Raw genomic sequence first — 72,089 nt, forward strand, 5'->3', positions numbered from 1 at the left:
TTGCTAAACTCTAAAGGGGACAGTACGGTGCTATCCAATCTTCCTCGTGCCAGGGACAATACCACTTGATGGAGCGACCGTAATTCTAATTTCGCCCTAATTCAAAAGCATTAATTACTGGAGACATGTACAAGAACAGGATTTGATATTGAATCGCAATCAGGTCTTTCAATTTTGCTAACTTCGTTACGAACACACCCATGGCCTGTGACCATATCGACATCATCTTGTTCAGTTGAGCGCCCGTCTGTTCCGCTCTCACACTTAATTGTCGGGTCAGGGAGATATGATAGTGGCTGATGTAGATTCTGGCGGTCTAACTCTTGTAGTGTTTATTGAGTCTGTGCTAAGTCGTGGTTTCCGAATAATACCTTAATCACTTTACCTCCCATCAATAAAACCTCTCCTCATTCGCGTTAAGGGCAGGAAGCCTTTCAAAAAGTGGCTCTCAGCCTGCATTTCTTCCATCATCCCGTTCAGTTGAACCAGTTCACCAAGGTAAAACATAAATTGGGCCGTTATGCCGGGCGTCGCCGTAAGTCGGTCCTGAACTCGTCATGCAGTGTAGTCACCTCCTCGCTTTTCGTTACATTCAGCACCGTGACGATCCTTCATCTTTCTCCCGTTCTCCGTCTCCTAAGACGACCTTTCACATGACACAAATCTCACAGTAATCTGCTCCCACCGACCGCCCAACGTCTACTGACTCTTTTCATTTCCGTTCGTCCCGCCCGATGCAGGAGTGCTGACACAACACCTAGGCTCTCCTTTTGCCGATAACATTTCTTATTCTATTTTCAAAACTAAATTCAATTAAATATTCCGTTCCGTTCAGTTACCGTTTACAGGCAGGTAAAACTCGAGCCAAATTCGAAAGTAATAATTTGAACATTAACGGGCCAAAAATGGGGTTAAGTATCGAACTTGAAATTAGATTTCAAATTGGAATTTCAAGTAAAGTCTGTCAAACATTCGTATTTACTTGAAGATGGACTGGTCGGCTTTGTCGAAACTTTTGATGCTGCGTCTTGCAGCATTGTATTTCGAGACGTGGGAAAAAGGATATCTCCAAACATCGAAGGTGTTCATATATTTCATCAATCAACGTGACGTTGTACAGCTGCAGTTTGTTTTCTTTTAAAAAATCCTTTGACACATGAAAAAATTCCACCTCTTCCTTCTCAACAGATTCAACCCAAAACTGGATTTAAATAATAACACTTCAGAACGTAATTCCTTTAACGTGAAAGTCAGAAGCAGTGGATCGCTACATAGTATTGTGAAAAGTCTTCACTTCAATGGCCGCAACTTGATAAAGGTAATTCATATAAAATATTGCCAATCAATAATTTGAACAGACTCATTCAAAAAGAGGCTCTTTCTTAAAAGAGGCTCGCATTTGTTACATACATAAATCATGCCTGTGGATAACGCAATGACTGCTGCTGCAATTCTTCGATTTATCTTTTTTTTAATAATCACTCCGATCGTCGATTTTTTTGCGCTGTCTGTGCACACTTCAATGCCAAGAAATTTCGTTAGATGTAAAAACGTCGTCCAACAAACGGAATATTTCGGCACCTAGTGCATTGGCAGAAGATGCTTTGCGAAATATATATANCGTTTTTTTGCAGTATTGTGTGATAATGACATCGAACATATAAGTTTTACTGCTTTTACGTCAAGCATGTAAGGTACTATATAGTTAACACACGGTTTTATGAGGGTTTCAGCGATGGTGAGACCTTTATCTGCCCGTGCCACTCGATAACTTTTCAAGTTCTATGCCTATTTCTCCCAGTTCTACGTGTGGACCACAAAATGTTGAAGCAATTTAACTAGAACCAAAGAACTGTTTGGAAGGACTTTCGCGAAAATGACACACTGAGATTTTCCTTCGCCAGCCTCTATAAATCCCAAATTTAAGAAACTGTCGTGGTACGTACGTTTATATTCCACTTCTAATGGCTGTTTGACCTGCACCTATTCGGGGACTTGTAGAATTTGAATTTGCTGGATTCAGCTGAGGTGCTTCATCCGAAGGTTGTACTTTACTTGACATGGCGTCAGTAATGTGTTCATCGAAAGGTTGTCCTCACACCTCATCAATTCCAATTCGGCGCTTGTCTGGCTGTGAAGGTCATGGAGAAACTGTATGCTTCCTCCAGATCATTTCTTCAGCCACCGATCCATATTGGAGTCAATAACTGATCACTGAAAATGACATAAATGGGTAATGCACTCGCGAGAGAGGTTTGAGCTTGAGCAATATATCATATTATCTTATCAATCCTAAAAAAAGTTTTAAAATTGGTTTAAAAGTAAAATTGTGGCAATGTTATGTATCAAATAGACCATATTGGTAATAATCAATAATACATTTACGTACTTAACAAATATTCATTTAAAAATTCGTATGTCTTTGAAGAACAGTAAATAGGTAATTATTTGACGATACAATTTTATTTATATCCGACGCGACCATTATATATTCAATATCTGACAACTATGTGCTTTGTACGTATTACGTGAAATTTAAATATTCAAAAAGGATCAATTTCACTGAAGCTTTTGTGGTTTAACCTGTGGTTTAACCACTCCAAAGTTACAATTAGGAAACTAGCTAATCCAGTGACCCCGTTGGTTTGTAATTAATACATTTTAACCCAAACTCTCCTGAAACAACTGTTTATATTCATCTATGCAACTGGTATGTTAATTACGATGAACTATGACACATCGAGCCTCTTAAACACATTTGACCCTTCCTAAAATTAGAATAATACATTAATTTTATATGTTAATTAAAATATTAATGTATTAAATATTTATTTACCAAATGTTTTAAAATAGTCGTGAGTTACGACATATGCTGGATTCGGCTGAGGTGCTTCATCTGAAGGCTGCATTTCACTTGGTTTGTCGTAGCCGGAGACTGTCCCCTTTAACATTACAGGCTTTTAGAATTATAAACATTACAGTGATTTTTGAATTATAACACTTTACAATATGTACAATGTGTAGTATTTAGTGACCGTTAATTAATAAATGAATGAATTATCTCCAGATGTCCAAATAATCATTTTTTTTCACTTCACTTTGGTCACTTAGGCAGCAATTATTTTTTCAGTTTATCTTTTTATTAATTTTATTGTTATAATTTTTTCCTAATTTATTGATTTCTCCAAAGTCTATATTATTTTTAAAAAATTCAATAAATTAGGAAATGTAATAAAATAAGTAAACAGATAAATTTTAATAATAATTGCCACCAAAGTAAGCAAAGTGAATGACGGGCAATAGTGTTATAATTTAAAAATCATGTTGTACTATTTAAACAATTTTCTTTTTATAGTTATTTTTCATTTAATTAAAAGTGTTTTATTTTATATTTTCAAACTTTGTTTTATTATTACTATTGTGATGGAAATAAACGAATCCATCTTAAAAACCGATCCCCCGAACAAAGTTACATTTATAAAAACCAAAATGAAATGCTGTGGATAATTCGATTTCATGTCCTTAGAGTATGATTAAGGATACACTTATGTTTTCAACTTAAGACCTACTAAGTTCTGTCGGTTTGTCAAATTTTATGCCCTGACAATAAATATGAATTTTTAAAGAAAAGATCCGTCCTTCTCGACATAAACCGTGAAACAGATTATTTCCACTTCCAAAACTTCAATACCTGTTTTATTTTATTTTATTTTGTTTTCTTTAAGTGTCAGGTGCGCTCCTGGTTGGTACATTGCCCGGAATCTCAGATTTTATCAGAGCTAGAATCTCAAGGAGTAAGCAAAGTGCAAAGAGTGCTGAAATTGCAATTTATTTATTTATTTATTTTATTATAAATCATTGAATTTTTACAGTCTATATATATTAAAAAAAATTAATTAAGAAAAAAATTATAAATTCAAATAATAATTACCACCTAAGTGACCAGAGTGAAAGTAGATGGAAAAAATTATAGGATTGTAATTTAAAAATCATATTGTACTATTTATAACTGTAAAAACATGTAATCTTAAAGGGAGCAACTGTAAAATTAAAAATTTAAGAAACAGGAAAGTAAAGATTGATTCACATCAGTGAAGTGACAGTGTCATGACCGGCATTTTGTTCTACCGGCGGGTTTGAAAATATTCTTCTTAGAAATTGAATGGCTTTGTTCACACGCCTGGCGCACGACCGCGGCCTGCCAACTTGTGCTGCCGTTGTCACCGGACGATCGTCGGATTTCTTGTTGACGATATTTTACCGTTTTCACGGCCGTATAACATGAATGAAGATAAACTCATTAAGTTGGTGCGAAATAATCCTCAGTTGTTTGATCAGGTTAATGTATGGACTCAGATTTCAATAATATTCTCTGGAGAAAAATTGGAGAAGAAATGAAAACAAATGGGGAGTAAGGTACCTCTATATTTCAGTAGTGTTTACATTATGATTACATTACTATGCGGTCTGGTGTGACGTAGGTTTAGAAAAACATTTTCTTTATCGTGCGAATGTTTCAATCTTTATTGAAATCATCTTCAGGGCCTGGGATTTATAAACATTGTTTAAATATACAAATATATTTGTACTCACTTAAAATGTTTGCTTTCTGTGAATAATAAATTATGATCAACTTAGATTAGAACTTGTTTTAAGGGTATTGGTTTTAGATAACTACGGGAGAGATCCAGTATCAGAACTAAATAATCAGGGAATATTTCTCATAAACGAAATGCATTTTCCTTGTGTTTCCTCCCTATAAATGTAAATTTTGGAGTGTTTCACTCCTTGATTCCGCTTGGGAAGTAACGTAATTACACGTAAGTATATCGTATTTCTTAATGTATTAAGAAGTTAAAGTCTTAAGTTATGCAGCAAGTAAAAATTGCTACAATAATTCATTATAAGTTGAGGCAAATTCTTGTTTCATGCTTGATGAATCCACTTCCGTTTGCTCGCTTGTCGTTCCACTCTTCATCCAAAATGAGGGCGATAATCAAAAGTTCATCATCTGAAAACATTGGCATTTCATTTGCCAATCCACCACTACAAGGCACGGAAGAAAGAATGACCTGTGACGATCACTGTCACTTCACTGATATGTGTGAATCGACCTTTATAGTCGGCTCTCAGTCATGTTTTTTCACTTCTTTCTCCTCTGCATTTTCTTCTGCAAACAAACTTAGTTGTTTGTCGGAAACCAAAGAGCACAGACTTTTCCAGTTGCGGCACATGTTATAAGACATTTGTTATGGCTGATGTAGGATTGTAAATCCATCTTATTACATAATGTAAATAAAGTACAGATTTTAATGAATTTACATTAACAGAGATACACAGGGCATTAATTATAGAACAGATACATGCAAACAGCCGTACCTACTCAAACATCATAAAGCAAATAAACTATTAAACCTTAATTTTATTTTTCCCTTTCCTTCGTTATCGTCCTTAATAATTAACTTCCTTTCCAATACTGAATGCCGAATCACAAATCCAATCCAGAAAATCCCCATTCTCGAATTCCTTTGAGTTAAATAAAACTGCCTATGATCAAAGAAATTTTCCCAGATTTAGCGCGTCCCCCACCTTGTCACAATCTTATAAAAACAGCAGCATACAATTTCACAACACGTTCACCCACCGATTATGACACCACAAGAATAACACCACTCTTTATGTGAATATGAAATACTTGGTTAAAAATTTATATTTACATCTTCCATTGTATTTTTTTCAATCACAAATGTTTTGCAATTTACCCAGGCTCTGAAGATGCCCGAATAAAAGACGAAACATCGGCAAAAAAAAATGAAAGAGGTGTTGTTCTAAACTGCCTCATTCTTGACCGCTCCTCACGACTTCAACACATTACGAAACCACAGGTCATTAAGAAACACACAAATGAATTAAATTTGAAAAAATCCAAAATGATTGTATTGTACCAATACACCCTGCATGAAATTTTGTATTATGAAAACACAACTCTCAAGTATCGTCAATTATAACTATACAGACTAAGACTGAAGATTTGAAGAATCTATGCCTTAAAAACAGTTTAAAAAATAATATGTATTTTTAGGGACCGGTTGTTCAATAATTTGTTTAAATGGTGAGAGCGGTCAGGTATTAAGTATTTTAGAAAAACACATTTTTCATGTTTTTACCGCGTTTCGACCTTTATTCGGGCCATCTTCAGAGCCTGGGTGAATTACAATACTTAGGTTGATTGGAAAAAATAATACAATACAAACGTAAATAATATAAATTTGAACCAAGAATTTCATATTCGCATAAAGTGTGGTGCTATTCACGTTTGTTTCGTGTGAAATTATTGTAAAACATGAAATTGTATTCTGCTGTTCTTTATGATTGTGACATGGTGGGGGACACGGTAAATATGGGAAATTTTCTTTGATCATGACTCAAAGAAAATTGAAAATGAGGATTTTTCCGGATTGGCATTGTGATTTGGGGTTTATTCAATGTGCACAGTTACTAATATTAGAAAGGAAGTTAATTATTTTGGATGATAATTACGGAAAGGGAAATATAAAAATAAAGTTCAATAGTTTATATGCTTTATGATATTGGCATAGCTACGGTTGAGTGTGCATGTATCTATTCTTTAATTAATGCTGCTTCTCTGATAATGTAAGCTATGTTTAGAAAGTTGCACTTTATTTTTTTCCAGTGCTTGGTATTTGTATTTTGTCGAAATGAAAATTGTGCTGTTTTTCAAAGTAGTATGTGGCCAATGCTATAGTTTTAGTTTTACGTGAGTTATAGATGTGTTGTTTCGTCCGTCTTTCCATATACATATTTATTTGTTTATATACGTATATAATCCTTGTACAAAAATATATAAATGTACTATAACTACTGTGTTTTCGAAGGCTATTTTAATGTGGGCTGAGGAGAGAAATGTAGTTAATTTGGGTGGACGAATGGAATGGACATGTACATCGTTTTGTCTTTGTGTGATTGGGACGATGATTTGTTGTGTACTGCTCTGTGGATGATATTGTTTTATGTAGTGTTGAGTTATAATTCAAGATTCAAGAGTTATAGTTTAAGATTCTCTTTGTTTTGAGTACTAATTCAGGTTTCATAACAAGTTCACACGAAACAAATATGACATCTCAAGAATAGCACCCTCACGTTATGAGAACATGAAATACTTCGTTAAAAACGTTTATTAGTTACATCTTTATTGTCTGTAATTCACCCAGACTCTGAAAGTTGACCGCTCAGCAAAAAAATGAAAACTGTCTTTTTCGAAAATAATCCCTTCCTGACCGATCTTACTAACTCAAATTACTTACCGAAACAAATTACATAACAAGAAATCATACTAGATCATAATTAATGGAGGCGCCGGTGCTTATTTACAGCCAGCAGCCCCGCTAAGAAAAAAATTATGTGCTGAGTATGTCTTGATGGCCATACCCTACGAAGCCCCAATTGGGGTCCGCATGCCATGCAAGTGGCAAACACCCTTTTTATGATTTTACAAAAGAAAATTTGACCTAATAAAGATTCTCGGATAAGTATAAAACAGCGAGAAGTCAAAAATTTTACTAAAATTTTTATATTTAAAACAGGTATATTACGTAATTACTCTTATATAGAATGGTTTACATTGTATTAGTATTTCACTATCTTGTTTTATTTTAAAGATTTGTTTAAGTAGATTGTTATTTCAGAGAAAAGAAAGGAAATGTTTTGAGATGAGTTTGCATAAGCGCCTCAGACGGCAAATGGTTGAAGTAAATGAGCAAACAAGTTGCCTTCTGTGGAGGTTTCACTCAAGATTCAACGATCTCATTGCCGAATATCACTCAACGATTAATTTAAATTGTGTTCAGTTTTAAATCCTCGATTTAAGTGAAAACATGGCAGATCCTAAATACGCACATCTCTCTGGAATCGTGAGTATTCGCTAAACAGATACACAACGATTTACGTCATTTAACAACTTTCACCGAATGTCGGTCGCGTTGAAAATCACAATTATACGTATTAAAATGTTTCTAATTGTTTATATTCAATTTTGATTGAGTTAAGACAAAATCACATTGAAACAATCAAATGTTGACTCAAAAAGCTATTTCTTTATTTCCATTTAATTACAATGAGGACCTTCTGCAGATACCGCTTAAAAAAAAAATTTAAGAACAAGTGTATTTAGAATTTAAAACCGAATGGTAGAAATCTGTTTGGTTTATATAAATACAACGAATGAAAATTCATTAATTAGCATTAAATCTTCCTTAGAAGAGCGATAAAAGATTCGAACCAACCCAATCGTTAAACCTAGTGATTAAACTGATGAAACACACAATTAATGAAAATATTGCAAAAATGTATCTAACATTGTGGTCAGTGATGAAATACACACAAATATGGACAAATTTTGACACCACTCAATTTATTAAGTGAAAAATTAAATCCATTATCTTTCCACATTAGTTCCAGTTAATTTGGAACAACTGTAGTAAAAATAAACACTAACTAATAGTTCGTTTACTACTGTACAAATTTGCACAAAAAAGTAGTATATTCCATTTCATTCTGCTACACATAAAGATCCCTCTCATTAAATCTATTTCCTTTTAAAGTCACTAGTTTCGTGGTCCGCTTGACCAATTAATATTATACAAGTAATTAAGGTTTTTAGTTGAGATAAAAAAGTCAATGGCACGAGCGGGATTCGAACCTACGATCTTCAGCTTGATACGCCGCTGCTCTACCACTTGAGCTATCGTGACCTCGATCCACTCGGACACCGACTTTCGGACTCACGATAGCTCACCAACTTCCCATCTCAACCACACTGTGGGTTCAAATCCCGCTTGTGCCATTGACTTTTTTATCTCAACTAAAAACCCTAATTAATTTTATTTCCTTTTGTTGATTTCAGTCAATAGTATTCTTACACTTATTATCTATATATTATATATACACTATCACGGTCATAACATTATTAGAGGAAGGATACAGCCAGTGCGAAGTCGCCAGGAGACTGAGTGTAAATCATTTTACAATAGGAGAGTTCTTTGTCGCTTAAGAGAAACTGGGTTCCACAATAGAAGGCTAGGACAGAGTTGACCTGAAAGAGGAGAAAGAGACGATAGATTCATCTGTCATCAAGCCCTATGAAACCGCAGCCTTACGGGAAATGAAATGAGAAATCTGTTACGACAAGCCCAAAATGTTTCGATTTCCTCCAGGACTGCAACAAGAAAGCTCGATAAAAATAACTTCAGGGCCCAACACCTGGCACTGGGGGATCTCTTACCACAGCGCATTATCCTGCATTAGCAAGAATCTCTCACTGATGTAGGGGGCAAATGGCATGTTCTTCAATTATATCTTGTGAGTACCTCTATGACATTAGAGTTCTTTCTTGCACAACAACAAATCTCCTTCTTTCTAGTGTGAAGCCCTGTTTCTCTTAAGCGCCGAAGAACCCTCCTATTGTAGTGATTTACACTTACTCTCATACTTTGCCCTGCCTGTATCTTTCCTCTAATATGACCCTGACACTGTCATCTTCACTCAAATGCCTGACTGGAGCCACAGAAAAAGAAATAAGAATATCAAACGGAATCAACAAAGGAAAAATGATTAACTGAAAGCAATCTTTAGTCGTAACAGAATGGAAGGGCGTAACTCTACTTTTTGTGTAATTGTGTTTAATCAGTACAAAAGTAAACAAAGTAAATAAAACTTTATTTGCAGTTTATTTTGACTATGATAGCTCTTAATTATCTATTACTAATGTAGAAAAATAACGGATATAATTTTAAGCTAAATAAATTGAGTGGTGTGTTAAGTTTGTCCATCAGTGTGTATAAATAAATTATTATAACAAGTTTATTAACAAACAAAAAATTATGAATTAATATTAACAATTTCTGTGCATGAAACAGTCAGTCATTTTGAAAGAATGGACAAATTTCATCAAGTTCAATACTTCATCATAGAGATGACTATCCTCATTGCATAACTAAAATATTTATGAACTTTTATATGTTCATTTAAAATATTGTGCTATAAAAGCCTATAAAAATTATTTTTGAAAGTTCATGATATTCAAAGACTGTCATAAAAAAAACTTAATAATATTCCTTACAAGGAAGTAAGGTGTGCCACCTGATTGATTTTTTCACATATAAAACATCTGCTTAAACAAATCAGTTAAATGTTTCCCTGCAACTTAGAACCTTTAATAGTACGGAAGGAAGACATGGATATGTGGATCAGTGCATTGATCCCTTTCATTATGAAGGTCTTAATTTTTCCTTGCAACTAATTCCTTTTACAATAAAGTGAAACAAGGTTTTTTTAAATTAAAATGTATTGTTATAGGCGTATGACCAGCCTGATGTCTACGAGACGACTGATCTACCTGAGGCCGATCAGACGAAAGAGGAGCCAGAAGAGGTTTGAATTGTACTTTGACTTTTGTATGTATGTTTTTTACAGATTTTCTGAATTCAGGAGTCTGAATCGATTGAACATGTGAAGATCAATGCTAGTGATGCTTTCTCAAAATTCAAAGGCAAACATTTGAATGCGAAGAAAGTGGATTTCTCAGACAGGCTAAGCAAGACGTTTAAGACTGGTTATGGAATTAGGTATATTTATCGTATACACAATTTATACCTTTACAAGTAAATCTCTGTCATGCTTCTATTTCTATTCTGTCTATTATTCTATCTAATTTTCTATGAATGAACTAAAAAAAATTGAAATGACAATAAGTGAACCTGTGTTATAATTATTTCAGTGGTGAATGGCAGTTGGTCCCTCCTGGTGAAATAGAGACCCCACTTCAAAAGTACCAAAGGCTGAAATGTGAGATGAAAGAACTTCTGGAGGAAGTCGCTCAAGTAAAGGTAAAATTTAATTTGCAAGGGTCTCAGACATTCTTAGCTTTATTTCAATTCATTTACAAGGAAAGTGAGAAGGAGACCAATGAAAATATTGATGGTGCTGTCATCACAAATCTAGAGGTGATGAGCAAACAGCTGGAGGAGCTAGCTCTGGATAAAACTTTTGGGACTGAACTTGTGACCAACCTGGCAGATCCTGAAGGTGCTCAAATCAAGTAAGTCGATTAAGACCAGATTCCTGTGACAAATATTACAAAAAACTTAAGCTTAGTTAAATTTAAAGCTCTAATCAGGTAATCAATCATTGGCAAGGGATGCACAGTTTAGCTTGTAGTACGAATGAAAGGATATATGGTAATATATTGCTTTAGGTTATAAATACATACAAAAAAATGTATAGACTAGTAATTTTTTATAAAATGAAACTAAACCTAAGTGCAAACCATCACCAAATTGTGGATGAGGACGAAAATATTTCACAAAATAGAAAGCAGCCACTAAATGGACAGTATTCACATATATGGGAAAAGGAATTTAAAAGCACTGCAGACCACAAACAAAATTGGAAAATGCTATGAGAAAACATTGACAAAACGAAACAACTTAACAAAAATGGCATATATGCCATGATGTTGGAATACGGAGGACAAATACATCAGACATATAGGATGAAAAATAAGGGACAATGACAGAAAAATAAATTAAGTATCAATTCATCAAGATAAAGGACTGAAGGTCTGATGATCACAAGAACCAAAAAAGGAACTTGTCCTGGGGTTACTGTGCTAACATCTCGTGCATTACGGTATAAAAAATCACTTCTCTGTCAAATAAAAATTACACAATAGTGGCTGGAAATATAATAATAATGTGGGAGGTTTAAGGGCTGAAAAACATCACTGGTCCTGCACTTGTTTTTACTTCTTTGTTTGTTTTTTCTCGTGTATTTTTCAACCTGCAGCTAGGTTGAGGGTCCCAAAATAAAGCACACATTAAATAATATACATCACCACAAACATAGAAGACTGGTCACATTCACTCCCCCAATTCAATATTCTTTGGGGCAGGATTGAACCCACTCCATCCACGTTAATAACTTAACTTTTCTCTCCAGTTGTCACACAAGCCCACATGAGTACTTGATATTCCTCCAAACAGGGTTAAACAACCCCTTTCTTTCACACTAATAAATTTCATTTATTCTAATAAATTAACCAAAACAACACAAACACTACATACGTTTAAAAATCCCTATAGCTCTGAAGTACCAGAGCAGCAATCTGTGCCAGCCACCATGCCCCAAGATTATGCACATGTCCAACGATATGACAAAATATTGCTTTTTTTCTCCTGTGTTTCTGAACCACACTGAACGAGTCGGCACATAGCAAAAAAGAATTACGGTTTTTACTTTTTATTCAGCATGAGCAATATTGCACTTAGTTCCACCAAGTACATGCTTGTAGTGGGATGGAGCAGCAACTTTTTGATTTCTCCCTCCTTATACATGGCACACGCCCTCTGCTGTTTTGGGCCTGTTTGTAAGAGAGGTTTGGCATCTCTTTATTCATCTTTTAGGCCTTCAAATATTTCTTTTTGGACTGATGAAGTGGACTGAAATGTAAAATATATTTTATATGAACATACATGGCTTGTTTTCATTACTATTATTTTTTCTTCAATAGGTTGTTTATTTTATAACTTTTTCTTATTATTTATAAACAAATAAATAATAAAATAATATTTAATTGACAAAGATAACCAAAACCTCATTTTCATTAAAACATTTTTTTAAAATATATTATTAATTTGAAACTTAATTAATTAATTAGTTAAATATAATAGTCAAATATAATTATAAGTATATAAGTTAAATATAATAATAATAAATAGTCATTTTTTATAATTAACGCTTATAGTTATATTTGAGGATTGTATTTAGTGAGAGGGCCCATATGATTCTATTAAGCTAAGTCTCTTTTATCAGGAATAAAGGCGGAAGGGTAAGTTTTGAAAAAGGTGTCAATGGACCTATGGCTGGGACCCAATACCTCCTTTTAAATTTCCATCCTAATTTACTCACTGTATTTCTACTTGTTTATATGGCCACATTTTTTGTTGTTAATAAATTATATCTTAAATATCTCAGAGAAGAGTGTTGATTTTTGTGTGATAAATATAGAGAGGTTATTTTATATACATACTCATAATCCTCACAATTGTGCTAAATATTCCCATTTGAATTTCTCTAAGGTATTTCAATTTCCTTAGTGAAAATCACAGAGGTTTGAACAAGATATACATGCATTTGGCAAAATATGAATTTTGAGTTTTTAATAGTTGAATACCCAAAATATAATTTTAGCCATAAATAAAAATGAGTGCTGTAACGACATTTAGTTCCTGAAACTCGGCTAAATGAGCGATAAGTACTTACAAAAAAATATATGTCAGCATAATTTTAGTTTATTTACAAGGGTGTTTTTACAAGGAAAATGCTCTCTGAACTGGACCAGCTTGGTTCTGTCGATTCATCAAAGGGCAAGGGCGACTCCAGGGTGGTTCCAGGCGAAGGGCCATCTTGTGAAGTTAAGTACAAAGTCAGCACAAGGCCTCACCAAGTGCACTTAGGCTCATCAGCCCGAATCGCAGATCTAGAGGCACGGGTAAAAAAACTCAATGCCATCGTCGCTAATACACCAGATACTTTGGTAATATATTTATTAGTTGGCTTGTGAGCTTTTCTTATTTGAAATCACTTTTAGAGGAGGCTTGTAGGGGGAGGAGAAAAAAGCCTAACTGAAACGTCCCATTGGGTTGCTGGAAAAGTTGCATTGCTTGATACTTCACAGTTGGAAGCTATTGATGTTCGCATGTCAGCACTTCTGACAAAATTGGACCAACTTGCTGAAAGATCATCTGCTATTACGGGTTCTTCTGATATTGAGGCAGACAATAAGGTATATAAACTTTTTTTTTAAGTTTAAAGGTTGTTATAAAATGATCATCCCTAACCTTTAGATTGCTGAGTTGTATGAACTTACGAAAACGACTGAAGAAATGGCTCAAGTGTTACCACGTGCTTTAGACCGTATGGTGGCCCTCGAAGCACTTCACCAGCAGGGAAATGGTTTCATCAAATCATTAAGTGAAGTTGAATCAATGCAGCAGACGCTCGTCAACAGTTGCGAGACGACCAAAGAGGCTTTGAAAAAAATGGAAGAGCACTTCACAGTATCTGTTAAAAACTTGAAACAGTCGCTTGAAGATATGGACAAAAGGATAAAAACGTTGTCAGAAGCCAAAAAGAAGAAATAATTCTCAGTTTTTATCACTTGTCCTGGAGTGATTTCAAACTTCATTAAAAAGTGTACATAGACGGATAAGTTTATTTATTTGTGTGCAATTGATAATCCTGTCAAACATAACTTACTGCTTTATACATAATTATTGTAACATGTAACTGCCTTTTGGAGTTTGTCATTGAAATTTAAGATGTCTCATTTATTAACTTGAATTAATAATTAATTTATTTACTGGCACTGTGATAAATTCAGTTTTAGTGATTATTGCTTTATAGTTTAATATTATATAATCTACTTTAAGAAAATTATTCAGGATTTTTATATAGTCCATTTTGGTATTGTTTATTTTGTTTTATTAATTTCTCTGCTTTCATATAATACATGATTTTGCTTCCTTAATTTTTTTTTAAATTTATCACTTTTTTAAACTGTGGTTTGCAATGCCAGAAGTTATAATAAAACTTGGCCTCGGGGCTCTGGATTTCTTTTTTTCCTTAGAGCCCATTTGAAAATTCTTTGGGTTTTTTTCAGGACTGCTGATAATCATGCTGAGTGATGAGTGAACCTCATTCTTATAAATTTTAATATGAGCTTTATCAATTGACATTATGTATGTATCAATCTTTTTATATCGTAAAAGGCTATAAGGGCCTGAATAGAGATGGCTAGAGCTACTTTCTTTCAAAAGAAAAGCCTTTTTAGTCATTCTACTCATCGTTTAATGATTAGAATGAGAATGTTAAGATGCTATTCTCAGCCTGTTAAATGTTTGTAAATGCTGGATGCTTGATCCAAGCAGCAAGAAGAAGAATGAGGCCTTTTTTTGTCCCTTGAGCCCATTTATACTGGCACATAGTACGCATACAGTGGATACAGAAGATTACAAATAAAGAAGGGCTTTGCAGAATGGGCCAAACCAGGGAACTTCTGCTCACTTAACCACAAAAAAAAAAAAAAGTGGTTTGAATGGTCTGTGGAACCTTCAAGAGGAGAAGGCGAATTAATAAGAAGTGTGACATATGATTCTATTAAGCTAAGTCTCTTTTATCAGGATGAAAGTATGTTTTTCTTTACTTGTAGGTGCCCTTGGTTGTCTATTTTTTATCTTTCTTTGTTTATGAGTTTTTGCGGTTTGAATAGGAATAAACTGTACATTTTGGAGTGGGCAAGGCCTCAATAACTGACCAGTAATACTATTTAAATTTATCTGCAAAATTAAAAATTAGTTATACGTAATTAGGAGCTATCATGGTCAAAATAAACAGTAAATAATGCTTTGTTTACTTCTTAAATTTACTTTTGACAGATGATCCCACTTGTAGAAAAAGTAGCATTGTACCGTTCTTTTCTGTTACTCCAAAAGATCATTTTCATTTAATCTTTTTCCTTTGCTGATTTGATTTGATAATATTTTTATTCTTAAACCTTTTTCAATGGCCCCAGTAAGGCTTTTGAGTGAGTATGACATTGGCAGGGTCATATCATTATTTGAGGAGAGGTACAGGCAAGGTGAAGTTGCCAGGAGAGTGAGTGTAAATTACTACAAAAGGAGGGTTCTTTGGCATTTAAGAGAAACAAGTCTTCACCCTAGAAAGAAGGAGAATTTGTTATTGCGCAAGGGAGAACTCTAACGTCAAAAACAAATTAAATTAGAAATTATTTGGTCTTCTTAAAAACAGCCCAAATTATTTCGTAATTTAAAACTGGGAAAAATGTTTATGTTTATGCTTAACTTTACATATAAAATATACACTGATGGAAAAAATTTAGCGCACCACTCAGTTTATAAAGTCTAAAATTAAATCCATTATCTTTCTACATTAGTTACAAGTAATTATTAGGAACTATCATAGTCAAAATAAACTGCAAATAAAGTTTTATTTACTTTGTTTACTTTTGTACTGATTAATCCCAAGTACACAAAAAGTAGCGTTACGCCCTTCCATTCTGCTATGACTAAAGATCACTTTCGGTTAATCTTTTTTCCTTTGCTGATTTGATTTGATATTATTCTTACTGTGGAGAAACGTGTGGTGTTTTGTGACCGTTAGTTAAGGTTTATTTGGAGATCGTGAGATGCGGTCTGGTGTGACGTAGGTTTTAGAAAAACATTTTCTTTATCGTGCCAACGTTTCGATCTTTATTGAGATCATCTTCAGGGCNCAGGCCCTGAAGATGATCTCAATAAAGATCGAAACGTTGGCACAATAAGGTAAATGTTTTTCTTAAACGTACTTCACACCAGACCGCATCTCACGACCTCCAAATAATCATAAAGTAACGGTCAATAAACACCACACATTTGTTTATGTATATTGTTATTTCATAGAAAATAAAAAAAAATGTTTTGAAATGAGTTTGTATAAGCGCTTCAGACGCCAAATGCTTGAAGTAAATAAGATAACAAGTTGCCTTCTGTGAAGGTTTCACTCAAGACTCAACGATCTCATTAGCAAATAATTTCACTCAACGATTAATTTAAATTCCGTTCAATTTTGAATCCTCGATTTAAGTGAAAACATGGCAGATCCTAAATACGCGATGTGTCGTGTTGCATCTCGATCCGCATCTCATGATCTCCAAATAATCCTTATCCTTATAACTTTTTCTATGGCACCAGGCATTTGAGTGAGGATGACAGTGTCAGGGTCATACAATTATTAGAGGAAGGATACAGGCAGGGCGAAGTCACCAGGAGAGTAAGTGTAAATCACTACAACAGGAGCGTTCTTCGGCGCTTAAGAGAAATATGGCTTCACACTAGAAAGAAGGTCAGTTGACCTAGGTCTACGGACGAAAGAGAGGATAATTTATTCGTCCTCAGGCCCTACGAAACCGTCATAACGGGATATAAGATAAGAAATCTGATAAGACAATAACGAATTGTTTCGATTTCTACCAGGACTGTAAGAAGAAGCTCAATGAAAATAACTTCAGATGTCCTCTCTTACCACTCGTCGGAAAATTTCCAAACTTCATTTCACACGGGAACATGTGAATTGAAGATTTGGGGTGAGTCATCTTTACAAATGAGGTGAGAACTGGCCTCCAAATTTTCAGATGGGCGTAATTTCCCCACATCGGTGAGATATTCTTTGAGCACGTATTGTGGATGACTACGTTGAATGAGGTTGGAATTGAGTGCTTGGTGTGGCCAGTTCAAAGTCCAGATATGAACCCAACCGAACTCATTTGGGACCAACTTAAGCGAAGCCCAGGTCTTAACAACTTAGAATTGTTGGAAACGGCTGTTCTTGATGAATGGGAAAGAATACCTCAAGATTTTATCAGAATTTTTTTTACAAAGAATGTAAAACTGACGTGATTCGTGCCAGAGGTGGAAATACTCGGTATAAATGGGACATAAAATGTGTTTTCAGTGATGAGCGCCGTGTCAATGCCTAAACCGTTGCGGACTAATTGTGCTAATAACAATCCACCAACCTTCAACCACCTACGATCCGACGTTTTTCCTATACACTTCTGATCGTGTGAAACTAAAAGAATATGGACCACTAACCCATCGCTGCATTTAGCTAAAACGAGAGGGCAGCAATTCCAGGGGTGGAATAGGGGTGGTCTCCTGGGGGTGATTTCGCGACTACCTTTAGGGGAAGTTAATAGAGCCGTGGAGATTCCAGACAGAGATGCTCCCATTTCTAAACACTTCCAACCCTTATCATCCCTTCATCCCTTTTTCCCTACTTACTGGAAAGGACCCATGAATTCGAATTAGCCAAGACACATGTTCTGATTCAAGAGTAAAAGAGTGTGTGTGTGTGTGTGTGTGTGTGTGAGAGAGAGAGAGATATAGATAGATAGATAGATAGATAGATAGATAGATAGATAGATAGATAGATAGATAGATAGATAGATAGATAGATAGATAGATAGATAGATAGAGTNGAGAGAGAGAGAGAGAGAGAGAGAGAGAGAGAGAGAGAGAGAGAGAGACAGGGAGAGGGGTGAGATTTGTGTGACAATGTGAGGACGAATGGAATGGACATGTACATTGGTTTGTCTTTGTGTGATTTGGTTGACCATGCGTTGCGTACTGTGGTCAGTGGATGATGTTCTTTTATGAAGTGTTGAGTTATAATTGTTTAAGATTCTCTTTGTTTAGATGCTTTTTTTAATAACAACTTAATACTAATTCAGGTTTCACAACAATTTCACAGGAAACAAATATGACACTTGAAGAATAGCACCTCACTTTATGAGAGCACGAAATACTTGGTTCAAAATTAATATTATTTACATCTGTATTGTATTTTTTCCGATTTACAAATGTTTTGTAATTCACCCAGACACTGAAAGTGACGATGACCCCGAGAAAAAATAAAAGATCTTTTTGAAAATAACTCATTCCTGACCGAATCCATACTATTATTACACATTATTTACCACAACAAATTACATAACAAGAATCATACTATGAGTGAGTATAAATAATTTGATTGAATTTAAAATTTCTAGCATTGTATAAATTAATTTTTTCACATCCTACATGTATTTGTAAAATTTAAACAATGTTTATATATCACAGGCCCTGAAGATGATCTCAATAAAGATCGAAACGTTGGCACAATAAGGTAAATGTTTTTCTTAAACGTACTTCACACCAGACCGCATCTCACGACCTCCAAATAATCATAAAGTAACGGTCAATAAACACCACACATTTGTTTATGTATATTGTTATTTCATAGAAAATAAAAAAAAATGTTTTGAAATGAGTTTGTATAAGCGCTTCAGACGCCAAATGCTTGAAGTAAATAAGATAACAAGTTGCCTTCTGTGAAGGTTTCACTCAAGACTCAACGATCTCATTAGCAAATAATTTCACTCAACGATTAATTTAAATTCCGTTCAATTTTGAATCCTCGATTTAAGTGAAAACATGGCAGATCCTAAATACGCCTATCTCTCTGGAATCGTGAGTATTCGCTAAACAGATACACAACGATTTACGTCATTTAACAACTTTCACCGAATGTCGGTCGCGTTGAAAACCACAATTATTCGTATTAAAATGTTTCTAATTGTTTATATTCAATTTTGATTGAGTTAAGAAAAATCACGTTGAAAGAATCAAATGTTGACTCAAAAAGCTATTTCTTTATTTCCATTTAATTATTATGAGGACCTTCTGCAGATACCACTTAAAAAAACATTTAAGGAAAAGCGTATTTAGAATTTAAAACCGAATGGTAGAAATCCGTTTGGTTTATATAAATACAATGTCTGAAAATCTCATTAATTAGCATTAAATCGTCTTTTAGAAGAGCGATAAAAGATTCGAACCAACCCAATTTGGTGTACACAGAAACAAACTCAAATTGTCGAAATGCCAAAACTGACAGACCAGCCCAGCCATGGTAGGGATTTACCAAAATGATTGGTAATGACCAAATTACAGGTGTATAACTATGGAGACTTGCACATTAGTAACATTATTAAAAATAAAAAATCTCCAGGTTCTAATTGGCTTCATAATCTAAAACTTACACTAAAATGGTACAGAAGAAGTATAACAAAAAGAAAAGTAAGAAATAAGAGCAAAAAATGAGACCATGGCCTCAGGGCAAAAGGGCATGTCAAGAATAGCCTTAACTTATAAGCTTCAACACAAGAAATAATTCAACCATTAATTTTTTTTTTTTAAACAATCCTAGATATTCGTGAATTTGGTTTTCTGGCAAATATGGTGAGGAAAATGATTTGTCGAATGCAAGTTTTATACACAGCAGGATTCAAATGTTATGATTATTTATCACTGAAATATATGATTGTATGTAATGTATTGTACGTCTGAGGAGGGGACGTTGTGAGGTGGATCGTGAGATGCGATCTGGTGTGAAAAATTAATTTATGCAATAATAGAAATTAATTTTTTCACATCTTACATGTATTTGCATAATTTAAACAACCAATTAAGATTTTGGTTGAGATAAAAAAGTCAGTGTCACAAGCGGGATTCGAACCCACGACCTTCTACTAAATACGCTGCTAACCGAAGGTTCGAATCACGCGTGTGACACTGACTGTTTTATTTCAACCAAAACCTTAATTAATTGAAAAGAATTTATTTGGTCAAGCGGACCATGAAACTTAATAGTAAATTTAAACAATGTTTATAAATCCCAGGCCCTGAAGATCATCTCAATACAGATAGAAACGTTGGCTCGATAAAGAAAATGTTTTTCTAAACCTACGTCACACCAGAACGCACCTCACGATCTCCAAATCATCATTCATTAACGGTCACTAAACACCACACATTGTGAGGTAGATTAAAACAGTAAATTACAGAAACAGTAAATTGTCATTTTTTTTTGTAAATTTACTTTTTAGTTTGAATTCTTTTTCCAATTTGAAAATGGCACTTTACGCTGTTTATAGACTGGCTTCAATTCGGTTGGGTGTGGTTTGAAAAATTGCAAATTAAACAAGTCGTCGTGACTTAGCATTCACCGAGAGTAACGTCCAGGCGGACCGGACCGGGCCATCAGTTAAAAAATTTCCACTCCGAAAAGAATAAATATTTAACACAAAGTCCATGCCCATGTGTGTTTGATTTCGCGAGGGCTGCTTTGTCCCTGTCATTTAAATACTGAAAGGGAGATGGCAATGGGGTTGGGAAAAAAAGGAAAACTGAAAACCCCTGGAAAAATAGCCGCCGCAGAGGAGAGTGCCTGATAGTTGGATCCGCATTTGCAAATACGTCGAGAACGCGGAATGTAATGAGTTTTCCCGGCCATATTTATATTGCGGGATCCTTTTAGAAAAAAGTCCGTTCCATGTATTTTCCGACACCCGCAGGGCGTTTTTTCATTTTTTTTGTTATTATTTCCCGCGCCAACCTATGATTATTGTCGAAGGACCTCGAGGGCAGAACTAGGCTAGTCGGTCGGTCGACTTTTCAATTTCCAGCTCGTCCAGGTGGGACTTTCCGCCGGGGTTCATTTCCACCCCTTTTGAAAAACACTTCTACATATATAAAAAAACACCTCGGGAAATAGGCAGACAGGCAAAACAATTGCAATTTTGTCCAAACGCTGGCAATCTTAATAAACTTTTTTTTGTATTTTTAAGTTATATATAAATCAAATAAATAAAACTCTTTTGTGCTCCACTTTTTTGTCTGTTACCGAACAATTTGAAACGAGGTGCGACTGTGCGATTTAAAAGCACTGGGAGACAATGGTCCAGCGCGGATCTCATTAAGCCCCAACGGGTCAGAAGGCTTATCAGCAGGATCCTTCACTCTTATCAGCAATAACCCCTTGATGCATTTTTTTTGCAGGAAACCCAGAGTCGGGATACCGGGTATGAGAGGCACTATAATTTCCAGGGGAGCCCCGCACCCTCACGCTCTCTCCCTCTATATCGGTTTAATTTATTTTTTCCATTTCCCAACAGCCGTACGTGCGGGGCGACCGGTTAGATTGCCCCGGTCATAATGCCCGCTTTTGTGTTGTATTACTCCCTCGGACCCACCTCGGCTGTATTAACATAAAAAACAAGACAAAAGGAATGTGCGGATGGTGTAAACGCCCTCCTCCGCGAAATGAATTATGCCAAAATGTGCCCCAAAAGAGGGCATCTTCCAGCTTTCAAATGACGGTCAGTCCCAAAACCTTAGCCCTCGGATTGTTCTGTTTTTTCAATTGTTAATTGTATGACTCTTGTCCTTTTGTTTTCATCAGATTGCATGTTCAAATTTCTTGAAAAGGTATCACAAATCCAAACCCACTAATTTATTGCATGCAATAATTCTTACAGTTGGCTTCGAATAGTGCCATCATAGCTTATTACATGTTTACAATTATCTAACTTTATCCAAGTACTGAGACAAGGCTTACTAATAAAAATTCCTAGATGAACTAGGACTCACAGGTGTGCTATAAGCACAGAACGGGAGATACAACATCTCTTAAAGAGCACAGTATATTATACACCTACATCTGCGTCTTATACAAACTTTTTAGATTGTTAAGTCAAACACCCAACGGTTTACTCTATTTGTAGGATTATACAGCAGGAGGACTAGCCTACGTATTTGGGAGGCAAGAAAAATAAATGCAATAAAACAACTGAGATGAAATTTTAAACAAAGAAAATAAAATATAAATGAAATTTACCTCGATTTACCGTTTAACCTTTCGACGCTCCACATTTTAATCCAAGGAGAAATCAGAGGAGCGGCTCACAGGCTAATAAATGGACAACTATCTACAAGGATAGGCCATGACAACGAACAATATAGGCAGATGCTGTTCTAGTCATGTCTATCAATGCCACTATTACAAAATACAACTCCACCAACAAGTACAACGTACTTACACCAGAGGAAGAGTAGGCCAAAGGAATATTCTTAACACCAATTCCTACTGGTGCAATGAAGGCTCAAAAACAAATAAAGGCACGGGGGCTGGGGATAAATCTGAATATCGAACTGACCTTAAACTTAGGTAAATACGCTCATGCTTATGGAATTGTATGGAAGCCCTGGCAAAATTCAGTCACCTGACCCTGGCATAGGTTCCTGGGCATTCGGGTCAGAGGCAATGAGAAAGTGATCATGTTATTCAAAATTCTTGAGGTCCCAAACCCTATTGTGACCTAGCATCTTGACACAAAAAAAATACACATCCAAAAATGTATCCTTAATGAGACCAAAACCTGGCGGAACAATGTCACATGCACTAGGCATGCGAAGAGATTAACAGAAGGGCGAAGAAGAAAGGAATTTACTGTAGGGTAACCGAAACAGAACCAGGATTTTGGTTGGACCTGACAGGGCACTGCTGCCTAAGAATGTACATGCACTGAAAAGAAGTACCGACAAAGAAACACTGCAAATACTGTCAGAAAGAAGAGGAGACCGTAGAACACGTTTTATGTTTTTGTGAGGGTCTATGTAGTGCAAATTCTTGCAAACAGGAGAGGAAAAGCCGGAAACAGGGAATCGCTTGTGGACGAAGCAACCTTGATGAAGAGAGCAGTGTGCCAGTACTCGAAAAGTTACGACCGGAAAGACTCTAGCGAACATCGTCAGACGTCCATAGACAAATAGATAGACATTAAGAAAAATCACAATTAATTAAGGTTTTTAATTGGGATAAAAAAGTCAATGGCACGAGCGGGATTCGAACCCACGATGTTCGGCTAGATACGCCGCTGCTGTACCACTTGAGCTATCGTGACCTCGATCCACTCGGACACCAACTTCCCATCTCAACCCCACCTTTTGAATTTTCCCTCCTTTTTGCCATTGCTCCTTTTCCTAAAAGGTGGGGTTGAGATGGGAAGTTGGTGTCCGAGTGGATCGAGGTCACGATAGCTCAAGTGGTAGAGCAGTGGCGTATCTTGCCGAAGATCGTGGGTTCGAATCCCGCTCGTGCCATTGACTTTTTTATCTCAACTAAAAACCTTAATTAATTGTGATGGTTATATTAATTGGTCAAGCGGACCACGAAATTAGTGAAATTAATCCATCCTTGCTTGTCGTGGCACTCTCAACACGACACGCAAGGATGGCACAATTACACAGAAGACAAACACTTTGAGCCCTGAAGATGATCTCAATAAAAGATCGAAACGTTGGCACGATAAAGAAAATGTTTTTCTGAAACCTAAATCGCACTCGACCGCATCTCACGATTTTTGAATAACTATCGATTAACGGTCACTCATCTCTACACAACTATATTTTGGTATGATTTATAAAAAAAAAAAATTATAATTAGTACATAAAATAAAAACATTTAAAGGGAGAATATACATTTTGATTTATGTTTTAAATTTGTAAATTATATACCATTTTTGAATATCCTATTGTGTGAAAGGAAGCACCTTATGTTAAATGTGAAAGGATACAAATTAAGTTGGTATGTTGATATCATCGAGTATTTTTATGTAGTAAATTTTACATGTTTCTTCCAGTTTTGTTGTAATAATATGTAAAAACATTTTCCAGAACCATCTTTGAAATCTTATTTAGAATCGAGAAAATTAAAAGTTAATGTCATCGTTGGTTGTTTAATTTATTTAAAGGATTAACGAAGGCAAGTAGGATCTACCAAAACTTCAACAGCTGTTCCAATAAAATATAATACAATTATACGTAACAATTTTAAGGGTGAAAACATGGATTTGTCCTGGGAGTCACAGGTGCCAAATATTGTAGTTACATCATCATAAATATCATATTCAATACGTCATTGAAAAATGGCAAAAAGAAGGAAAATTCGAAAGGTTGTAGGTTGAGATGGGGAGTTGGTGTCCGATTGGATCGAGATCACGACAGTTCAAATTTTAGAGCAGCGGCGTATCTTGCCGAAGATCGTGGGTTCGAATCCCGCTCGTGGCATTAGCTTTTTTATTTCAACCAAATAAAAAACAAAAACAATAAGATTAATTGAAATTTAATTTTACACTTGCACATAAAATATTGTAGATAAACTTTTATTATTTACTTATTTAGGTTTATGATATGTTTCACATGTAGCGGATATTATATGATATTAAGTTATTGACCCACAATGTTTCACTGATCTTTTTCTTTCTACAGTTGCGATAATGTAATCAAACTTGCCTTGGAGGAAAACGTTTTAAATGATCGAAAACTGTTGGCTGCATTCTTTGCCTTTTTTTCTTTGGCCTATAGTTATAACATCATATATATTATAACTTTTACAAAACAAGGGGTTTATTAGATTTATGATGATTATGGGTATTCAAATGGTGCAATTCTAGGGACCATGACTAATCTTGACAATGGAGCAGGGTCTGACGATCAAGCCTAATCTGAAATGGTTTTGATTTAAGAAAACTCCTTTCTTGAACTGGATGCGCAAAGCGCAAAGACGACTGAATGACATTTATTAAGTCCAAAACGGCATAATTCTGCCGTTTTAACTAAGCCATATTGCAAGAACAAACGGTGAAACGGCATTTACATGACAATGCCTCTCCACGGTTTTATACGGGCTGGATCCAAGGCAGGCCTCGGTTATACAAGGTTGCTCCTGGACAAAGTTTAATGAATGTTAAGTCGCCACCCACATCTACACGGTATGATACATACATCGGCCAAGTTGTAACTCCCAAACAACTGGCGGCACTTTTCAGATTATACGACCTCATAATGGTACATTCAAGAGTTCATTAATGGGTCCCTCATTAAAGCACTTGCTCTCTCTCTCTCTCTCTCTCTAAATCTCGTCATTAATTGTGGCCGCTGCGGAACGCATTCCTCAACTCTCCGGCCATAAATTTGAGTAGGAGACGTGCTACGAGATCCGTGTAATTCTTAGTAGAAGAAATAGCCTCTTATTTGCTCACCCACAAGTTGATCTAGAAGCAATTTAATTAACGACTAGTTCAGAAATTATACTAAATGTTTTTCCATACATTTTACGCGTTTTTAAGTAATAAGAATTTTATTATTACTAGTTCCATATCGTCTTAAAATCGCATAAATATAATTTTAAGCTAATATATTCAACTTTGCGTTTTGCCGTAGAACAAAGATTTCATGAGGGATTTTGATCTGAGGAATGTATACCAATATTTATATAAGAGATTACATAGATTTTATAATTATAGATATTACATAGAGTAGGCTTTATTTATACAGTAAAGGGCTGTCAAACAAACAAATGGTCGATTTTGCAAAGACTTAAACTTTAATTTAAATGTGTGGTGTTTAGTGACCGTTAGTCAATGATTATTCGGAGATCGTGAGATGCGGTCTGGAGTGACGTAGGTTTTAGAAAAACATTTCCTTTATCGCGCCAACGTTTCGATCTTTATTGAGATCATCTCCAGGGCATGGGCTTTACAAACATTGTTTAAATTTAACAAATACATTTAGGATGCGGAACAAAAATTAATTTATACTACGCAACAAAATTATTTTTATATTTAATCAAAGTATTTGTACTCACTCAAAGTGTTTGTTTTTTGCGTAATTGTGTCATACTTGTGTGTCGTGTTGAGAGTGCTGTTTTATGTTTATATACGTTGGATTTTGAAGGGGTGAGGAAGGAAGTCGGTATAGAAAGACATTTTTATATGAGGAGTCAGCTTCTTTGAGGTGAAAGAAGCCGGCAATGGGAAAAAACGTGGGTAATGGTTCGACTTGACCTTCATTTAGGATTATGTAGATGGGGATAATTAGAGAGAGGAAAGCCAAATTGTTGAAGAGTTAGACTATGTAGAAATGTTTGATATGTGGAATGTGACGATTGTTCTATATGTTGTATTGTATGTATTGTCTGATGCGATGATATATGTATGTTATTGATATTGAATTTGATTAATGATATTAGAGTAGCTGCGAGATCCCTGTTGATATAAACCATTTTTAAAAAGTTACGTTTATTTTTGTTTTGTTCTGTGTGTAGCATTTTCGGATTGTTGAATTCGAAATTGTTTGTGTTTAAATTGAGGGGTAGCCAGTGCTGTAGGATTTTGTTTGGCTGTTTTGCAATCATAGATATGTTGATTTATTCTCTTATATAGATGGGGATTACATCCCAGGATATTGGGATGTAATACCGATGTAAGTTGCCGGACAGTTTAAACAATTGATTTTGTAAGTTACGTCAGATTTATTTGTTACTGATGTGGGATCTTTAATTTCGGAAAAAAGTGGGTGAATTGTTTTATAGTTTTTGAAAGCTATTTTAAAGTTTTCCGAAGAGAGAATTGTGTGAATGGCATAGAAATGTATGTTGGTTTGTCTGTATTTGATAGATTTGATGTAGTATTATTAGTAATAGTGGATGGTGTTAGTGTGTTGTAGTTGTTGATTATTCTGTTGATTATATGTTTAGGGTAGTGATTTTTATGGAGGATCTGTTTTTATAACTCTATGTTCTTGCGGTGAAATGATTCATGGCTTAGGGTAATAATTCTGTGAAGTAGCCCTTTAGCCGTGTTTATTATTGCATGAAGAGTATAGTGTGATGTAAAGTTGAGGTAGCGATCTGTGTTTCTTGGTTTTTTATACCAATCTGTGATTATTGTGCCGTGTGGTTGTTTTATTACGAGATTATTTAATTTAAATAAAACACATGACACTAATCTTGACAATGTATCATATACCAAAGTATCAATTCAAATTTAGAAAGTGGAAATGTATTGTTCCCTTGTTGATGGAATTTTCCTATCAACCTAGTTACAAACGATTTAATTTTGTATCGTTAAAATTTTTATCATGCTTAGAGCATTGAAGGCCATATATTACACATTAACCACGATATTACAGCGACAAAGGAAATCAACGTGGCAGATGAGCATTCGTTAGCATATTATCACACATTAGCATACATACTTTAACATATTTATAATAAATTTCTATTTCTATTTTAGTTATTTTTATTTATAATTATTTTTTATTTATTATTTTTTATCTGTATATCTATCGATGTTTTGATAAGTAGAGGGGTACTAAAGTCGGCAGGTGGCGCTATAGAATTTCAATATGCCCAACGTCCAAATCTTAGTTGGGGCACTTCAAAAAATATGGTTTGAATCATCGACTAGCTATTTGGTATCGTTGGTAAAGGGATGAATCGTTGAATCCCATATGGCGAAGATAAGCGTTTAAAGGTATTCAGGATGGAGGCATCCTTTGCTGGCGGATTCTGTTTTCTTTTTCGATTTCAAAGTTTCGAAGGTTTTGGTTCAAGCTCAAGACTGAGAGGGTTTGGCATTCTGGTGTGATGTGTAACCCTAAGAACCTTCCCTTCACATACTTCCCCATCTTCCGATCAAGCTTGATAACTTGTTTCGAGTCAGCCACTACTACCCTAGTTATGCTGGAATCTCACAAGGTGGTATCGTTGGTCCCATCGTGTATTCAAAGTACCAGGCTGATCTCCCTTCCCATCGTGATACAACCATTCACACTTTTAAGAAAATACTGCTATCGTAAAATCAAATCAAGATCCCGCCTCTCACATCGCTCCCTACAGGCTCACTTTATCAACACAGAATCTGGCTGAAAAAGGGGCGAATAAAAATAAAACCCAACATTGCATACGTACATATATAAGTCAATACTTTGACGTGGAATAATGCTCTACTGCAACCCTTCCTATGTATCAGGTCCGCTATTTGAGCTATACATCGAAAAATGGAATCCACCAGACCTTACGAAACACTCTCACAGACAATCAAATCTGTTGCTTCATAACAAAACTAACGATATAAAAAATAGTAAAGAAAATTTAGACATAATTGTAGGGTTCGACCAAACTTCTATCATCGCATCCGGGTTTCCCAATCCAAAATCCTCCGAAAATAGTAAACCTCTTTTACGTATCCAATCACACAATCTACATTTTCCATAACTTGTGGTGTTTAGTGACCGTTCGTCAATTGGGAGATCGTGAGATACGGTCTATGTGAAGTAGGTTTTATTAAAACATTTTCTTTATCGTGCCAACGTTTCGATCTTTATTGATATCATCTTCAGGGCCTGGGATTTATAAACATTGTTTAAATTTTACAAATACATGTAGGATGTGAAAAAAACGAATTTATACAATGCTAGAATTTTTTTTTAAACCACCAGTAACAAACAAATCTGACGTAATTTATAAAATCAATTGTTTAAATTGTGCTGCAGCTTACATCGGTAGTACATCCCAACATCTGGATAAGAGAGAAAAGCAACATATCTATGATTGCAAAAAACCAAAAAAAAAAATCCTACAGCACTGGCTAACCCACCACTTTGAACACCAACATAATTTCGACTTCAATCCAAAAATATTACACACAGAACAAAACAAACATAAACGTAACTTTTTAGAAATGGTTTACATCAACAGACATAAACACAGCAGAACAGACTCAGTCGCAGCTAATATCATTAATCAATTTCAACACATAAATTACAACATATAAAACAATCATCACATTCCACACATCAAACATTTCTACACAGTCTAACTCTTCAACAATTTGGCTTTCCTTTACCTAATTATGTCCGCCTATATAATCCTGAAATCAGGCCGAACCATTATCCACGTTTTTTCCCATTGTCCGACTCTTCACATAAAAATGTCTTTCTATCCCGAATTCCTTCCCCACCCATTCAAAATCCAACGTATATAAACATAAAACAGCAATATCACATTGGCACTCTCAACACGACACATAAGAATGACACAATTACGAAAGAAACAAACACTTTGAGTACAAATATTTAGATTGAATATAAAAATTTTTTTTCGTTGTATAAATTCATATTATTTTTTTAAATAATTTTTTTTCTAGCATTGTATAAATTCTTTTTTCCTACATATATTTGTAAAATTTAAACGATGTTTATAAATCCCAGGCTCTGAAGATGATCTCAATAAAGATCGAAACGTTGGCACGATAAAGAAAATGTTTTTCTGAAACCTACGTCACACCAGATCGCATCTCACTATCTCCGAATAATCATGTTCCTCAACATTCCTTTTGTGACTTTCATAAAATCTCGATTCAAAAAATTGGACAAACCCCTTTCATCACAACCCACTTCTTTCATTTTAAGTTTAACATGATGTTATATTCCTTAATAATCCTTCCAGGAGGTTAAAGCGGTAATGGCCTTGCGACCTGTTTTGCAGTGAGTCCAGAAATGGCTCAACTGGGTGACATATTGCCAGATTTTTCTTTTAATTGCTTTTTACAATTATTTTTTAAAATTTTTATTTTACTTTTTGTATATAAAAATCAATAGTGTTAAGGAAAAAGAAATGTTTTCAAGTCGAGTTAAATAAAATGAACTGGAGTGTTCCAAACACATGAACTCAATTTTAGAAAAAAACGTACGGACATGTTAATTATATGTTTCGCAAATAATGTAATCATGAAATATCCAATTTAACCGATAATTGAATTTCCTAAAAAGCTCAGTTTTAATTTATTCATTGAACATTTTTATAACGTTTGAGGAGAGAAAAGTGAAAGAATTGTTAAAAATTAAAAAAAGTGATTGGTCCGTCTCTTATACAATACTGACCATAATTCTCCTCCCGGAATCGATAATATTAGAACAAGGCTAATGCTATTATAAACAGGTTATAAATATTAAAACACGGCGAAGGAATCCGTTTAATAAATCTTACCGGTCGTGGTTAGACGTTGATTGGAGCCAGTTGCAAATGTATTCACCGTTTCAAAATTATTCTTTGAAACGAGGTTCAGTGAGAAAGGGACGGAAGCGGGGCCAAGCGGGAATGATATTCTTTCCCAATCATCAAAGCAGCCAGAAGAAATACGATTCGGTGCAATTTAATAAAAAAATGGTTTCTCCTATAAGCAAAAAGCTGAGTGTTTGGTAATTGTGTCGCGATGTGATATTTATGAATTTGGACTAATGTTGAATAATTAATAATTTGACAGTAAACAACAACTATTAAACAAACGTACACACGCGTCGGTGGATCGGGCCAGCTGTGGAGATTCTAGGTCCTACTAGAGCATGGCTGATAGCATCGGAGGATCTGAACTGCAGAAGTTATCATCCTCACCCGATTAAGAATAGCCCATAGGAGGTTGACCCACGGACACTTACTTTTAGGACAAAGAGTACGTCTAGAGATGTAACCAACTTAGTTGAACTACCCGTTGTGGGAATTGTGCTCGAGTAAGGCAGCGATTTTTTGATTCCCGTGTACTGATTTTCAGATAGATCAGTGCTGTTTTATTTTATATAGAATGATAGGTACATTGCTTTGTGTTTTCATTTTGTTGTTATTGAGAATTTATTTATTAGCGTGAGTAGTGTAAAAGGGATGATAGCGGAATTCGATTACCACATTGACCATAAATTAAATTAGTTATATATTATGTTTAAAGGTCGATGGAGGAATAATGATGGGCCCTCCAAAACCTTAATTGAGTGAATAGAATGTGTATAGGAATAATTTTAAATATTTCAGAATTTATAAGAGTATGAGTATCTATCTCCAAACTCAGCAGATGTTGGAAGCTGAAGCTTTGCTTTTGCAATAACTTCAGTGAGGTCAATTCTTGATGTAATTCAAAAATGGCAAAAAGGAGGGAAAATTCAAAAGGTGATGTTGAGATGGAAAGTTGGTGTCCGAGAGGATCCAAGTCACGATAGCTCTAGCGGTAGAGCAGCGGCGTATTTAGCCGAACGTCGTGGGTTCGAATCCCGCTGGTGACTTCGTTATCTCAACCAATACCTTTCATAAAGAATAATTAATTGAAAAGAAGTTATTTGGCCAATCGGACCAACTCGGACGAACCCTAATGAATCTTCATATAATTGCAGAGCTGAGCTTTTATAATTGAATCATTCAGTCAAAATAAGTTTTAAACACAACTCCTTATAAATTTAATTATAATTAAAATAATTTTATACTTTTTATTTTATCGGTTTTTAAACAATCAATAATTTTGAATAATAATTATAAAGTGTCATGTAAAAGTCTCTTGTAATCAAGGTTCAAGGGTTCATTCACTATGAAACAAGGTCATACTACATAGTTAAATTAATTTGACTAATGACAGAAAGATTAATTATTATATTAATGAAATTCTTCATACTGTATGGTGGAACTATTTACGGTTTTAAGTTATTATTTATTAAAACCGGCGTAAAAAATGTGAAAAATTATATTTATACACTGTTAGAACTTCTCGAGTGGGCTAATTGGTTTTTAAATGGTTTTCTTTGAGATGTTTTGGCTAACGACAGACGTAGCTTCGTGAAATATCCCAAGTCCATTATGTGCCGCGCTCTACCAACCACGATGTCTACAGTGGTTTACGGGCATGAGGTTCCCGAGAACTCTTCGTCACAAGACAAGAGGATCTTTAACGTCCGCACCTGGCCTAATCGGCCTTATCGGAAGTTTTGATTCTTAAGATGAGAGCTGACGCACCTTCGCATACGACGGAATGGTGTTACCGTCGCAGCATTGGTGTAGAGGCGCCCCAGCCCCTAAGGGCCAAGACAACCTCGCTCTCCGCTTGAACACGCCGAATGGTCGGGCCCGCATTGTGCATCGGGTCGTATGCCGCAAAGGGCTAACAAACGGAAATAAATCAGCGTGTTCTCCGCGTACTCTCTAGATAGAGAAGGCGTCTCTATCTCCCAGAGTATTGGGGCCTCCTCAGCGTAGAAACTTCCGGGAACGCCCCGGCCGCGGTTTTGTTGAAAGTGGAATTGCTAACCACACCCTAGATGAGCACCGCCTACGGTAAAATCTCTTATCGAGCTCAGCCTACACCTGCTATGCGCATTCGAGGGACGCCACAGGCTTAGCCTAGGTGGTCCCATCCTTTGCTTCGCCAAGGGCACCACGCCGGTCATACGCACAACAATGCAAAGCATACTCGTGTCAGAGCAACCGATTCACTACCCGTTTCTGTTCATTACTCACGCATTCGAGGGACTATTCAGCATAATCATCGCGTCCTCAAAGCCTATACGCTCTCTTCCGGTCCACCGTCTCCCTTGAAGCCGGGCGTAAGAACGCTGGCCATACGCAAGCTTCACGAATGTCACAAATAAAAGACAGCCTCTGTCTAAGTTCCCGCCAGGGGCGTCACTACGTACCACCACGAATCCATTCCCAGTGTAACTAGGGCTGAATTTGGAACTTTTCAGTTACCCCGTGGTACAGATGGCCATACACCCTCCCCCGTCTGTGCATACCGGATCTGGTGCACTGGCCCTCGTGTGACTCTGCTAAGGCACGATCGTCTCTAACCGTCATACATCGCGTTTGACCACTACGTTCCCTTCAGCCAAGAATTCCGGTGCCCCTAACCTCACCCACCCTGGGAGTCGTAGCCTATATGTGTGGAACTGCGGCGACGACGGGTGGTATAGTGTGGTTTGAGGCTCGAGACCCTGAAACGGCTCACCTCGGGTTCTCATCCACGGTCCTTTTCTCAATCCGGGTTCCTTCATTCTATCCTGTCACCCCTCCCAACCCTTGGTTGCAAGGGGAGTATCCGGGCACAAAATAAAGGTGTAGCCCAGAGGGCGTGGCAACCTCTCTAAAGCACAAGCTGTACTCGTGTCGGCCTAGGGTCGGAATGGGCGGCGGGTGCCTTACGTTCCGTGAAACCGCAGCAATACGGGAAATGTGATAAGAAATCTGATAAGACATGTCCGAAAAATTTCGATTTCCACCAGGGCTGTAAGAAGAAATGAATGGGAAAGAATTCCTCACGATGTTATCAGAAATCTTTTCCAGAGAATGCAAAGGCGGTTAACTGATGGGATTTGTGCCAGAGTTTGTAATACTCCGTATTAAGGAGAGAAAAATGATTTTTTTAAAGTGATGAGTGCCGTGTCAATGCCTAAACCACTTCGAACTAATTGCGCTAATAACAATCCACCAAATTTCAACCACATACGATCCGACGTTTTGTCTATACATTTTTCTCCTGTGAAACTAACAGAATATGACCACTAACCCATCGCCGCATTTACGTCAGCAATTCCAGTGATGGAACAAGGGGTGTCTCCAGGGGGAGATTTCGCGACTACCTTTAGGGGAAGTTAATAGATTCGTGGAGACTCCGGACGGGGATGCTCCCATTTCTAATCCAACCCTTTTTCCCTACTTACTGGAAAGGGCCCATAAATTCGAATTAGTCAAGACACGTTCCGATTCGTTTATGCAAAAGTGTAAGAGGTGAGAGAGAGTGAGTGTGTGTGTGTGTGAGAGAGATTTTACCCTACTTAACCGTCGGGCATAGGCAGCTGACGAAATTGAAATCCGAATTTGACCTTTTCATGAATAAACATCTCCCCCTACGTGAAAAGGCAGGACATTATTCTGAAGTTCCTATCCGCACGTGCGTATGTGTTTGTTCGACGTCGAAACTTGGCCCCGTCCGGTTGTTCTAAACACAACCCTGTATAATTTATTCTTTGGTGGGAGGAAAATGGGGAGATTTGTTTGAAAAAGTGGCCCTTGAACAGAATTTCAACGACCATTTTTATAATCGCGCACCTTTCAGTAGCAAAACTTTCTTTATTAAAAACGCTTGCTTCAGTGGGAGGCCTGTTTTTTTCTGACAAAATCAAAGTTTATATTTCCATATTATTAACTGCCAGCATCACTAGTACATTAATATAATCGGTCTGACCAGTTTCAATATTTCACAACGTTCGACATTCTCTATATTTGTAGGTCTGTACAGATAAAAAATATAAATGAGGAACCATAATTCATTTAATTACTAAATTCATTCAAATTGTACATGGAGTATATAAAATAACACTATTAAACATAATCGAGATATAGTGGTTATGGAAGCATAACAATCACTAACAAAGCATAAGATTTTGTACAGATAAAAAAAATTAAGTATGGGTGTGTGTGTGTGTGTGCGCGCGCGCAAATGCGTGTGCTTGTATGTATGTATGTGCGGAGAATTGTCGCAAAAACTAAACCGACGAAAAAACGAAGACCTTATCAGCCCTGAAGATGATCTCAATAAAGATCGAAACGTTGGCACGATAAAGAAAATGTTTTTCTGAAACCTACGTCACACCAGACCGCATCTCACGATTTCTAAATAAATATCGATTAACGGTCACTAATCACCACACATTAGTTTTTACTTAAAAAAATAATTAATTTTAATGGTTTGGTAGAAAATTAATCAAAACACTGGAATACTATTTTTTGATATAATGAATTTAACTAACAATTTATTACATGATTTGGCTCATATAATAACCCCATTTTCGTCGAGTAGCGTCAGAACAGGACACTCATATTTTTTTGTAGTTTATTTCAAACTATGTATATGTAATTTTGTCCTTATATTAATTAAAACAAACTTATTCCAATAAAAAACAAATTACACGAGATCAAAAATTCATGAGTTTTTATAAAAATTATTTGATTATGATGGTTACGAAGAAAATTTATCACAACACAGGAATAACTTTATGTCAAACAATTAGGTTTAACAAACAATTTATTACATGGTTGTGCTCATAAAATTTAACTAACAATTTGTTACATGGTTTTGCTCCAAATAGTGCATTAAGTATTAATTACAACATTATTATTTTAATGTAAACCAAATTAAATGATATCAAAAATTCACGAGTTTTTATAAAAATTATTTAATTATAATGGTTAGGCAGAAAATTTATCAAAACACCGGAATAACTTTATTTGAAACAAATTTAATTAACAATTTATTACGTGTTGTGCTCATAAAATTTAACTAACAATTTATTACATGGTTTTGCTCAAAATTGTGCATTAAGTATTAATTACAACATTCTTATTTTAATGTAAACCAAATTAAACGATATCAAAAATTCACGAGTTTTTATAAAAATTATTTAATTATAATGGTTAGGCAGAAAATTTATCTAAACACCGGAATAACTTTATTTGAAACAATTAAATTTAATTAACAATTTATTACGTGTTGTGCTCATAAAATTTAACTAACAATTTATTACATGGTTTTGTTCCAAATAGTGCATTAAGTATTAATTACAACATTATTATATTAATGTAAACCAAATTAAACGGGATCAAAAATTCACGAGTTTTTATAAAAATTATTTAATTATGATGGTTAGGAAGAAAATTTATCAAAACAGCAGAATAACTTTATTTAATACAATTACATTTAACTAACAATTTATTACTTGGTTGTGCTCATAAAATTTAACTAACAATTTATTTCATAGTTTTGTTTAAAATAAGGCATTAAGAACAAAAGATTGTGATACTGATTTGTGATAGACGCCGTAAGCGGCGTGCGCTTATTTTGTTCTACCAAAGTGTGACAAGGCGTTGTCATAAATAATGCATTAGAACAAAAGAGGCGTTGCGATTGTGATAATGATCTATTATTTATTACTGATTATTGTGATGCACGCTGTGGACTGTACGTGGCGTGCGCTTGACGTCGGATAGATGTGCACACCCTGCCAAAACGTGGCAAGGCGTCGGGTAGCATCGGGTAGGTGTGTTCCCGGCTTAAGGGGTGCTTAACTTCCATTCGGAAATTATATATTCTCCATCAATTAAGTTTGAGTAAATTTAATTTAAAAAAAGACCCAGTTAAATAATATCACACGAAACTCTTCTGACAGACAGAATATCTAGGATGGTCAGACATGCAAGAACGAACCATACTACAAGTTCACCACCCAGCCCTTATGTAGAAATATCACAGTTTCTGTTCAACAACGACACAAGCACCTTTGAAATGTCTGATCTAACCATTTTATACGGTTTGAATATTACACGTGCATGCAACTGCAGTATACTAGTTTAATAGTTTATAGTTCATGGTCTACTGACCTCGTTCCTCTCTATTCTCACCGTAAGGTTGAAATTCCCGGAGGATCACACGGAAAACAATTACCCTCATACTCTGGATTGTTTTACGGATGGTTCACTCATTAACCCTGATTGGGGTTTCAATTTCCTATCTCTTCCATCCCCCTGAAGTCGGGGGTTAGGGTGAATGCAGTATTACAAATACCACATTAGCCTAAAAACAATATACATTATAATTTAATTTGGCCATCTCTGAGCCGATATGTGGCTTTTTTAACGCATCGATCCTTTTATACCGCTACCAGCAATAAAAGGGGTTAAATCAATTTCGTAGATTTCTATGTAATTATATTTAACTTTCAATTTTTGTAAAAATATCTTTATTTACTTTACTATTCCGACTATATCCATACCATAAGAAAAATATGCTTTATGTCTAAATTCAGCCACATCAAATCCACGTCAAATTAAAAATTTTATTTAAAAAATTGACTTGGTAGGGAAAATAGACAATTAATGTTTTATATTGTTAGATGTTCAAGCGTAATTGAATTTCAAGCATAAATTGGAATGACATGCGATATTATCGGAAAAAGTCGGTTATTACTTTCATAAACATTTTTCTCCCTTACTATGTGCATTGAATAAAACATACATCGGTTCGTATTTTCCAAAAATTTGTATTCACTTTCACCAAGAAACGATACCAGGCATTGTTCAAAGAATACAGTTATGAATATTCCATAAAAAAAGGCCATTGCCGCCGGTGTAGCTAAATCTTTTTTTTGAGCGGAACTTTTGATATCGGTGCAGAAAGCAAGTTCTGATTCCGTTATGCTGTGAGTATTCATTGCTCTCCGACACGATGAGGTCACATATAAAGTTCCAAAGGACCTTGCTTTGCAAATGGAAATGGGTAAAAATTGTCGGGAAAAAAATTCGGGGCAGTAAAAACCGCCGAGGGGTCGTTAAAGAGGGTATGGCCGCTGACTGCGTGCTGCTGGTGGGGGCGGTTAATTTAATAATTTTTACAGCGGAGCGGCTCTCTATTACCACCCCCGGCAACCGGCTCCAATTTCTGAGGTTGGGAGATTTATTTTGAAGGATGAATGGGGAGCCAGGTAAGTAAATTCGGCTCTCTGGATTGTCATTCCTGACCTTCCTTACTTCACTTTTCAAAGAGCGTTCTTCACTCAATTGACCTATTTATTTTTTAATCACTTCTGTTCCCCTATTCCCGAGTTATCTATATATTTCGCACTCTTACGCCGAATTTCTCTTAAAAGAAAAATAAGAATGATTATTCGGGCACCTTTATCGTGACAACGTTTCCATCATTATTGAGACCATCTTCAGGGCTCAAAGTATTTGTTTTCTGCCTAATTGAGCCATTCTTGTGTGTCTTGTTGAGAGTGCCCACGACATACAAGAATGGCACAATTACGCAGAAAACAAACACTTTGAGCCCTGAAGATGATCTCAATAAAGATCGAAACGTTGGCACGATAAAGAAAATATTTGTCTAAAACCTACGTCACACCAGACCGCATCTCACGATCTTGGAATAATCATTGGCTAACGGTCACTAAACACCACACACTTGATTTTTCTTTTTTTGCTTAAAAAAAAAAAAAAATATATATATATAATATATATAAGATATATATATATATATATATATATATATATATAAATATAAGAGTATTTTATTTGGTTTCGTAAATTTCATTACAGAGTTGGCGAGCTGGATATTTTTTAGAAAAATAAGTACCGCTTCTATTTTCAACTTGTTTAATACAGTTTAATTTTATTTTATCTTATTTTCTTATTTATATTCAGTCTTTTTCATTTGCAACATTACGAGCATAAAGTATGTTTTCAAAGGTTCATCCAGGAAATTAGTGTACCGAACGAATTACATATTTTATCTCAAATTCAAAAAACACTTCTCCACCAAGCCTAAAGTAACCGTGCGAGAAATAAAAAATTGATGATGAAAGAAGAAGAGGAAGAAGACAAAGATAAAAATATATGAGAAAAAATAAAGAAAAAAAGTAAAGAGATAGAGTGGGTGTGTATGTATGTATGTATGTATGTGTGTGTGTGTGTGTGTGTGTGTGTGTGTGAGAGAGAGAGAGAGAGAGAGAGAGAGCGAGAGAGAGAGAGAGAGAGAGAGTGAGAGAGAGAGAGAGAGAGAATTTGAAAGATGAATAAAGAGAGATTTAAAAAAGGTAGATAAAAAAATTGGTACGTACAGAAAAATAATGAAGAAAACAAAGAGTAAGAGCATTGATATAAATCCACAGATAAAATTAAGTAATAAAGTATCTTTAATTTATATTTGAATTAAGTTACGCTGGCTGACACCTTACTCTGATGGTTATCTTTCCATCGTTAAAGAAAATTTTTCAGATCGAATTAACGTTATCATGGTGCAGGTCTCTACAAATAATTACCACTTTTTTAGGTTTAATATAACCGAGTCAATTAAATGCTAATCTATCGATATATAATAAAAAACAAGTTAATTTACGGCATGAAAATGTTTAATTAAAATGTTAGGGTATTTAAAATCTAAATGTAAAATATTGTAATGCTAGCGTTTAGAAAAATTCATATTTGTTAACATCATTAAAGTTAAAAAATTAACTTCAGCGCTCATGAAAGGCGAAAACATTGATGACATGCATTCTCTGAACTATGACCCGGGACAGGTGCTGCAGGTAATTATGCCTTAATGTTTTAAGATTTACTAATACCTCATGAGGATGGGTGAAAATCAGATAAATGTTTTATTTTCAAGAGGAGTTAATTCTGCAGGACCACCTATGAAATTTGCTACGGAGAACGACGACGTTCTGATTTGAATGGGGTCCACAAGTTCCACGATCAAGTGCATCCCGACCGGTTTAAGATAACCAATTTATATTTATGAATGTTCATTATAAAAAGTCTCGAAATTTATTATTTATGGGCTGAGGCAAAGAAGCGTTCATTAAGAAAATAAATTCTTTCTTTTCTATAAATTTATTATGCCGTCGTTGAGCTAATGTCAATCGTCTGACTGCATTTTCAATTTTATTTTATTTTCAGTTGGAACGGATCGGCTTGATTTTAATTTACGTTAATTCTCAATATTGCAATTTGTCACATATGGCTAATATCAACTTTTACATTATATTCATTAAAGAACTTTTAAAAATACCTGTAGGATATAAACGAGAGTTAAATCTCAATTAAAATTGTCTCAATTAAAACACCCGTAAATTGTCTGAATTAAAATTCAAAAGTATTCATTTAAAATTTTGCCATTACCGAGCATTTTGGTCTGACTATTATTGTTGGGTTATTCAAGGAATTACGGAAAGTCACGGCAGTTCAAGTGGTTAGAGCAGTGGCGTATTGAGCCAAATGTCGTGGGTTCGAATCCCGCTTGTGAGACTAGCTTTTTCAAACCAACCAAGGCCTTAGTTAAAAATAATAATAGGGGTGTTCACGATCTTTGTATTAACCTTTAACTCTGTTAGGTCCTGTTAGATCGAGAAAAATGATGACGTAGAAAGAAGAAGATGACGTAATCGGCTAGTGTACATTGCTCGATCTAACAGGCCAGGGACAATGTTAGATGTTAGGTCGAAAATGTAGTCACATTGCTATCCGTCAGGGCATAGGCAACCAACATAGCAGCCAAGAATTTAACAGATGTTTTTTGTTTACACGTTTATTCTTAAATAGGCATTAATTAAATCAGACCAATACATTTCTTTTGTTAATTTCTGTCCTGTCCTTATGCGCTCATTCATTATAGATGCATCCCCTATCCTACAAAGTTGTAGGCAGTTAAACGTTGGAATACAGGTTAGGTGTCGGCAAGAAGTGAACCGTGTCACTTGTAGTACTTTTCGAGTGCATATATAGCATTGTGAATGAAAGAGTTGATTAATTTTCCTTTTTTATTAACTTCTGGCATCTTACAATTTAACACGAAACAAAATGATTGCGTAATGACAGAAATATATCCACCACTCGAAAAGTAGATGAAAATAATCAAAATATCGTGCTTTCAAAATGCTGTGAGAGAAAGAAGGTAAAGAGATGCTGAAAAAGGTCAAGATAGTTAAAGATTGCGGAAAAAATAATCATAATGATTAAGACGTTTAAAAGAAGTTGTTTTAAATGGTGTTAAAACTTTCAAAATTGCTACAATTTATTCCGAATCGCATGTTACATAGTATAACTGTTTCATGCGTTGATATTCCTTCATACCAGTCGTTGGCACAAATATATTTTCCCTTTGGTGTTCCTTTTTTTTTGCCAATATATATTTCTTCAAATATAACTGTTGTAATTGTAATTCACTAGTATTTGTTGGGGAAATTTATATAGAATCCATAGTGGTTAGTTGGCGAAGGTGGCAACAACTGGTTCTTGAGAACCGACTGAACCTCTCCCAAACGTCTTATAATTGCAATTTACAGATCCGGATCATTAGTAGCAAGTAGTCATTAACAGGAAGTAACCCAAGACGACCGGCGTCTTGTTTCAACATCGCAGAGTAAACCCTGTTCTTAACAGCGAGTTCGCCTATTAGCACCATTAGATTTGGCCAAAAAGCACAAATTTAATGTTTTATTTCTAGAAAATATCAACAATTATACTTGCTGGATACGTATACATGAGACATATTCGGCGTTTTTGACGATTATATGTCTTTTGTTGCTTGTTCCTGTTGGTTACTGTAATCCTAGGTTCTTTGCGTAGTATTGAATGGTGTATATTGTTTTCAATAAAAATGGTTTGTTGTTTCTTTGTGATGGTGTTTATACATTTCCATGTGTTTGAGCCTTGAGAAATAGGACGTTTGGAGCTAATTTTGTCTATGTTTAGAGATGATTTGGATTTATTTGTGAGTGTGGGCGTTGTTTTTGCGATGTTCTTATTACTGTCAGTAATTACAAGAATTATATTTTGGGAGGGTAAATTAGTAGGTGGTGTATTTGAACTGGAGGGGATAGATATCATGAGTTCATTTTGTGGGGGAGTAGGTTGAAATTGTGATGGTGAACATGTGAGGCACATTCCTGCAAGGAAATGAACAAGTTTTGTAAGCTTTTCGATCTTTTCTGTAAGGGGCTCAAATTTATGATTTTGTGATGTGAGGGTGGAGGAATGGATAGGTGAGGGCAGTGGGGATGTAGGATTGGTCGAAAATGGACGATTGGTAGTTTGATGGGGTGACAACGGTGGATTTGGTATGGAAATGGAGAATAAAATGGCATATTTAGACTTTTCTGGGGAGAGATACGCCGTTTGTACAGAGTTTCAGCTTGTTTGAAAAACACTTTTTCTTATACTTTCTGTTTTCTTTTCAGCATTGTATACCGAACACTGTCTAGTGAAGGCCAGATGAGAACCAGAGCAGTTTATGAAATGTGGTGGATTTGAGCAATTAGATGTTTCGTGGCTCATTTCACCATAGTTTCCACAGTTTTTTGTTTTGCAGTATTTGTTCATGTGTCGGTATCTATAGAAGGAGTAGCATTGGATTAGGTGTGAAGGGGATAAATCGAGATTTACTTTTTCCGGAATATCAGGTCGTTGGAAGGTGATAAATAAAGTTGGGTTGGGGCAGTGTCCATTCGTGCTTTTCTTCAGTCTTTCGACTTTTACTACGCCTTGGCATTCTAGTACGGATTGAATCTCTATTTCAGAACAGTTTACCAGTTCAGTACGAACACGACACGTTGTGAAAAATTGAGAGATCGATGGAGAGTAAAAATCACGTTTGAGTTTTCGTATGTTTTGATGGTTTGTAGATGTAGGTAATCAGTTTCAGAGTTGATTATACATTTCCATGTTTTTAATTTTTTTTAAATTTCATGCTTTCCTAATTAGGGTTTTTGTAATATAGCACATGTTAGGATGTCTCTATACAATTTTGAGATAATGGCTGGCATGAGCAGAGGAGGTATGTAGTTTATATAGAATATTAAAATATACATATTGCTCAAAAAATCAAGAATTATTCTGTCAAGCACAGGTGGCAAGGGAAGTTCGGTGATTACAAAGAGAACAATAAGTTAAAATCTGTTTTAAAAAACCTTTATTCGTTTAAAACAAGGAACCTTCTTCAATAGGAACTTTTTCCCACCGAGGCGTAGTCTGTAGACTCATTTAGTTTTCATTTCCAGTTGATAATTTTTACTTTTCCTTTGACCTGTGATAGCCACAGGCATGGGAGAGGGTTTTTACCCCTGCCGTAACCACACGGTGAAATGCTATCGCTGATAAAAGAAGCGCGTTTAGGTCGACGTTGAAAGGAAAGTGAGAGAGGATGAGGGAAAAAAAATAGAATTACTAATCGCACGAGAGGTCAAAAGGGCGAAGCCGCGAGTGCTGAAGCCGAATGACCGTAAGCTTTATTGTCCGCAATTCTTTTCCGCCCTCTGTTTTTTTATGCCTTTTATTGGGTAAGCTCGACCCGCTGTGCAAGTCCTCTTTTTCAAAAGTGATTCCCGGTTTGTAGACGACACACTGGCTGAGTGGGTTCGATCGTAATATTAAATTACTACGCACTGGGAAGCTTGTGATCATGGCGGGTTTTTTGCGTTTTTACAACCCGCGCTGCTTCGGACTGAAGTCAAGTGAAATGTAAATAGTGTAGGCATCAATGTTACGTGGATTTTTTCCCCCTTACGTTCAATAAACAGCCGCCTAATTAACTGGGATGTAAATTGTCAATAACCGTTCTAATTTATTAAATGTTAAATTAAGAATATGCAACTAACATCATCACCAACTGATAAAAATCACCTCTGGTTTTAACAGTACGGTGATAGACTTCTGTTCATTTGTGGGTTCAGACATTTGCTCTCGGGCTAACAGAGACCTGTAAGCAGGGAACACACTTACTCGACGCCTTGTCACACTTTGGTAGGGTTTAGACATCTATGCGACGTCAAGCGCACGTCACGTACAGTCACTCAGCGTGTAACCCAATAATCACTATCACAATCGCACCCTCTCTTTTGTTCTTAATGCCTTATTTTAAGCAAAACCATGTAATAAATTGTTAGTTAAATTTTATGAGGACAACCATGTAATAAATTGTTAAACTTAATTGTTTGACATAAGTTATTCCGGTGTTTTGATAAATTTTCTGCCTAACCATCATAATTAAATAATTTTTATAAAAACTCATGCATTGATCTCGTTTAATTTGGTTTACATTAAAATAAGAATGTTGCAATTAATATAACGACAAAATTACATATACATAGTTTGAAATAAACTACAAAAAGTATGAGTGTCCTGTTGTAACGCTACTCGACGAAAATGGTGTAATTGTATGAGCAAAACGTGTAATAAATTGTTAGTTAAATTCATTATATTAAAAATGGTACTCCGGTGTTTTGTTCAATTTTCTACCTAACGATTAAAATTAATTTTTTTAAATAAAAACCAATGAATTTTTGATCTCGGTTAATTTGGTTTGTATTAAAATAAGTATGTTGTAATTAATATAAAGACAATAATACATGTAGTTTGAATAAAAATATAAATGGTCGGTTCTTTTGTCTTCGACTGTACTCGACGCTACTCGACAGGAAATCTGGACAGTGGGGATCGCAGAGCGTAGAGTAGGATAGCGTAGCATAGCATCGGACAGATGGGCAAGGGGGTAATACATTCTTATGGAAAATTGGACTTTGGATTTGCGTCGGGTAGCGTAGCATCGGATAAGTGTGTTCCCGGCTGTAGACCTGTTGCTCCAAGCACTGCGAGCAAAAGACAATATTTTTTACATAAATGCCACATAAAATCTTTTTAAACCCCATGTCCAAAACTAATTTTCCAAGATGTAATCGGCGAATTTTCCCCAAGATAGTAATGAAAAAACTTACCTGTAATCGGAGTTGCAGAGATAATATCGACCTTCGCGTTCCACGGAGGAGAATTCAGTAAGAGAGCAACTCATCTCAATTTTAAGAGTTAACGCAAGTCCGAAAACCTCGCTCAGTTAAGGCTGTAATTCACAAGCTGAATATCAGTGAGGAGTAATTAATTTCAAAATATAACAACTTATATAAACCTTATAGCACGCTAATATTCTATGTATCCCTCAATGTAGAAATTGAAAAAAAAAACCAACTAAAAGAAATATTTTTGGACTAAAGTGGTGATTAAATTGATAACAACAAAGATTGAGAGAAAAACTAACAATTTATTGGAAAGGGAAGAATAAAATGGACATTTTCCGTAAATGTGCCTCCGCCCCACTCGACCGCTAAGATCTCTCTCCGGTCACTTAAGGAAATGCTCCTATAAAGGTAATCATAAATACAGAAACATTTTATTTTAGGTAATTCGTGTAATAATAGTTAAGGATATAAATTGGTAATAAAGGAAATCACATTTGAGTCCCTGCGGGCCAAAATTCAGATATTCCACTAAGCTTGTCTTCGAAAACATCCACATTTCTTGCCGAACATGACTGGCACCACATAAATTCGCATAGAGAGTTTTCCCCATACACTCTCAATGAACTGAGTAAGCAGGTCGGCAAAATTGAGAGAGTGGTTCATTGTCATATGGCGGAAACTAGAATCCTGGGACAATGCTTCATATGCCTTCCACTGATCGGAGAGGATGACAGACCTAGTAGTGATCCGATACTGAATTATGGGGATGAGAGTGGCGACTGTTCTGTCCGTAACGGCGACTAGAAAACTTTCTCTCGTTTCGCGGCAAATGCGACCAAAAAACCACTGCTATGGTAAGATTCTCCCGGTGTTGGTTTTCCGGCAAAAACAGCGCTTCATCAATTTCCACTGCAATTGGGGCCACCAATGCTCGAATGTCTGGCAAAATAGAGGTCGAACAGACTTCGTGAATGTAGTTGTTATGCTTTGTACTCTTCATATATACCTCCTTATACCACTCTCATCCCCATTATTCGGGATCGGATCGCTGCTGGGTCTGTCATCATCTCAGATCAGTAGAAAGCATATGAAACATTGTCTCAGGATTCTAGTTTCCGCCACTACAAAATTTATCGCTTACTATTTCGTATGCCCAAGCGTATATGAACAGCACGATGGTCGAATATGGCACTCTTTAGCCAGTTAGAAATGTGTTACTTCTTAACGCCATTTCCGCTACGCACCCACGTTTGTAGCACCTCCAATTGTCACTTGTCCATCCTGTCAAATTCAGCCTCGCGTCGTGTCTTCCTGAACATTGCACAGCTAGCGGAAGAAGGCCTGAAGGAAATGAACTGTCGATTCCTTGGTTTTGACGGCGTCGTATAGTGACAGAAAGTTCAATTTTTATTTAACACCGACCTCTTTGGCATCTGGTATACAACACAGTACACCAATACATACACTTACAGTACAGTACATACAATACAATGATATACAACCATACATATTGACTCAAAACGTAAGATAACAGGATAAGAGCGGAAGCCCAGAGACTTGACCTTTATCTCGATCCCTGTCAGCGAGCGCGAGGAGGGCAGTGATACATTAACGGAAAAGATGCAATAAAATTAAATCTTTTGTCAATAAAACTTATCTAAAATAAAAATAGTATTTTTTAAATGAGAACTACGCTAGCGCCAATATTAATCTAATTTAACAAATATAAGGTCTGGAATACATAAACACATGTATCATATTGAAAGAAAACAACGAAAAACCTTTTTTGGCTAAGAAGGTAGTCAATATTGATGACTCTTCTTATTCTTCCTGTTTTCTTTTTTTAATCTTTGGGTTGCGTCCTAACTGCCCTTTTCGAGGGCACGATCCGATCTGTCCATCTCTTCTCTCGCTTCTCCCTACCATTCTTTTCTTACGCCTGCTACCGGCAGGCGGGTATTTTCAAATCGTTATAACCTTAGGCTCTCTTGCAAGCACACCTTCCGAACTCGAAGAAAAATTGTAGAGAGTAATTTATACAATTCCCCCTGACAATAAGCATAATTGTTTAATGTAATGTTCATTTGACATATTCGAAAATAATTGCTGGAAAAAAGACTTAGCCACTGTGTAGACCAGGCAATTTCAGACGCAATTATCTCTTTGCCGGTAATTCTAGTAAGTCTAGGCAAAGAAAATACTTTTCAAATAGAGAAAAAAATGAATCTTCAGAGTAAAATCAATATCAAGCTCATACCTTTGTTTTATTAGACTTGTACAATGCATATTATGACAATATTATTATTTAACATTTCGCTGTTTTCTATGATCGAATGTTAGTTAACTAAAAAAATGTGCTGTTGAAAAATGTATAGTCCAGGCAACAAATATAATGAAATAATGCAATTGTTGTGTGTTGTGCAATTTAAAAAAGTCATTGATGTCTGAAATACGGATCGGCTCTATCTTTTGCAACCCCCGCTTGTGTAAAAAAAATGAATGAGGGTCCGTCCACCCTCTTTTTATATTATTGATCTCATTCTGATCCGAAGTTTAATTTTTTCCCCTGTTTTGTTATCGTTGTTTCCCGTTCGCCACATGTTCTTTCCTCAGCCGTGTTTTAATTCCGGGCCGGGCGTTTGGGGAATTGCTCCGCCCTCATCGCTCCTTGTTCAAAAACGGGAAAAACACCGATGGTGAAGGGGAGGTAATTGAAAAAAAGTATGTCGTTTATTCCGGAAAAATGATTTAAAAAAATGTTCCTCTCCATGGGAATTCTTAGTCTTACACATGGACCGTATTTGCCAATAAACAAAACGACATCTATCAATTTCAATAGGCCCGTTTCATTTAAATCACCCCCTGTTCCTATTTACTTTGTACGAAATAACAACTGGACATTGTAACTAATAAAAAACAGGGACTTTCGTATTCACACTTTTTTTGGGGTCATTTATTATTAGTTTTTTTTTTTTAAATATGATTTCAGTAGAAAAGTACATCTGTGTTTAATCAAATTTAATATATTGCATTTGTTATGCAAAATGCATTAGATTAGATTGCATTTTCTACTTTTAATTATTCTTTCATTGCACTTATAACAGAAACAAGACAAACAAAACGCAACCAGTAAAGCTGGGCGAACACTAGGTCGGTGGCGCGGCGCGGTTCGGAGCCGGAGGAAGTTGCCACACTTCTGGAACCCGGTTCCGCACCGCGCCGCACTACTGGCCTTAGTATGCGCCAAGGCGGTCGGAAATCGTTGAATTTGGGTCTATTCGGCTGCCCTCGTACGCCATATTTGTAAAGGCGAAGCCAACGCTTGTGACATGGGGACTCCTGGAAATGCAAAATCAACACTAAATCACAACGCTAGTCAGATGGATGGGGAAAATTCGAGCAACGCGGCAGAGAGCAGTTCCTACATAATGTGCGGACCTTCACAATTACGTGCCGCGTCGCGCCGCCCCACCGGCCTAGTGTGCGCCCAGCTTTACCCATGTTGGGCCTATGGAAGTACTGGAGTCTTAATCCACAACACCCTATCACCCCACAAAACCACCAATTTCCTACAAAGCACAGACGTTTCGGTATCCTTTCAGTCCGCCTATTCCCATCGCCCCCCGTACACTCTCCTTTCAATCAATCGATTGCACCCTCCCGATTTAAAGAATTCATTGGATCTCTAGGGCAAAGATAACTCACCAGCAGCGACTAAATGCGGAAACACTTGCAGTGGGGCTCTAGAGTGACTAACTCCCTCGCTCTCTGCACTCAACACTTAATTTCCTCCAACTGTCCAATATCTGTGCTGATACTCCTACAGATTGAACAACTGATGGTCGCCTCCCGGACCTTATAGATTTCTTCATCTAAAAAACATCGATCATCTTGACTGCTCAATATTCACATTCATCTCTCCTCACATCATAGCCCTATTCTCCTTAACATATCCCTCATTCCAATATTTAAACTAAAACTAGAATTCTTAATCACTGCATGCCTTCCGTTTCCAAATTGAAAACTCCATAGACCTAAGCATCTCCCTACAAACTCTTGAAGAACATGATGCGTCTACTCCCACTGTTTTCTATAGTATTTGAGAATATCCTTCTCAAACGATTAATCCCAACACTTAAACCTCCATTCTTCTCCCAGACCATCATTTTGGCTTCCGATCCCAACACTCCACTACCCAGCAACTGTTCCGCGTCGCGGACCGCATATCTCATCCCTCAAGCCCAAAGAATATTGTGTAGGGGTCTTTCTTGATGTGTCGCAAGCGTTTGAGCGGAATGAAGTCCTCTTGTACAACCAAAAGTGCTTCCAGTCAATACCCTCTACCTAATCCTTCGTTCCTACCTAACCGAATGATTCTTCAGAGTACGCCATGGATCTGCCTGAGCCGACTATTGTCTTCTGGGTGCAGGAGTACCTTAGGGCAGTCTGCTTGGGTCAGTCCTTTACATCCTCTACACCGCAAATATCCAAAATTCACCCCCACTATCCTTGCATCCTTTGCCGACTGCACATCTGAGCTGTCCTCTCTCCTGATCCCACAATTGCTTCGGAGGCGATCCAGGCACATGTTCTGCAAATAGCCGAATGGAACACGGGCGTATAAAGCTTAATGAAAGCAAAAGTACATATGTATCACATTCATCCTTCGAAGTAAAACTCCTCATATCCTAACAATAAACTGTGTCCACTCCCTTGGCTTCCATCTGGACTCACTGCTAACCTTGCAATCAGGCAAAACGGTGGTTGATGTTTGGGTGCCCAGACATATACGTCTCGAGGGTAACAAAAAAGTGGACGAGGTATCTAAGGCTGGAACCCACCATCGGATTTAAGGACCGCGATCCAGCCGTCTGAAGTTAAAAATGAAGCTCGGAGTCTAAAAGACTTAAATATGTACCACACTGGCTCTTTTTTTTAAATAAACTGTTATAAAATATTAATGATAGACGACCACTGTTTTAACCATTGCGTTAACTCACCTGAGGAATTTAAAAATTAAAAAGAAAAGAAAATGGCAGTCAAGGTGAGCCGAATCAGCAGAGAAGCTCTCACGTATCAACGACAATGTCCAAAGTTATACCTCGAAGGATCTTACTCATAGAAGTGGTTCATTCCACCCGATTAAGAATAGGAAGGAGGAATTGGAGGAAACAGAGTTGTTTTATTGTATATAACACTGATAGTTTTGTGTACCTAGCGAGTGTTGAAAGTGAATGTATTTATTTGCGTGAATGTGTACTGTGAGACTATTGCCGCTGGCGGAGTATTAAATACCACAACGACCCTCATTAGGTTAGTTTATAATGGTGCCACTGGAGATCAACCTCGGTGGCTAGACTATAAGTCCGAGGTGACCCCCGACTGCCAACACGTGAGGTACTGCTTATCGAGGCCTGCCGGTAATTTATTCTAAATTACAAAAGCTGTAATTGCACATGAACTGGGATAGGCTCAACTTTGTACACGCGGGTGCAGATTTGAGCTTATATAAATAAATATTCTGTAAACTTCTTTTAGGCGTTAATGTAAATTGAAAGAGCTTAGTTTTCATACTAAATATTTTAACTTGGCTTAGAGTAAAAACTGTCATTTTAGCGAATTCTTGTATTTTGTTCACCAGTTAAGCATTTTAGCAATTAACCACGCAGTATTACTAACACCTCGTAGGTATTTTATTTATGTATTTATGCTATTAAAAATAAAAATGTGCAAGATGGTTGGTTAAATGTTTTAGAAATATGATTGCAAAAGGCCATACAAAACAATAAATGATCCAATTTACTAACGGTACCATTATGATCATAATATTTCGTTGAAAAAGTTGAATCAAGGTGGTGAGCGGTGTTGGTTGGTTTGTACATGGCGATTTGCGGACGGGAACAATGCTGGGCCGAGTACATCAATCATGTCGACATAAAACATCATGGGAAAAAGCACAGTTCCCTGTCGATCCAAGCCTCTGTTTGTCTTCATCCCGTCCGTGACAATATTTTCCCCTCTCGCGTTGTTTTTCCGTATTGGGAAATTTCCGCAGGTTGGAAGGTCTCATTCCGAACCGTGATGAAATCGATACATCTGAAGATATACAGGCTACAGCAGGAATGGCAGGATAATAACGTGCGTTTTTTTACATAGCCCTGATGAAAAATAGCCCTTCTTTTTTGTAAACGTAAACTTGTCATATTATTCGCATATTCTTCATAAAAAGGATATGGCTAATATTGCAAAATATTTTGATATAACACTTCTCTAAATAATTTTATTTCCAATTGGCTGGTCATTGATTTTATAATAATAAATGTATGATAAAACTATATTATTTTCAATGATTTAATTGTACAAAACAAAGAAAAATTGAAGATTTGGGTCATGTAATCTGGCTAGTTCTATATAGTGAACCATCTGTAGAATTAAAGTGAGACAATAATAAAGATTGTGTATGCAGAAAAAAATAATTTCAATTAAATTACTACTAAATCGCAACTGACACAAGAATAAATCTAAATATAAATAGAAGAAAAATGTCATATACATGCAATACCCCTTATAATTACGAAAATTAAAGGTATTTGTCAAAAAGAAAATAATGGAAGAATATCCTCCATGTTTTTTATTTTAGACTAGGTTGGAAAATAGTAAAGTATAGTCGTATGGATTCAGATGTAATATATTTGTAGTTGGTAATGCAGTTGTGAGTCCATCCCATATTGTATTTACTGCGGTCGACCCATGAAAAAGAAGAGGCGTTTTACACCTTCTGTAGATTAGGTCTTAAGAGGGTAGCCACTGTATTTCGGACAAAAAATTCCATTTTCAAACTATTTTAATGTATATATTCAACTTAAATCTTTTTTGCATTGAATAAGACTTGGACCATGAGATTCCGAGCGTTAAAAGTACTTTAAATAATTTTTTGAATGTTGGGAATCAAGTATTTTGAAGAATGTGTAGTGATCAGTGACCGTTAATCGATAATTATTCAAAAATCGTGAGATGCAGTCTGGTGTGTTGTAGGTTTCAGAAAAACATTTTCTTTGTCGTGCCAACGTTTCGATCTTTATTGAGATCATCTTCAGGGCTCAAAGTGTTTGTCTTCTGTGTAATTGTGCCATTCTTGCGTGTCATGACTGGCACTCTCAACACGACACGCAAGAATGTCACAATTACACAGAAGACAAACACTTTCAGCCCTGAAGATGATCTCAATAAAGATCGAAACGTTGGCACGTTAAAGAAAATGTTTTTCTGAAACCTACATCGCACCAGACCGCATCTCACGATTTTTGACTAATTTTAGAGAATTTTGTACCCTGGATACTCTCGACTTTTATGTAGATTCAAGCCATAAGTTCCTTTCTAACTTAATCATCGTCTATCAACATTACTATGGTGTAAATTGGTCGGCAACGGGAAAAATACGTGTCGATCAGAAAATCGCTTCTTCAGAAAAGTGGATTTTTTCATTTTTCGGTACGCTTTTCTCATTCATCGTTCATCATATTGCTACATTTTTTTCAAATTTAAAACATAGAAATGTAGACTAATAATAATAATTATTATATATTTATAATCATGAATTAATTATTCTTTGTATGTAAGGTCTTGGTTGAGATGAAAAAGTAAGGGTCAAGAGTAATGGTTCATCTCAAGCAAGACCTTACATAAAACGAATAATTAATTGAAAGAAGTAAGTTGGTCAATTAGACCATTAGACATAAATGGATTAATATTTAATAATAATAATAATAAATGGTGACTGGCGATAAGTGTCGAAAATTTAGAGGAGGTGTTTCTACTCACCATATGCAACAAAAACTTCCTATCAACCCCTGTCCAAGACTCAACGGTAAAGAAGTAATTTCAGGTTTTGGTTGTTTTTTAATTTTTCGACTTAGGTTCACTAAATTGCTTATAAACTTAAGAATTACTGACTGCGGAAAGATCTGGTTTGTGCCACCTGAAAGAACGTTAACTTTGCTTTAAAGAACCAGCTTCCCTCAGCCCCTGATAAAGTCGTTAGAAGGTGCGATCTGGAACTTCTTTCTTTTTTGGCAAGGGAGTCCGTGTTGGCTCCCAACGCCAGCATATCAATCTTTTCATTGTCTCTATGACCCGAATGCCCCATGCCAGGTCATAGTTGAACCTCCAGCATGAGAATATAAGAATTAATTTTGGTAAAAACTATATTGTTTTCAATGATAAAACGAGTTAATTTTACCTAGAAAATTATATTTAATAGTTCCTTCGTGTGTAATATTGGATACTCTGGGAGAGTGAATGTGTCCATACTTCTATGCTCGGATCAGGTCCTGTGTTAATTTAAATTTGTTAGAATGAATGTACTTTATTAGTTTTCTTTATCATGCCATCGTTTCGATCTTTATTGAGAACATCTTCAGGGCTCAATACAGATCGAAACGTTGGCATGATAAAGAAAATGTTTTTCTAAAACCTACGTCACACCAGATCGCACCCCACTATCTCCAAATAATCATTGACTAACGGTCACTAAACACCACACAGTATTTTATTAGCGTGAAAGAAAAGTGTTGTTTCTCCCCACACCGAGGGAATATTAAATGCTCTGGGGTGAGGGTGTGACGCTTAGACAGTAAAAGTAAGCTATTAGTGAAGATTAAGTGGGTGCAATCCCGATCCTGGTATTATCGAGTACTCTTGGGGAATGAATGTGACCAGAATTCGATGTTTGTGGTGATATATTTATATAATTATATATATGTATATTAGTTGATAATCTGATATACAAATGAGAGACTAGCATTTTATGATATCGACCAAGTTTCCATATAAAAGCAGTGTTAGTTTCGTTCAAATGGCTGGAGGTCGAAAAATACGCATGAAGACGAGAAAAAGAAGTAAAAAGGCCGGCGATGACCTCAGCTGTTTGTCAGTCCCTAAACTTTCTCACTATTATTATACTTAATATTTACGTAGAATAATAAATTACTTTTGTAAAATATTGGTTTTAACGCTATGTTGTTTAATGGGTTTTGATAAGTAGTTGTTTGGTAAATTAAAGTTGGTTTCTCTTATTTAAATATATAAAACCAGAGGAAAATTTGTCCGGCTAGTTTAGTTTGTTGTAAATAAAACTGATGAACGATGTTTTTTGCTGTTTTCCCCTGCAATCCAATTTACGGATACGAGCGATTATCAATTATCGAAATGAGTCCCATCCCGCGGATTTGTTGATTTATGTTTTAATACTGATTTAAACTTGGAAGGGTATTATCGGCTTCCCTCCACGGAGAACAAAATAACCCATTTGTCTCCGGAAAAGCTACTCGAGCTGGGTCGGCTGTCAATTTGAGAGGAATAAAATGTAAAAAACGAGTGCATTAGGGAACGAGAGCTGTTGTGTCAGTGTGGACAAACAGCACCCGCTGGGCAAAATATAAAACGAGTAATGTATAATTTGATACGTCAGTGTGTCGTTTTGGAAAGAGAAGAGGCAAACGGTTAAGGGGTGGAGGCTGACATCGCCGGGACGACATATCACGAAATACAGCCCTGCCCGTATTTCAAAACAGGAGGGCCGCCGGCAATTACCGAGCCACTCTTTTAGAGCAGTGGTTTAGAGTCATTGGCCGACGGCGTTCGTCATCAATGATTTGTCGCCATGACTTTGTGGCACTGTCACTCTGTTTCGCCGGTTCGCTCCCCTTCTCTTAATAAAACCGTGCAACACCTAAATCAACCTAATTCTCAAAACCTTTTCCGGAGAATAACTATCTACAAAACGATCCATAGGAAAAATAATAGATAACAGACAAAGAAAAGAGGTTCTGTGCTGACAGATGGTGATGAAGTGCATAGCACATGACCCAAGAATAATATTAATTGTAAGATTTCCTCTTGGGCTCTGCGGGGTGATGAACCTTTTTAAATGCAGCAATCATTTGGGTTATATTTACCTTGAAACTGTATTTAGCGGGCCTGTGGTGCCGGCAGAAGACCAAAGAGGAGCCAGATAAATTTCTCAGGGATTACCATATGCTAAATTTCTATTTTATTCAATATACATTAGTGAGGTTATACATGGGCTGTGATACATCCATATCGCCCCCAAATCTGAGGCTTGCATCGGCCAGAGGACCTCACATAGGTCCCGCATACCGCCCTCACCACACCCGATGGCCATTCGCCCTACTACAGATCACACTCCCTTATTTTGACTATTGTCAAATTAAACTTCCGAATTAATTCTGTCTCCCTTAAAAAAATCAAATAGTCTCGAAAGCATTGCTTCATTGTCACCGAACAAGTCGAACGGAGAAGCCGACATTCACTGCTCAGGCGTGCACTTCTGTACCGCTCACTTTTCAACAGTATGTGTTAGTGTGTGGTGTTTAGTGACCGTTAGTTAATGATTATTCAGAGATCGTGAGATGGGGTCTGGTGTGACGTAGGTTTCAGAAAAACTTATAAAAACATTTTTTTATCGTGCCAACGTTTCGATCTTTATTGAGATCATCTTCACAAACACTTCGAGCCCTGAAGATGATCTCACTAAAAATCGAAACGTTGGCACGATAAAGAAAATGTCTTTCTACAACCTACGTCATATTAGACCTCATCTCACGATCTCCAAATAATCAGTATGTGTTAGACTGTGGTTACAACTTCGTATGTCAAGCACAAAGGCGGAGGCTTGCGTGTCGTTAGATACCCATGGGAAACTCGAGTGTGTCCATCCTTACCTTGCGACCTTCTTTTCGGTCTACGTGGCCCATAGTTCAGTGTCTGCTTTAATGACGCTTAGCTTATTTTTTCAAAGGTTAAGCTATTCGTGTTGCCATTTTTCTTTTGTCCTGGCCTTCGCATGAGGTCAATCATTTTGGGGCACCTAACTTATTGCGTGCCCGTCTCTGTGGGCATTTTTGTCTCTTTATTAGCCGTCACATTTGGAGATAGTTTGCAATGTCTAGGTATTTACATGACAGATACATGTACATGCTTTGAGTTAACGTCCTTTATGGCAGAATATATTTTATGTACGGAGGGGGGTTACAGCTAAAAATATATTTTACAGTGTATACTGCTTATAAACAATCTGTACAAAGGAAGAGGTGATTTGTTTATCGTTAAGAGATTTGCACTATAATTATTGCATGGTGGTAAGAGGAAAAAAAGCATCCTTCTTCCTCCTATGACGAATATGGTAGCAACTCTCTCTCGGCGAAGGTCGCATTTTTGGAATAACTGCAGTTTTGTTAATACCGATCATTATTGATCACCAAGTTGAGCGTTATCATAGTTGGTCGACCCTTGGGTATAGTTGGTCAATATAAATTAAATCCATTATATTTCGTGGTCGGATTGACCAAAAAACTTATTTCAATTAATTACTCTTTATGTAAGGTATTGTTGAGATAAAAAAGCTAGTGTCACGAGCTGGACTCGAAGTTGTCACCGAGAATTGAATCCTGATTACACGACATTTGAAAAATTTCAAAAAGGAGGGAAAAATCGAAAGATAGGTTGAGATGGGGAGTTGAAGCCCGAGTGGATCGAAGTCACGATAGCTCAAGGGGTAGAGCAGCGGCGTATTTACCCGAAGGTCGTGGGTTCGAATCCTGCTCGTGACACTTGCTTTTTCATTTCAACCAATACCTTGCATAAAGATTAATTAATTGAAATAAAAATTAAGTTAGTTTTAATTTTTAAGTTGTTCATTCGTGAATTCTTGAATTTGTTTAGGGTGGAATGTGTTGTTTGTATATTTTTACGTTTTCTAGTCCTTTTGTTGAAGAGATTTGTCTTTACAGTTGATAGTTTTATGTGTTACTATTCGCAAATGATCTTATGTGTTATTTAAATAAAAGATTTTATTTGTAGACCTGCTTATTCGATCCGATGTATTTTTCGCCGCATTCGTATGTTGTATATTCGTTTTTAATATACATGGCAATAAACGCCCTTCTTCCGTGGTTACCTGAGGGAGGAAAAAATATATTCATTTGTTTGTTGTATTTTAATAAAGCATTTGAATTTTGAATAGACTCAGCACTGAAGATAGCGAAGAACTCCAATGCATATGAACGTCCATACCTGCGAATCATATTGTTCATTGACATAAAAATTAGCTTTTCTGTCCATTTTTCTGAAAATGGAATGTTAATATTGTTGTTATGTTGTTTATATTCCGGGAGTATTAAAAAAATGTAATTATTAGGTTGAGTGTAAAAATAATACTCATTGTTAAGTACCTTACAGAGTAAGAAACTACAAATAATACGTACGATTTGATAACTATATACTACTATTTATAAACCATAAGCATACATTTGCATGATAATAGCATAAAATTTAAATAACCGATAGCAAAGATGATCTCATTAAGATGTACAATATTAATGCTCACTAGCTAATTTAAATCTTAGCAAAATATATTTGCTTAATTATGTTATCATATTTAAGTTATGTATTGAAAGAAAATGTTTTTACATACACCACATGTTAAACTCCGAGGGAAATTTGAACCGTTTTTTATAATGACACCCGGCGCTATTGGTTTCTCAGTCTGGGAGTCGGGAATCAGCCATTGAGACTTGTCCGCAGCCTGGGGTGTGAGCACTTTTCTAACTGCGGTAGTACTATTTCAAAGACGCCATGAGACAAACTACGAAGCCAAGGCGTTAGCTATAGCCGTCCGGATGGCCTGACGAAACGCCTTCTTCCCGACTCCACATCCCGTAAAGATTTTCTTTCGGTCCCGCTATACACTAACCGACTTTTTATGTTTCGGTGTCAAGCCATGAATACATTGGTCAAGCCACGAATACTTTTCATCAAGCTGTGAATACTTTTGTCAAACAGATTAGGTCTAGCGCTGTGGAAGGCCGCCCTGCCGTATTTGATGCCGGGGAGACGCGGCGGGCAGTCGCAAGGTCCGCGCGTCCCCGGCCGGGTCCCTTAGCGTTCCACGATAGGCCCCGACTAGGCGAAGTAGAAATCGCCATCGGACCAACGGACGCGTAGCTTAAGTACATCCACCTTACTATCGCCGTTTATCCGATACCCTAGGATATAGTTTCGCCCCGTCCTTGCACCTCTCCGCGGTTTTCTCAGGGCTTTGCACGCACCTCCGAACCTTTCTTTAAGGGTCTCTTGCCGTTTCTTCGAAAAAGAATCCTCTCACAGGCCCCCCGACCGTCGGCGAAGTCGGGATCCCGATCAGACCCACAGTTTTTTACCTTTTGGCCCTTCCTTGTGTCGGCCTAGGGATATATATTATTGATTTAGACAGTTAGTTATATTTAGGGATATACGTATTGAATATGCGACGTCCCAATCAACCCATGAATGTCATGCCAAGAATTTCTCAACACTGCACAGCATAGAACAGCTGGCCGCCACCCGACCCCCTCGGGGTTCTACTTAGACTCTTACTTCCTCTACTTGAGGAATCCCCCAACTCTGAAGGCCTGAATACTTTCCATTTCTTCCAACTCCTCCGGCGATTGGAAATATCCAGTACCACCAGCCGGAGGTGTGCTTGAGCGAGATAGCTGGTGGACATGAGACTTCCGGGGTCGGCCTGGTCTTCACCGAGGCACTATAAAGATGAGCGGAAAAATGAAGAATTTTTTGTTTAAAGCGTAGAGGGCCGGCGATAACCACCTGATGTTTGTCGTCCCATAAATTATACATACTGCTACTAGTAAATTGGCCTAATTTAAAACCGAGAAGTATGCTGACAAAAAATCTTCACAAAATCAAGAAAAAATCACGCATATCTTTTGGATGATGTATAAATTAAGCATGATAAAAAAAAGTAGAAGAAACGATGAACACAATGACAGACGGGAAAAAATCCCAAAAATCAGACTTAACCCATCAAAGACGCCGACAAACAACGACAACATCCACACAGTTTTTCAACCTTTTACGAAGAGAATGTATTTAGGACTACTAAATTATACAAAAAGGGGGTTAATATGTGACAGTAGCATATAAATTTTTAGATTTCCTCTCGCAGACTCTAAACTCTAAACAACAGCCCACAAACACACTGCTGAAAATGGAAGAAAGGCAAGAATAAATCCCGGAAAGATAATTGGTCCCGATTTTTAATAAGGGTTGCAAACATACTATGATGGGAACCATGCTAACATATTTCCGATTGTATCACATATTTTTTATTAAAAAATGAGTTTTTATGCAATTTCTATATAATAAAAAATCAAAATCGGAATTTATTTTTAAGTTATTGAACCTCTCTACATTCTACTGCTTGTCGGTGCTCCTGTGTCACCGTCGTCTTGTGATGAAAACCCATTTAAACCAACTTTAAACATTATGGATCTCATTTCCCAATCTGCCCTTTAACGAAAAGAGGCCGAACAGTGATTACAGATCGATAAAATTTCAGGGAAAAACCCTAGAAATAATAGTAGAATATGATAGTTGAGTGAAGGGTGAATTTAAATTCGTGATAGGTTTTTTCTCCTCAACGGCCAGTTCAGAAAAACCGCTCTAAATATTAATTACACATATAAAACGGCTATAAATAAAGTCGAGACCGTCCCACCCCATTCAACCCTTAACCGAGGCGGGATTTATTCGAGAGATTGTTCCGAATGGAAGAGTCCCGATGTGCACTAATGAGATCCAGTCCCGAGATAGTTGGACTCGTTTTATTTTTAACAAAGCCTCGTCCGATGGGATGAGGAAAATAAGCTGATAATGCGCATTTTTCCTCCCTGAGTTCTGCCTTTTGAAGGTTGAAGGTAGGTTTGACCGACCCTGATATCACATTTTCAAAATTGGGCTGTTGAAATTTTTTCATTGTAATTACATGCTAAAATATTACGAAAACCTTACCTACCACACCTTGTAAGCAATAAAGCGTCATGTTTCATAAACAACTGGTTCAATTTTATTTTCAGCAGCATTGAAATCTGAGAAATTGTATTGGTCAAAATTATTTGTCAGAAATATTCGAAGATGCTGATGAATCGTTTCATCCTTTAAGTAAAAACTCTTCCAGCTTCAATCGAAGCTGATGTTCTTTCGGTTTTAAAGACACATCGTTCCCAATGATGAAAACGATACATTGGCTTGTCCCATAACTTGATTAAATTATTTGGTTTAGTTATACGACGCTTCATAGCTTTATAGCTGAGGATGTCGCTCATAGTAAAGATAAATATCGTATGCTACCAATTAGGATAACATTAGGAAGATGAGATGATACAGCACATATGGTAGACGAAAACAGCGAGTGTCTGAAATGACGGAAACCTAAAAACTACAAATCAATTTTTATTTAGCGTTCTGAAGCATCATCATTAATGTTCCCCATTAATACGGACGGAACAGAGAAATTGTGTATTCTTCTATTAGGAAAAATTCAAACCTTTTTGTTGATTATTTAGAAAAAAACACAGAAATAGCGAAACACAGAGGTTAAAATTTATTGGCACCGTGAGTTACTTAAAGATTATTTGGAGGACGTATTTCGATCTTTATTGATTTCATCTTCAGGACGTGGAATCCCAGAATATTGTTTAAATTATACATACATGTTTTGTAAAATTTAAACTATGTTTATAAATCTCATGCACTAAAGATGATCTCAATAAAAATCGAAACGTTGGCACGATAAAGAAAATGTTTTTCTAAAACCTACGTCACACCAGACCGCATCTCACGGCCTCCAAATAATTATTTATTGGTACTACTGATATTTGAATACCACAACTATTTCGCTACAATGTAAGACAGCCTTAAGCATTTATTAAGTTCATGAATACCTTGACGAGATTAAATGTTCAACCGATTTTGGTCGTCCCATTGTTTAGTCATCAGAGTATCATCATCCAAAGTCCATCTGCACCGACGTTGTTATTTCCTTATGGTACATGTTAGTAGGCAATGTTGATTCCAACCATCCTGGTACCACTTTCATCATCCCATACTCATTTTGTAAGAATGGTCATACTAAATCTCAATTAGGCTGCAACTATACCAAAAAACGTTTTTTTTTCTTTCTACAGTTTTACACTTTTTCTCTGCAATTATTGTATTTTGCATAATTTAAGTGCATGCAATTTTGATATAAATAACCACTTTTAGGAGTTACATGTTCACTTTTCTTGCATTACCTGCGTACACCCTACCAACGCTACACACTCTTTAAATGTTGTTTTAATATGATGCTAATTACTTTGATTTTTATGATGATAAAATGATAGAGACTTTTCAGAATCACGCTGATCTTTGCAGGTGAATGAAGCTCGCCCTTTACCATGTTTTGTCGGTAAATACTGCAAGCACCCAAGGCTTGTGGCTGGACGGATGACAAGCCTTTGCCCTCTTTCAGACGAGGTGGTTTGGTTTATTCACCTAATTTGCCCGGTTGACTGTCAACTAGATATCTATTCGTGGGATAAAAACAAACACAGATATCTTTTTAAAAAGCTAGTTCCTACTCACAATTTGCTGGTTTCTCACCAGGCAACTTGTGGAATCAACCTCTCTTCCCAATAGGAGGACACGACGATGTTAGAACCCGAGAAAGCAGGAGCACTTCTTATGCTTGCTTTTCTGCAAAAAGAGAAGCAAAAAAAGGAGAAAACCCAGTAAAGGAAAGTGTGGATTTATTCGATGTTACGGGCGCTTTCTCTCAAATACTGTTGTGTTAATTCCCTCTAAGCTTCGCTTCTTTTAATTTTGTCGTTCTACTCTTCACACCTCATGTCCCATATCACGGAACTAATTCGAATATCTTGAACGAACTGCTCCACTTTGAAACTTGCAATTGCAACGCTTTCCATGGTGAACTCAGTTGACTCAACTAGGCGACTGGTGTGAAGGACGAATTCCGAGCAGTTTCTTTTGTGTTGAGTCAACCAGTGAGGATGAGAACGTGAGCGGCACATGTGCCTGCTGGCCACCTGCCTGGGCGGACGAGTTGACTGCTTGTGAAGGGGTTGGAGCGATTCCAAAACATTTTGCTACCAGGTTACACTCCTTGACACCCGTCCGTTCAATTAGTTGAATCAACTAGTTACCTCGTCTGAAAGAAGCCTAAGGCCTAGTCGGGTCGCGCATCAGTTCCCAAGATCTGTTGTGGTTTGCTTCATTTGTACCGGTTTATTCCTAACTAAATTCATTTTTCAACATCCATCCATCATCACAGAGCATTGTACTTGCGTTGATCTTTTTAGTCCGAAATGACTTTATTTAAAAAAATGTACTCAACGGATGACTATGGCCGCTCGAGATTCGCCAAGCTACGAGCCTTTCTTGTCATGGGAAAGTCTTGCGGTCGGAATATAAAGACCACGTGACATATCACAAGTTTATGAGTACGCTCGTCAAGCCAGGCGCCGAGAGGACAAGACTTTAGGATTCTGTAACTAGTATTCTACTTGTAAAATGTCCTTTTGGTGTCTGCGATGAGATGAATATGTAATTGGCACGTTTCTGATTATTATTAGTTTGCCTTTCCTACCTTTTTTGGTTAGCTGTTCGGCTACTTGTCATTTTCGCGTTAGAGGTTCAGGTCGAGAACTAAAGACTGCGAGGGGAGGTATTATTATTATTTTTTTTTTTTGAGTTCTCCGAAATCAGGCCAATACAAGCCGGTGTTCCACAAGGGAGTATCCTTGGTCCTATCCTTTATACCATCTATACTGCTGATCTACCTACTCACCCAAATACCATCATTACCACCTACGCGGATGATACCGCAATTTTGTCCTCTAACTTGAATCCTACCCAAGCTACCTCTAATATCCAAGAACACCTTGAGCTCATCGAAGGTTGGTGCAAAAAGTGGAGGACAAGATTAAACGGAGAAAAGTGCATCCAATGTACGTTCACTTTGAAAAAACAGTCTTGCCCTCCACTATACATCAACAATGAAGAGATACCGACTTCCACTCAAGTCAAATACCTAGGACTATACCTTGACAGCAGACTGACGTGGAATCCCCACACAAGACTTAAAAGACAACAACTCAACAGAAGACTTGGACAATTACGCAGACTACTAGGACCAAAATCCGGGTTAACCATCAGCACTAAACTGACCTTATACAAGACTTTACTGCGACCACTTTGGACATACGGTGTGGAACTGTGGGGTTCCGCCAAACCATCCAATATCCAGCGTATCCAGTCCTTCCAATCAAAAGTCCTCAGACAAATCGTCAAAGCTCCTTTTTACGTCTCTAACCTCACTATCCACAAAGACCTCAACGTTCCTTTTGTCCACGAACTGATCCATTTCCGATTCCAAAAATTTCATACCAACCTATCGATCCATCCTAACCCTACCGCTAGAGCCCTCTCCACATATTCCCATCCCGAGAATCCACCACGTCGCCTAAAACGACGATGGCCCCGAGACCTCCTTGCCCCTTAATCTATTAAAATGAGTGCCAGCCAGAAAAAACCGCTGTGACCGAGCGGTAAACAATATACATTGAGATCACATTTGTATTATGTACAAGTATGTATAGGCTACAAATAAAAAAAAAAAAAAATTTTTTTTACGAGAGTTCGCAACAGCAGAGGTCATATAAACCCTCAGGGTGCCGGTGTTTTTGAAAAAAAGCCCATTTGTAAGTATGTCGGGTTCGAATGCAGGGCCGCTGGATTCGAACCCGGGAACTTCACCTTACAGTGGTGAGCGCCATGTCAAATACTAAACCTTGCGGCCACCGGCGCCCCTGCGAGGGGAGGTATACCAAAATAATTTTACTGTTAATTAGATTTTTTTTTCATACATGGCAAATATGGTAAATTTATGAGGCTTAATTCGCTGTGCTGTAGAAAAATGTTTTTGTTTTCGAAAAATAAAACCGCTTAAACAATGGAAGTCGAATTTTTTTAATCCAAATTTTGCCACCAGTTGGACTAACCTGGTATAAAATGGGCGAAAAGTTTTTACAAATTTTATAAAATCTGAGGTATTACATCACAAATTTCGGCCGATTTGCAGCTCCAAACTTCTTTATTTTTACACAAAGTTTGTCGTCTGATTTCAACAAAGAACGATGTTTGACAGTATACCGAAGTGTGTTTACACAAAAATGTACACATCAGAGAGGTGTAGAATTAACGATAAATATTTCAGCAAATATATATCTAATGAATACACCGTGTTTGTTTAGAAAGTAAAGTGTACACCAATATTTTAAATTAAGAAAGTCTTTCGATTTGAGAAAATTCGAGAATATCTGATTCATTGGAAGCCATTTATTTTAAATGAAAGGCCTGGAGTATAATTAAATTTGTTATCCGCCGCATCGGGGAGGTGGAGAATTATTGATAAATATTGAAAAAATTGGAAATCTTATGAATAATCCATGTTATCCACCCTTTATTCCGTAGACAAAACAGGGAGATGTTTAGCATAGAAAAAATTATTGAGGATATGTCAGCGATGTACGGTTCGTGGTGTAGTTGTGATAGAGGGAGGAAAAAATTCAATACAAATTGAAGGGAATAGTTCCACACCCTTTCCTCCCGGTGATCGCACATCGCGCTTTCTCTCTCTCCGCGACGCGAGGGGGCGGCCGAGGGTGAAAAAAAAAACTTATTAGCATGCAGCCATCCCCCGCAAAAAAATACACTCCCGGGGGCAAATATTGAACTTTGGCCGTTCGGACATGTGTTATACTTTCGGCGATGACTGTACACTTTTTTTCTGCGGGAGCGAGCGAGAGAGAGGGAGCGATGGCGATAGGTTTTGCAGATCACCCCCTCGCACCGTTCCGGCCCCTTTCGCGGGTGGAGCACAAAGTCCGGCCGAAATGTTATTTCCATCCAATTCCACCCCTTGGCGCTACCCCGCACCGGAGCTCCCCTTCCAAATATTGCCACTACCCTCGCCGCGCACTCACCACCCTTGGTAATGGAGTTATGTGATAAAGCCGCGCATTGTTCTTTCTTCCGTTCCGCTTTCACCTGGCCGTTTGACCGGACTCGCCTCGTCTTTTATGTGAAAACCTCTCTTGACCTTCCTGATCTGGAAAAAATGATGCTCTCGCAACCACCACCTCAAACTCTATCAGGGGGTAAATCACCCATCCTCCCTGTGAAATTGAACATAACTTCCCCCTTCGGAATGCACAATAAAAGTCATCGTGATCATGACCTTCAGGCAACATCTTACATAAATCTTAAGAAATCTTTTCCTTACACAAAAAATGTACAAAAGAACTGAAAAAATTATTTTAATTTATTATAAAAACATAAGTTGTACAACATAATTAATTACAGGATTTATATTCGATCAACTTACATTTATATTATGCGAAAATGATTATCATGTTAGTGACTTCAATTTATAGAAAAAACATATCCATGCTTTGTCAGTAGGTCGTAATATTTACGAGCTTCTTTCTTGAACCAATCAACTTTGGAAGATGGGTTATAAATACGTCAAAGAAAGTTTTTCGGTTATCTCCCAAAAATCGGGTGTTGAAAAATGAATTTAGTTAAGAATAAACTGATACAAATGAAGCAAACCACAACAGAACATGGGAACGGATGCGCGACCCGACTAAGGCCTGTCATCCGTCCAGCCCCAAGCCTTTGTTGGTTGGAGTATTTACAGACAAAACATGGGAAAGGCCGAGCTTCATTCAGCTGCAAAGATCAGCGTGATTCTGAAAAGTCTCTATCATTTTATCATCATAAAAATCGAAGTAATTAGTATCATACTAAAAAGTAGTCATAGTATCAGTTAAAGAGTGTGTAGCGGTAGGGTGTATACAGGTAATGCAAGAAATGTGAAAATTAACTCCTAAAAGAGGTTATTTATATTAGAATCGCATCTACTTAAATTATGCGAAATACAATTATTGCACAGAAAAAGTGTAAAACTGTAGAAAGAAAAAAAAACGTTTTTAGGTATAGTTGCAGCCTAATTGAGATTTAGTATGAACCATTCTTACAAAATGAGTGTGGGATGATGAAAGTCGTATGAGGTTGGTTATTGTCTACTAACACATACTACAAGGAAATAACAACGTCGGTGCAGATAGACATGGGATGATACTCTGATGACTAAACATGGGACGCCCAACATCGGTTGAACATTCCATCTCGTCAAGGTATTCATGAAGTTACTGTCAAGAGATGGCCCTCGGGGGATCTAACTCGTAGAAGAAGGGTCATCTTACTGGATCAAGAACAGCTCATGCGATCGACATTATTACACGGACACTTACTATTTGGCCAAAGCCCGCGTATGTGTCCGGCATATAGGGAAAGGTGGCCTCGTTGTGTCCCACTTAAGTGATGGTTCCATTGGTTGAGTATATATAGAGCGCGTAGGAAAGCAAGCCGGTATTAGAATCGTGCTTGGTATGTGGTATGGTAATGAGGATTCTAGGAAGAGGGCTTTGTGCTCCAGGCTTCTGGCTTGTTGTACCTTCTTTGTTCCTTAGTTCAGTGCAATAGACTCAATCCTTCTTCTTAGAAGCATAAGGTCATTGACTGTCGCTGCTACAATTTCATTCCTTACATTTTTTCGTATGTTATATTAAACCTCAATTGAGCTGTTCGAAGAAGATGTGGGTGATTGTTTTCTCCTCCTCCTCATTGCATAATCTGCAGAAAGGTAGGTTAGATGGATCATACTCGTCAGTAGAAAATTCGACTCATGATCTATCTCTATATATATCCTCTCAAGGATGACAGAATGACCGCAAGGAATTCTATTCTCGCCTGTGCTGTGGAATGTGGTAGCGAAGACCTAATATACATTCTAAGTGAAACCGCAATCCATACCCAAGGCTATGAAGATTGTCATACTAGTCAGGAGAAAATTCGACTTAAAATTAAAAGAGCTCACCAAAAGAAAACTAAACATGGTCGAATAGTGTTGTTCAAAACGGGGACTTAAAGCAAACCCCTCAAAAACTACCCTAATTGCTTTCACCAAGAATCGAAACATAGAAATACAAGGCTTACGTTTCTAGAATGAAAGTTGCAACTAAAAAATAGGTTAAATACCTAGCAATAATCTTTGATAAGAAGTTGACTGGAACGCTCAGCTGAAACATACTATAACAAAAAGTTAAATATAATAATAAAACAAAACAAAAGGAGAAGCGGATAGACTATAGCGGAGCTTGACCCAGTAAACTTATGATGAAACAACCCGCACCAAGCTGGCAAAATCACTTCTGCAATTGGATAGGGTTACTCAGAGGACTGGTAGGACTACTAACCGGTCACTGGCATCTGAGAAAACATGTACACAACATATACAAAAATGATCCCATCTGCAGATTATGTAATGAGGAGGAGGAAACAACCACCAACATCATCTTTGAATGCGAAGCAACAGCTCAATGGAGATTTAACATAACATACGTCAATGGCCTGATGCTTCTAAGAAGAAGGATTGGGTCTATTGCACTGAACTAAGGAACTAAGAAGGTCCAACAAGCCCGAAGCCCGCAGTGCTTGGGAGGCACAATCCCCGCTTCCTAGTATCCTTATTACCGTACCACATACCCGCTGCCATACTGAAGCACAATTCTAATACCGCCTTGCGTTCCTACGCGCTCTATTTGTACTCAACGAATGGAACCCATCAATTAGGTGGGCACAACGAAGCAACCTTTCCCTATGCGCCGGACACATACGCCTGCTTTGGCCCAAAAGTAAGTATAATGTACAGCGCATCAGCTGTTCTTCATCCACTGAAGATGACTCTTCCTCTACAAGTCAGGTCCTCCGAGGGCCATCTCTCGACAGTTCTCTTGGCAAGCAAGAGCTACTCTGCAGACCCGGCCCACCGACACTGCTTCTTTCTTTGTATCAAGTTTTTAATGGATTTTAGGGTCATAGAGCTGGGTTGAGGTAGTTAAATTGGAGGTTGGACCGTCCCGGCCTTAGCAGCCTCGACCGCCTTTTCCTTAACCATTAGACCTATGTGTCCGTATACTCAGACTTAGAGCTGTTTTTGAATATATTGTGATAATATATAGACATGCTTCCGGGTGGAAGAAGAGGTGAAAAAAGGAATAATAAAAACGAACGTTAGAATTATTTATTTTTAACGATGAACTAGATTATCGACCTGCTGGATACAAGAAGTCTTTTCAGAGAAACTACGGAAGAGGTCAAAACAACCTACAAAGGAGCATGGTAATAGAAAAATCTTTCACTTTTTATATTATATTGTCCATTTTTGCTAAATTTAAGTCAAATTAAATGGGTGAATTTTAGAAGTTGATATACCCGTATATAAAATATTATATGTTGCAATAAAAAATTTAAATTATCATATAAATCAAGCAGTTATAAAAAAGTTACAAAAAACCAGGAGAAGGAGATAGGATTGAACTCATTAATTTATATGTGCAAATTATTATTATTATTTTTTTTACAAAGATCTTATTCCCTATTCCCGCTGATTATATTTACATATATACATATATCGTGTGTAATTCACTTTGGCGCTAACTTTGTAATTCTTTTTAATATCTATTTGGTTTTTTTGGTTTATCTTTCTTATAGTCCAACTTCATATTTAATTTATTCAAGTGTGTCAGACGGAAAGAGTACGATTTCGATTATGGTTCACAGACGATCAAAAGGCATCCAATCGCTTATTTTATTAGATGGCTCATCACGGGTGAAAAACCATGTACAATAAAGGTGTACAATTGGCCCGAATAAAAATCCACCCGGGATTTGACAAGACACGGGCTAACGCTGGGGCCGTCGTTTGTTTCTGACATTTGATGAACCCTCTCAACCGGTCGACAATGACCTGTGCAAACAAACCATTTCGGCTTCAACAAGAATTCCTCGCAGCGCCTTTTCAAATTTATTTGATTCTACGTCCAAAGGTACGGCCTCCGTTTGTCTTTTTTTTTGTTCTTTTTGAGGAAGCGACACGGAAAATTGAAACGTTTTCTAACGAGCCTCGGGAGCTGTTTCTGATTCTGGAAAGGCCGGTCAGCCGGACCGTTTAACAACTAATCCAGAGGAAAATACACCATTTCATCCTCAATGGAAAATGACCTCGGCCACAACCTTTTAGTATTTTTACAGAAATGACTCCGAAATTCAAAGGGCTTTCATTTAAAGCGAGCCTACAACCAGAGGTTATAACGATTTTAATTGCTTTAGAAAATATTTTCTTCTTTAATTTTTGTCGTTTAGATTTCTTAATCTAGCCAAACCGTTATACAAGTATACTCCAATATATTCAAATATAGTTCTAATATATTAGCTCACATCGCTCAATTAGGTTATCCTGATGGAGGAATATCGAATACTTCCACTACGTCAATTGAGAGAATGGTATGTAAATAAGTAAAACAAGATTTAAGGGTGAGTGAAAGTATAAATGGATTTCGGTGGGGTTGAAATGACATAGCAGTCGATAGGTTCTGGAGCACAACCTCGGCGGCTGGGAGGATAAAACTGAGGATCTACACCGGTCTGTCAACACCCAAAGTGGGTGGTTCTCGAGGTCTGACGGTAATTTATTGTAAATTAAAAATGCTGTAATTGCCGGTGGACTGCGAGAAGTGTTAAGCTCAACTATGTACACGCGTCTATGCATTTGTATATACATATAGAGAACTGGGCATAAATAATCAGTAATCATTTATCAAATGTCGAAATATTTTTTTTTTAAACTATAATATTAACTTGCTTATAATTTCCATCGTCTTGATCAACCTTGTCAGCTTGTACCACTTAGATCCTTTCAGCTAGAGGTATTTCGCCCGTTTTTTCGCTCACCAACAAAATACAATTTAAATTATTAAAGGTTACAATTTTTATATTTAAAAGTGATTTTAACGGTCGGCAAAAAGCGCCTGTTTTGAATATTAAATATTTATGGTTAAACTGTGAAGTACTTTGTGTTGTAGATGAGAGCCTATATAGGCATCATTAGAGGGTGTTTTAAAATATACCAAACTTATATCTAATCATGGTAATTTTACTATTATAATTTGTCCATATAATTTCTCTCTCTCTCTCTCTCTCTCTCTCTCTCTCTCTCTCATTCTCTTATTTTATTTTTTATAAGTTTTTATGAGTTCTATATTAAGAGTTTAAAATAATGTTTAAAACTGTATAAAGTAGATAATAAATTTATTTTATTGGAAATATGTAATTGTGCTGATGTAAGAGTGGCCCTTGAAACCAAATCTTGCTTTATTAATAAACCGTTTAATTTCTTTCTCTCACTCTCTCTCCCTCTCTCTCTCACTCTCTTTCTTTCTCACTTCTTTTCTTTTTCACTCAATTTATTTTTTCTCTCATGGAATAAAATAATAAAATGAAATTATTCAAGAGCAAATGCTTCTCCAAAACAAATTTATGGTAAAGTATGGTTCGCCTAAAGTTTATGTTTGTAAGATGTTAACTCGTGTTCATTCGAATAGAGAAATGTCCGGTAAGATCGTAAACGCCCCCTTTCTTTTCTTAGCATGTTAAACGTTAATTTTTCCGCAATGCTGAGCGTGGCGATTCGTAGAATCAAAAATAAAGCTATCACAGTCCTTAAAGGCTTGCGGCTGTTTGTTTTGGTTTTCTTTTGTGTTAAATTGTAAGATGCCAAACGTTAATACAAAAGGAAAATCAACTCTTTCATTCATAATGCTAATTATGCACTAAAAAAGTAGCTTCAATTCGTGCCGACACGCCTAATTGCATCCAAACGTATAACACCCTACAACTTTGTAGGATAGGGGATGCATCTATGAATGAGAGTATAAGGACAGGTCAGAAATTAACAAAAGAAATGAATTGACTGATTTAATTAATGTGTATTTAAGAATAAAAATACGTGTAAACAAAAACAGCTGTTAAATTCATGGCTGCCATGTTAGTTACCTATGCCCTAACGGATAGCAATGTGACTACATTTTCGACCTAACATCTAACATTGGCCCTGGCCTGTTAGATCGAGCAATGTACACTAGCCGATTCTTACAAGTCTACGTCATCATTTTTCTCGATGTAACAGGACTTAACAGAGTTAAAAGGGTTAAAACAAACATCGTGAACACCCATACTATTATTTTTAACTAAAGTCTTGGTTGATTTGAAAAAGCTACTCTCACAAGCGGGATTCGAACCCACGACATTTGGCTCAATACGCCACTGGCTCTAACCACTTGAACTGTTGTGACTTTCCGTAATTCCTTGAATAACCCAACAATAATAGTCAGACCAAAATGCTCGGTAATAGCAAAATTTTAAATTAATACTTTTGAATTTTAATTCAGACAATTTAAAGGTTTCATTATGATTATTTTTCCGCTATTCTTAACTATCTTGACCTTTGCACGTTTTTCAGCATTTCTTTACCTTCTTTCTCTCACAGCATTTTGAAAGCACGATATTTTGATTATTTTCATCTACTTTTCTAATGGTGGATACATTTCTGTCATTACGCAATCATTTTGTTTCTTGTTAAATTGTAAGATGCCAGAAGTTAATAAAAAAGGAAAATTAATCTAACTCTTTCATTCACAATGCTATATATGCACTCGAAAAGTACTACAAGTGGACACGCTTCAATTCTTGCCGACATACCTAACCTGTATTCCAACGTTTAACAGCCTACAACTTTGTAGGATAGGGGATGCATCTATTATGAATGAGAGTATAAGGACAGGAGAGAAATTAACAAAAGAAATGTATTGGTCTGATTTAATTAATGCCTAGTTAAGAATAAAAATACGTGTAAACCAAACACAGTTGTTAAATTCTTGGCTGCTATGTTGGTTACCTATGCCCTAACGGATAGCAATGTGACTACATTTTCGACCTAACATCTAACATTGGCCCTGGCCTGTTAGATCGAGCAATGTTAATTAGCTGAACCTTACAAGTCTACGTCATCATTTTTCTCGATCTAACAGGACCTAACAAAGTTAAAGGGTTAACACAAAGATCGTGAATCCCTGTTATCGCCATTTCCTTCGAAAAGAAGAAATACTGCCCGGGTTCTTTTTTTTCCTCGCGATGACAACGTCCATTCGAGCCTGCCATACTGGGATACTGTGTGAACCCAAAGGGATCCTCCTCACAACCTACACTCATGTCCTACATACCTTTCAGTAGTGACGAAATAAAATATATATCCCAGGCTGAAGATGATCTCAATAAAGCTCGAAACGTTGGCACGATAAAGAAAATGTTTTTTTATACCTCATACCAGATCTCACGATCTCCAAATAAACATCAACTAACGGACACTAAACACCACACACTTAAAATTCTTAAAACAAAACTTATTATGTATTTATGCGAAAATTTCACTTAGAAAAAAACCAACAATGTTTTACCCTAATTTAAGTCGAGTTTGCAGGGGGTGAATCTCAGGGGTTGTGGGTTAAATGAAGATGAAGCCGCGAAGGCCCCCTTATTCGAAGAAAGTGGTCGCCGACGCAAGAGTTTTAACCGCGAGTTCTTGCTTCTCCCCATGTAATTTATATTATAATCAGCAGTATAATTGCTAGTTTAATCAAAGCCGGTGGAAATGTTAATCATCCTCCGCCCTACCTCAGAATACATTACAATACATAATCAACATTTATGTGCAAATTCCCTCTCTTGCTCGTCCCCCTCCCGACGCTCTTCGTACAGTTCCCG

At 36.7% G+C, this 72,089-nt stretch overlaps 1 protein-coding gene and 1 non-coding gene across 3 annotated transcripts; one reads left to right on the plus strand and one right to left on the minus strand.

Annotated features, from left to right (window-relative positions):
• Window positions 1–7,370: 7,370 nt before the first annotated feature.
• On the minus strand, window positions 7,371–7,504 carry LOC112128203. The gene has a single exon (XR_002910890.1). It is a non-coding gene; the product is annotated as a U11 spliceosomal RNA (small nuclear RNA).
• A 292-nt stretch (window positions 7,505–7,796) lies between these two features.
• LOC106670154 (dynactin subunit 2) lies at window positions 7,797–14,605 on the plus strand. 2 transcript variants are annotated; one of them, XM_014400247.2, is made up of 8 exons: window positions 7,797–7,931; window positions 10,375–10,449; window positions 10,507–10,643; window positions 10,796–10,904; window positions 10,965–11,116; window positions 13,393–13,612; window positions 13,667–13,861; window positions 13,923–14,605. In XM_014400247.2, exons 1-8 carry the CDS (start codon window positions 7,896–7,898, stop codon window positions 14,217–14,219), a joined length of 1,221 nt encoding a protein of 406 aa, XP_014255733.1. In that variant the 5' UTR covers window positions 7,797–7,895; the 3' UTR covers window positions 14,220–14,605. The 2 variants fall into 2 exon arrangements, with proteins under 2 accessions (XP_014255733.1, XP_014255725.1); XM_014400239.2 differs by lacking the exon at window positions 7,797–7,931 and adding an exon at window positions 10,172–10,294.
• Window positions 14,606–72,089: the final 57,484 nt, after the last annotated feature.

The sequence above is a fragment of the Cimex lectularius genome, unplaced genomic scaffold, assembly GCF_000648675.2.
Source record: "Cimex lectularius strain Harlan isolate CLEC.00 unplaced genomic scaffold, Clec_2.1 scaffold271, whole genome shotgun sequence".
NCBI lineage: Eukaryota > Metazoa > Arthropoda > Insecta > Hemiptera > Cimicidae > Cimex > Cimex lectularius.

Bases quoted from the DNA above. Each gene is read 5' to 3' on its own strand.
- LOC106670154 (XM_014400239.2), top strand. From the start codon at position 10,208: ATGTTTCCCTGCAACTTAGAACCTTTAATAGTACGGAAGGAAGACATG. The intron at 11,117-13,392 runs GTAAGTCGATTA...TGTTTTTACAAG, and splicing joins CCTGAAGGTGCTCAAATCAA to GAAAATGCTCTCTGAACTGG. The intron at 13,613-13,666 runs GTAATATATTTA...AATCACTTTTAG, and splicing joins CTAATACACCAGATACTTTG to AGGAGGCTTGTAGGGGGAGG.